At 46.5% G+C, this 72,089-nt stretch overlaps 2 protein-coding genes across 3 annotated transcripts in view; one reads left to right on the top strand and one right to left on the bottom strand.

Moving 5' to 3' along the window:
* The window catches only part of LOC115319087 (PR domain zinc finger protein 13-like), a 4,906-nt gene extending 3,091 nt beyond the window's left edge, over positions 1–1,815 (top strand). The window contains exon 4 of the mRNA XM_040212773.1: positions 1,587–1,815. Within this exon, the coding sequence (XP_040068707.1) occupies positions 1,587–1,815 (229 nt within the window). The remainder of the gene's footprint in view (positions 1–1,586) is intronic.
* Positions 1,816–37,277: 35,462 nt separating this feature from the next.
* On the bottom strand, positions 37,278–71,766 carry LOC115319083 (hexokinase-2). 2 transcript variants are annotated; one of them, XM_040212763.3, is made up of 12 exons: positions 71,497–71,766; positions 56,862–57,024; positions 54,938–55,080; positions 53,057–53,132; positions 51,094–51,233; positions 50,291–50,390; positions 48,602–48,681; positions 47,305–47,417; positions 45,840–45,995; positions 43,392–43,525; positions 43,197–43,330; positions 37,278–38,115 (listed from the first exon to the last, which is right to left on the bottom strand). In XM_040212763.3, the coding sequence occupies exons 1-12, from the start codon at positions 71,572–71,574 to the stop codon at positions 38,005–38,007; spliced, it is 1,428 nt and encodes a 475-aa protein (XP_040068697.2). In that variant the 5' UTR covers positions 71,575–71,766; the 3' UTR covers positions 37,278–38,004. The 2 variants fall into 2 exon arrangements, with proteins under 2 accessions (XP_040068697.2, XP_040068698.1); XM_040212764.3 differs by lacking the exon at positions 71,497–71,766 and adding an exon at positions 57,174–57,263.
* Between the last annotated feature and the right edge of the window lie 323 nt (positions 71,767–72,089).

Here is a 72,089-nt window from a genome sequence, read left to right as displayed (position 1 = left end):
TCAAAATGAAGTCTGCGCTGTGGCATTATGCAATGCACAGCGCCATGCTTGCATTGCGTAATGCCACAGCGCAGACTTCATTTTGAGGTCTAAACAGATGTTCCGCCTCATCATTTGCTGAGCTGATTCCCTAGATCGCAGAGATTGCCCTTTGAGAGTTTTGCGGGTACGTAGGCGCGCAGGCATTTTTTAGTGATGTATGCCTTGCATAATAGCCAGTTTCATTGTAAATATTTTACGGTAGTGTAGATATCGACATTTACAAAGTTTTCGTTTCTTTTTAGAGGCACTACGTGCATCGTACCCGATTTGAAAGTGGGCTTTTCTCTTGATTTGTACTTCTTGAAGTGTTGATCGCGGCAGGTTAGCCCTGTCTCCGAGCACCGGTGTGCTGCGGAGAAGCAACACCAGCATTTGGCGTTGGTAGCAGCAAGTTGCGGTACCGGGCGACAATTATTATTATTATTATTATTTTTTTACGATTGCTTATTTTTGGCGTGGGTAGCAGCGGTCCGCGAGCCAGCTGTAACGCCCCCGTGGGCCGGGGTTGGGAGACTTCTGCTTTATACAAAATAATTTTTGCACAAGAATTGCATCGTTAAATTTTCACGAGTGGGGCAGCGAAAGAAGTAATACGTTTCTACAGCGCCACTTGAAAAATGAATAGCGAGGGGAAAAATAAGCTATGCTTGGGGCCAACTTTTTCTGGCGTTTCAGAAGTAGCAAAGGCCACGGGTGCACAGCTTTGCTCGACCATCAAGTTTCGCGAGCGCACGCGTGGGCCCATAAATTTGGCTCCGTTGTCCCCCAAAAATGTATCTTCAAGTATAGTGGTATCCCTTTCAATTGTTGGGTCTTCTCATTGGCAAATAAAGTAATCTTTTGTTCCCCTCGCAATTCAGCCGTGTCAAAATGCTACGTGGTCGCCGTCACGATAAAACGGGTGTGCGAGGAACCATCTGGTTTCCTATATTGGCAAAATGCTTTACAATGTGGTGCGTCAACGTGACAATGAAACGAAATGCCTCAGTTGTGATTTCTGATGTGTATCGGTCGGGTAACTCAGGAGGCTAACAGTTCCGAAGAAGCCGACTGTTAACACGATTAGATTTCGACTGCGCGGGTGCTAATCACAGGGGGCTATATAGCCGAGTGCGTTGCTGCTCAGTGCATGCTGAACATGTGCTGTAAACAACGAGGTAAAAAATGGCGTACAGAAAACAAACCTAAAAAAAGGACACTTATTATGTTTGCTTTATATTTCGGAAGAAATTGAAAATGCAATCAATTTTGAAAGGTATCACTGTCTATAATAAAAAAAAAATGTTGCACGAGTCTTCAAGCACCGCCCTTGCTCTTCCATGTCGAACTAACACGAACTCCTCCGTCAATGGCTGAATTTCTTTCAGCTCGTATTGCGTGCGAGATACTCTCCTATCGTAAAGGTTTGTTTCACCCTGTACGGTGGAGTCGGGCCGGGGGAAGGGGGGGGGGGGGGGTGACCCCGCCATCTTTTAACCACTTCCGCCGCTCCTGGCTCCGCGTTTCTCTAACGCCGACGTGTGCTCCGGCGCGTGTGGCCGCAGGTACGGGCTCAAGATCCACGTGCGGACGCACACGGGCTACAAGCCTCTGCAGTGCCGCTTCTGCCGGCGGCCCTTCAGCGACCCCTCGAACCTGAACAAGCACGTGCGCCTGCACGCCGAGCTGGACTCGCCGTACCGCTGCAGCCACTGCGGAAAGGTGCTCGTGCGCCGCAGGGACCTCGACCGGCACCTGCGCTCCAGGCACGGCGCCGCACTGACGACCACCTGAAGAGGAAGCGCTACGCCCCCTTCACTCTAAACAGACGCTGCCCGTGTTAAAGAAAGACCAGTCATTGATCGATCTTTCAATTAGTTCGACCAATCAGAAGGGTGAGTGCGGTATGGCGCCCCAATGTTCGTGCAGTATCAGCGGCAAAAAGGCGTCGGCCGCTTTTTGCAAGTGAAATCGCGTTGCTACTGCAAAACGCCACCAATCGACCTTTACATTGGCCGAGCTTATTAAAGGAGGACACGTGATTTTTGTTTCGAGTGCAGCGCAGGAACAGTGTACGGACCGCTGTGATGGTGCTCGGGACGTGACGGACTACAATTGCCGCTGGACTGACTTCACAAACTACGTATTTTTGGGGGTCTAAACTATTTTGGATTAATAAATTATCAATAGTATTCACTTTATATAATAAAAAAAGATGTTGACTCGTGTGATATTTGCGCAACTGACAATCAGTGTACGTGGATCGTTTCTTAGCCGAAAAGTCAAATTCGAATTGACTGAAAAAAAGTGTAATGTTTGTGTCCTGCTAAACTAACGGCTGATTCATTACCACATGCTTATGCTAGAGACGTCCCTTTTCGTTCTATCTGTCTCTATCCGTATATTGATGTAAGGGCACCAATGCAGGTACGCGGGCAGTGTTCGATCAGCGGAGCACTCGAGCTACCCAAGTTGTTGTTGCCACTCCGGTGTCGGCCCACTTCTAGAACACAACACTGGCCTTAAATCAGAAATCGAATTCGCGTTTGACAGCTTACTCCATTTGTATCAGAGGTGGAAATAAAATAGGCTACAGTAAAGAAAGCGTAAAGAAAGAAAAAGACATATTCCAGAAGAACTTGGGACAGTTGAATTGACGGCGCTTCTATAACGCGGAAGAATGACGACGACGTGCCATCTGAAAATAGAAGGACATAGAGCAGAGAAACAAATAAGGAGATAGAGAAGCAGGAAGGAAAAAAAAGAGAAAGAAACAGGAAAGCTGGCAGTTAATATTCACGCATACCTCTATGCGTACACACACACACGCGCACACACACACACGCACACACACACACACGCACACACACGCATAGCATGTAAGTATGTGCGCTGTTCTAGACTTTGATCTTGCTAAGTCGTCGTAACAGTCCGGCCTATGTTGAGAATCGAAGCGAAAAGCCTGGAATAAATGTCCATGCCGTGAGAAATTAACTAGTCAAGAGTCAAGACTCTTCATGGCGTGTAGGGAGGCTTTGCCACTCGAGGCTGTGGAGCGGCACAGAAGAGAAAATATCATTTGGCCGGAGCGGGCACGGGTTACGATGAGACGAGCGGTAACCGTGTTGCATTTTTCTCCGTGTGCAATCAAGTGCTTGAACCCCCGTCTGTGAAGTGTTGCCCACCGTGGGTTTTCTTATATCATCCAGGTATTTTACGAGTTGGATCTTTCCATAAATTCGAGCATACATGTTCATTTAAGTTTGGAACGTGATGAGGTAATGTGATTATGTAAACACAAATGCGGATTGTACAATTTAGGCAGAAAGGTACGGCATTTTCAGGACTCCTAGTCAGCACCAGGTGTATAGTCCATAAAAGCAAATTCGGGGTCAAAACAAAACTTTTTTTGTATAGATAGTCTCATGGGAATATCTATGGGACTATCGGACTATCGACGCGAAAATCTTCCCGTGCACCGCACACCTTGACAAATTCCCGCTTTCTTAGCTCACAAAGAAGCTCGTATCATATCATCATTAACACACTGTCATTCACAAAATTCGTCTCGCCATAATGAACGATCTTGATAAAAGAAAATTCCTCTATAGCCCGCGCCTGTAGATAGTCTGCGCAAAATGTAAACTTTCAAACAGTCCGCGGCTTATAGTTCAGAAAATAGGGTAGTTTAGGACGAAGCTTACCACGAACGTCACGCGTCAAAAAGGGGTTTCGTTTCAGATATCGTCGGGAGGAAATAAACAATAAAGAGTATTCACTGGCGGCCCTAGCTGTGTGCGCGAATGCTGAGCGCGTGCTGATGGCGAGCTTCCACAGTTCTTTTGCAACGTGCATTCCGCACCTTGGGGGATCGGTGGCCGAGTGGTCCAGCGCACACCAGCTCGGAGCACGTGGAGCGAAAGCTCGCGCTGCAGAACCCGGGATCCTGGGTTCGAGCCCCACCCCTGCCCGTTTCGATCTGGATGAGCATCGTACCGGCGTGCGGTCGTGTATCACTACTGCGTGATGCACGTTAAAGACCCCAGGCTAGCGGTTGTACCGCACTGGCTAAATTTCTCATCTACAGCTGGGAGACTCGTCGCCCCTGTAAGGCAGACCAAGTTCTAGGCTGTATAAACACACACACACAACCCAATTTTTTTTTTGCATTCCGCACCATCAAGAGTGCCGGTCTTAACAGCCTATTGATGTGAGCTCGTTCTGAGCATGCGCTCTAAACAGCACCCTATAGGAGCAAACGACAGCCAAATTCCGCACGAGTGCGCTCGGCCTGCTCCGTTCCACGGGCGCAGCCATGTTTGTATAGGCAGACGACATGACGCAGTAGGGGGGGTGCGTTTTTACGCAATACTCCGTGGCCGTGTTACAAAATTTACTCGATCTTACTCCAGGGTAAAGGTTTTGTACCTTGGCGTTCTAAACCCTACCCCGTCCAGCGTTTTTCAATCTGTGTTGTCACGTGACACGACCCGCCGGAGTAACTCGGATCCACCTGGGTAAGATTGGAACACAGCCGGTTTTTTTAGAAACCTTCGCACATATCGTTAGTGCAAGAACGTCAAAAAAAAATGCACAGCCGTGATACTCCAAGAACAATGCCAGTGCCAAGAGTGCTGTAAAAAGTAAACATCTTGTTTAATGCGCAGCCCCCCTCTTCACAAGAGCCTGGGTTTTAGATTATTATTTCCCATTTTTATCACTGGATACTGATTTGTAGTCACTGAGAGCTGTAGAACTTGTGACCTACACTCTTAAAAAAAGCCCGTGCGTCTGCTTTCCCGCACAAAACTCGGGAGAGCCAATCACCGCAACTTATGGAGGCAGATCAGCGAATGACGATGCCGAAACATATGTTTAGACCAAAAAAACGCAGACTGAGTTGTGACATTAAGCAATGCAAGCGTGACGTTTTGCATTGCACTCTAAAAAATGTCTGTAAGTCAACTTTCACGCACAACACTTGGAGAGCCAATCACCGCAACTTACGGAGGCAGATCAGCGAATGACGATGCCGAAACATATGTTTAGACCAAAAAAACGCAGACTGAGTTGTGACATTAAGCAATGCAAGCGTGACGTTTTGCATTGCACTCTAAAAAATGTCTGTAAGTCAACTTTCACGCACAACACTTGGAGAGCCAATCACCGCAACTTACGGAGGCAGCTCAGCGAATGACGATGCCGAAACATATGTTTAGACCAAAAAAACGCAGACTGAGTTGTGACATTAAGCAATGCAAGCGTGACGTTTTGCATTGCACTCTAAAAAATGTCTGTAAGTCAACTTTCACGCACAACACTTGGAGAGCCAATCACCGCAACTTACGGAGGCAGCTCAGCGAATGACGATGCCGAAACATATGTTTAGACCAAAAAAACGCAGACTGAGTTGTGACATTAAGCAATGCAAGCGTGACGTTTTGCATTGCACTCTAAAAAATGTCTGTAAGTCAACTTTCACGCACAACACTTGGAGAGCCAATCACCGCAACTTACGGAGGCAGCTCAGCGAATGACGATGCCGAAACATATGTTTAGACCAAAAAAACGCAGACTGAGTTGTGACATTAAGCAATGCAAGCGTGACGTTTTGCATTGCACTCTAAAAAATGTCTGTAAGTCAACTTTCACGCACAACACTTGGAGAGCCAATCACCGCAACTTACGGAGGCAGCTCAGCGAATGACGATGCCGAAACATATGTTTAGACCAAAAAAACGCAGACTGAGTTGTGACATTAAGCAATGCAAGCGTGACGTTTTGCATTGCACTCTAAAAAATGTCTGTAAGTCAACTTTCACGCACAACACTTGGAGAGCCAATCACCGCAACTTACGGAGGCAGCTCAGCGAATGACGATGCCGAAACATATGTTTAGACCAAAAAAACGCAGACTGAGTTGTGACATTAAGCAATGCAAGCGTGACGTTTTGCATTGCACTCTAAAAAATGTCTGTAAGTCAACTTTCACGCACAACACTTGGAGAGCCAATCACCGCAACTTACGGAGGCAGCTCAGCGAATGACGATGCCGAAACATATGTTTAGACCAAAAAAACGCAGACTGAGTTGTGACATTAAGCAATGCAAGCGTGACGTTTTGCATTGCACTCTAAAAAATGTCTGTAAGTCAACTTTCACGCACAACACTTGGAGAGCCAATCACCGCAACTTACGGAGGCAGCTCAGCGAATGACGATGCCGAAACATATGTTTAGACCAAAAAAACGCAGACTGAGTTGTGACATTAAGCAATGCAAGCGTGACGTTTTGCATTGCACTCTAAAAAATGTCTGTAAGTCAACTTTCACGCACAACACTTGGAGAGCCAATCACCGCAACTTACGGAGGCAGCTCAGCGAATGACGATGCCGAAACATATGTTTAGACCAAAAAAACGCAGACTGAGTTGTGACATTAAGCAATGCAAGCGTGACGTTTTGCATTGCACTCTAAAAAATGTCTGTAAGTCAACTTTCACGCACAACACTTGGAGAGCCAATCACCGCAACTTACGGAGGCAGCTCAGCGAATGACGATGCCGAAACATATGTTTAGACCAAAAAAACGCAGACTGAGTTGTGACATTAAGCAATGCAAGCGTGACGTTTTGCATTGCACTCTAAAAAATGTCTGTAAGTCAACTTTCACGCACAACACTTGGAGAGCCAATCACCGCAACTTACGGAGGCAGCTCAGCGAATGACGATGCCGAAACATATGTTTAGACCAAAAAAACGCAGACTGAGTTGTGACATTAAGCAATGCAAGCGTGACGTTTTGCATTGCACTCTAAAAAATGTCTGTAAGTCAACTTTCACGCACAACACTTGGAGAGCCAATCACCGCAACTTACGGAGGCAGATCAGCGAATGACGATGCCGAAACATATGTTTAGACCAAAAAAACGCAGACTGAGTTGTGACATTAAGCAATGCAAGCGTGACGTTTTGCATTGCACTCTAAAAAATGTCTGTAAGTCAACTTTCACGCACAACACTTGGAGAGCCAATCACCGCAACTTACGGAGGCAGCTCAGCGAATGACGATGCCGAAACATATGTTTAGACCAAAAAAACGCAGACTGAGTTGTGACATTAAGCAATGCAAGCGTGACGTTTTGCATTGCACTCTAAAAAATGTCTGTAAGTCAACTTTCACGCACAACACTTGGAGAGCCAATCACCGCAACTTACGGAGGCAGCTCAGCGAATGACGATGCCGAAACATATGTTTAGACCAAAAAAACGCAGACTGAGTTGTGACATTAAGCAATGCAAGCGTGACGTTTTGCATTGCACTCTAAAAAATGTCTGTAAGTCAACTTTCACGCACAACACTTGGAGAGCCAATCACCGCAACTTACGGAGGCAGCTCAGCGAATGACGATGCCGAAACATATGTTTAGACCAAAAAAACGCAGACTGAGTTGTGACATTAAGCAATGCAAGCGTGACGTTTTGCATTGCACTCTAAAAAATGTCTGTAAGTCAACTTTCACGCACAACACTTGGAGAGCCAATCACCGCAACTTACGGAGGCAGATCAGCGAATGACGATGCCGAAACATATGTTTAGACCAAAAAAACGCAGACTGAGTTGTGACATTAAGCAATGCAAGCGTGACGTTTTGCATTGCACTCTAAAAAATGTCTGTAAGTCAACTTTCACGCACAACACTTGGAGAGCCAATCACCGCAACTTACGGAGGCAGCTCAGCGAATGACGATGCCGAAACATATGTTTAGACCAAAAAAACGCAGACTGAGTTGTGACATTAAGCAATGCAAGCGTGACGTTTTGCATTGCACTCTAAAAAATGTCTGTAAGTCAACTTTCACGCACAACACTTGGAGAGCCAATCACCGCAACTTACGGAGGCAGCTCAGCGAATGACGATGCCGAAACATATGTTTAGACCAAAAAAACGCAGACTGAGTTGTGACATTAAGCAATGCAAGCGTGACGTTTTGCATTGCACTCTAAAAAATGTCTGTAAGTCAACTTTCACGCACAACACTTGGAGAGCCAATCACCGCAACTTACGGAGGCAGCTCAGCGAATGACGATGCCGAAACATATGTTTAGACCAAAAAAACGCAGACTGAGTTGTGACATTAAGCAATGCAAGCGTGACGTTTTGCATTGCACTCTAAAAAATGTCTGTAAGTCAACTTTCACGCACAACACTTGGAGAGCCAATCACCGCAACTTACGGAGGCAGCTCAGCGAATGACGATGCCGAAACATATGTTTAGACCAAAAAAACGCAGACTGAGTTGTGACATTAAGCAATGCAAGCGTGACGTTTTGCATTGCACTCTAAAAAATGTCTGTAAGTCAACTTTCACGCACAACACTTGGAGAGCCAATCACCGCAACTTACGGAGGCAGCTCAGCGAATGACGATGCCGAAACATATGTTTAGACCAAAAAAACGCAGACTGAGTTGTGACATTAAGCAATGCAAGCGTGACGTTTTGCATTGCACTCTAAAAAATGTCTGTAAGTCAACTTTCACGCACAACACTTGGAGAGCCAATCACCGCAACTTACGGAGGCAGCTCAGCGAATGACGATGCCGAAACATATGTTTAGACCAAAAAAACGCAGACTGAGTTGTGACATTAAGCAATGCAAGCGTGACGTTTTGCATTGCACTCTAAAAAATGTCTGTAAGTCAACTTTCACGCACAACACTTGGAGAGCCAATCACCGCAACTTACGGAGGCAGCTCAGCGAATGACGATGCCGAAACATATGTTTAGACCAAAAAACGCAGTCTGAGTTGTGACATTAAGCAATGCAAAACGTCACGCTTGCATTGCTTAATGTCACAACTCAGTCCGCGTTTTTCGGTCTAAACATATGTTTCGGCATCGTCATTCGCTGAGTTGCCTCCGTAAGTTGCGGTGATTGGCTCTCCGAGTGGTGTGCGTGAAAGTAGACACACATACTTTTTTTAGAGTGTGCTTAATGTCACAACTCAGACCGCGTTTTTTGGTCTAAACATATGTTTTGGCATCGTCATTCGCTGAGCTGCCTCCATAAGTTGAGGTGATTGGCTCTCCAAGTGTTGTGAGGAAAAGCACACGCACGAGCATTTTTAGAGTGTACTATGTTCACGCTCCGTGCTTCGTGATTCGCTCTCCGTCCTTCTTATCGACTACTGCTGCAATGTCATTGGCTGAGAAGCGGTAATTGGCCCCGTAAGTGATGACGTCACAACGCCGTGCTCCAAACAGACCGTTGCTAGGGCCGTTGCTATGGGCAAATGCATGGGGGCTCGAGTCAGGTTAGAATTTGTCCGATAAAAAAAAAAAGTGAAACATTGTCTGTGTGCATTCTGTCTTCACAATATCTAATCACGAAGTATTATTTTTTCTCGTCTAGTGCCACAACGCGATGATAAATGATAGTAATAAAGTTTCACAACCGGTTTTCTCTTGCTAGCAGACGACATTATGGAGCAAACCAGCTGGTGTACATTCAACATGGTTAAAAAAAAAAAGAAACCGAAACTGCAAATAACGACACACACACTCAAAAGGTTTTGGAAAATAAAATTTAAGCTTTGTTTGAGACTTTTGACTGTGTGTGTCGTTTGACTGTGTGTGTCGTTACCTGCAATCTCGTGTTGTTGTTTTTTTTTTTTTTTTTTTAGCTATGTGCCACGATGGCTTCGCGGGCCCGGTGGTTCTTTCTGAGCGAGTACGCGACGTCTATTGTCGGGGTCAGCTTTCTGTTGGATGTTGGAAGCGAACAGTGCCCGTGGGCAGCTTTGATCGACACTCGAGGTGCGCTAGCGCACGAACGTCTGCCCTTTGAAGCTTCCACAATATTTGAGAAGGGTGAAAACACTGTGAAGACCTGCGGGCCAGCACACCTTTCAATGAGTTCTGACGGCACGCAATTTGCTCTAGCACACGTTTGTTTGATCAAACGAACTGTCCGTAACGGATTTATTACTCACCTGATGTTTTTATCAAGCTCCTTCGCTATTTCGGGTCTTACTGAAAACTGAAAAAACTGCAGGATTTTTTTTTTTCTCGGCGTCATGGTTGCAAGCTGGTACAAAATACAGACCCTTATTGCGAGCTTGGGAAACGAAGTTTGGGGTCTCGAACTGATCATGGTAGGGTCAAAATAATTGTTCCCTCCATTTCAATGCACGTCAACTGCAAAATAAAGTTTCTTTGATAAAATGTTCCAACAGATGCTTCTCTCGCTGTGTTTTTAGCAGATCTTCATACGTGCGATGATATTCGTCAGACAGTATCCCGTATCGTACGCAAATACAACTCGTTTTTATAATCCTGATGGGCTTTCTTAGATTTGTCATGTTTCCAATAAATATAAGTTCAAAACTGTATCATTATGCAAACAATTCAAACTGTTGCAGACGGCACACTTCAGTCATTCCGAATGCGTTCGTCGTCTGCAGTTTGGGGGGTATTCACTGGACGCCATATTTGTGGGTGCTGTTTAGAGCGGATGCTCAGAACGAGCTCACGTCAATAGGCTGCTAAGACCGGCAACCTTGATGGTGCGGAATGCACGTTGCAAAAGAACTGTGGAAGCTCGCCGACAGCACGCGCTCAGCATAGGCGCACACAGCTATGGCCGCCAGTGAATACTCCCTATAGGCCTCTCGAGACGCCTAGAGAACCGGAAGTTACCATCGTAAATATTTCAGAAACAGCCGATGCTGGGCAAACTTCTGTCGTGATAAGTGTGAAACCTAGGCTTCCTATACCTATTCGTTTTGGAAGTTTAAATTCCACGTTCGATTTTTGGACGATGGTGCTTTCGTTGCGAAATCTAGTTCCGTGTATTCGGCCATACCAACGCCCCTTGCAACGGTTTGTTTGGAACAGTGACGTGACACCTACGGGGTCAATATCATGTGAAGGATTCGTCTCGTTCTGCAAGGTAGAAAAAAAAGTTACGATTTTTTTAATCATCTTAATTAGAATACTTGGAATGGAGAGCGTTAATATAAATAAAGGGACTGACAAGACGTTTCCCAACTGGCAGCAAACGTTTAATGACCACTCCGACGACTCCGACGGTTCTCCCGAGAGAGGGGGAAGAGGGGCATGTTATGAGGGAAAGGAGAAGGGAAAGAAGGAACCGAAATAGCATGAATAGCATAAGAGGGGGTGAGGGGGAGAGGAGGGGAACGGACGGATTCTAACAAATTTGTCCCGTCCTCGTCTTTTATTCTTTCTTTCTTTCTTGTGTCCAGGAACAGCCAAAGCCTGAATGATAGTACACACAAATGCACTCTTTGTACAAAAGAGGGAACACAAAGCATTGATCCTAATAAAGCTGAATGCTTAGAGCATTTTTAAACGAGCGTTCACTATCGAAGATATCAACCTCCGCGCTGAGTGTATTAAAACTATTTTGAATATGCAACATGGGGGAAAGTGAACAAAGGCCTTGCACATAGAACGTGTTGGGGTTGCGTCTGCTCACGCGTGGAACGTTATTTTCTTCAATTTATTTATAGTAATGAGAATTTATTGATTTATACCAGATTTATTTCATTTAAATCAGATTTATTTTATTTATGTCACTAGCTAAAAAATGAAGCCCGTTTACCACTCCCTGTAACGCCGAATCGGAGCGCAGCTCTTGAGGAGGAGGGGGGAAGGGTACTGAGGGGAGGGTATACGCCTCCTCCCTTCTCCTCCCTCGTGATCCTGCCTGCTACTCCTGAACGAAAGGGCTCCGGTTCGAAGCCGGCCGAGGGACAAGAGATAACAGTCTTTTAAAATCATTTTTCGAAGTAATGAAAATTCGGATTCGTCCCCCGTGCTGCTTGGTCACGTGACCTGGGGGGCTCACGTGACCTCGCGGGTCACGTGAGCTGGGGGTAGTGACCTGGGGGGTCTGTGACGTAGGGGTCACGTGAAGTGGGGGGTCACGTGTCCTGGGGGTCACGTGACCTCACGGTTACGCCGACGGCGACGCCGCTCAAGCCGGAAACGGGCGCCTGAGAGCTGCGCTCTAAAAGTTATAATTTATCAATAGAGGTATTTTTTACAGATTGATTTATCAATTTGCCCAGTCACTAAAATAATGCGGGAATAAATTACTGATAATTTAAACTTCTAAAGTGCGGTTTAATTAACCACTTTTTGTCAGTATAAGCCCCGCCACAAAATAAGCTTGCTAGTTTCAGTTAGTGGGAAATCTTTATTAGGTTTTCTTTAGCATTCTCATTTGCTTCTTAGATTTCTTGTTTTATTTCGCATTCCGATTAACTTGTAATAGAACTATACACAGCTGACCTACAAAGTGGTAGGTGGACAGAAACAAAGCTCCGATTTGCTCTAAAGTCGCGCTTTGTTCGTGTTCAGAATCTCCTAAATCTTTCTTTCTTGGCGATTCATCGATTTAAATGTAAAAATAAATGCACATAGGGAGTATCAAACGATAGACAAGTTTTGAATAAAAAAAATATTTTGGGGATGCTTTTGCGGGAATGGTTTGATTTAAATAATTATAGTTAAACCGGTGTGATTTAACTCACGATTTGAATCTCGACTTGCATCATCTCGTGAGCTTTGCAGCTCGACAAATAACATCTGAATTACGACTGAACCGATGACGTGAAAAATTCACGCAGAAAAGGAATGGGCAAGTTCGCCGCTTGTCAACGGTTATTCATAGAAAATTATAAGAGTATATTTATTTTCGGGAGCATTTAAACGTGTTTGCTTTCAAAAGCTGCGTACACTGCGCACGCAAAGAAACTCGATGTTTGAAGAGCGAAACATTCGCACATGCGGTGTTCGACATCCAGTGCCAAACTTAGGGTGACGTCAGGAACACCAGTCCATATATGTATAACTAGTAAGAGCAGGCGTGAATATTCCGTGTATATATAATAGTCCAACAATTGATTGGTACAAACATTTCTTGAGGCTTTTTAAGTGCAAACGTATACGATCTCGTTGATTTGTCTACTTGTGAGGAATTACAAAATAAAAAAATAAAAAAAACGACCCAATCCCAAACGAATTTCGAGTATAAAGGAACGTAAAGCACAGTGGAAGTATACTATAACTACGTACTCGGAATATGTTGGTCTTGCTTTAGTCAGTAAATCAAACCTATGAGAGGTACCAGTGAGGGGTATCGCGCGCTTATAGTAATGCAGTCTCAGCGGCAAGCTAAGGAATCCACTTCTTTCGTCGCCGGTGCATGGTTAGATAACCAGCGCCTTTCTTACTTTGTTACGCTGTTCATGTTATGCTCTCTTATACTCTCATAGATTTCTAAGAGTTCATGGTGCCTACGGTGAGACAGACATTTACACAGTTATACTATCACTAAAAAATACAATGTGAAATTGAAAAAAAAACTCTTATGTAACTTGACTGCTCGTCTTGGCGTGCGTGTGGTACACGCGCTAGTCGGCGTAAGCCGCGACGACTAGCTGGGCGGCCGACTGGCTTTCGGCGAGAGCGGTTCGCCACCGTTGCAGGGTTTCCATCTGCGGGGTGTCTTCGAGCCGTTCCAAGTCTCGGCCGAGCCAGTCAGCCAGGTACCGAAGCCAGAGCACATTCGTGAGGGGCAGGAACTTGGAAGGCCGCTTGCTGCACGGATGATCAGCACGTTCAGTTGTCAGGAATAAAACGAAAGATAAACATAAAACTAAAAAAATAAGGAAGTATTCTTAAGTTCTGCTTTTAAGAGTGGAACGCGATAGCGTTATCGGGCCCCCTTCGCATCGCCTTCTCATTCGCTCCTCACGCTCTTCCTGCCAGTGAGCAGGAAGACCGGCGGACATGGCCTAATTTGTAGCGTATCTTACTCGCAACCTAAAATTCTTCAAAATTTTCTTTAAGGCAAATGAATTACTTAGAGTGAAATCATTCGAGCTATGAGGAGACCTTTAATTTGCATTGCATGTCACGTTTTTAATCGCTTTCATTCCATGCGTGACGTCACGTTTCACGTCAGCGTTGTGGGTTGTTTGAAATTCCCGCGCGAGGTCACGTGACTGTGGCGTCATGACCCTATCGACCAATCAGGATTTTCGCGTCACGCGAACTTAGGCTTACAAGGCGAACTTGGGCCTACAAACCAGGATGGAAAATAAAAATCAAGACGATTTAAATCGTGAATCAACCCTGCTTTACTCTGTTGATTTAAATCAAACTTTTCCCGCAAAATTAATCCTGAACATATTTTTATTTGACGTTTGTTTAACATTTCACGCTTTTTGTCGAAACGTTTTGCATCTAGGCTAAAAAATCATCAAGCAAAACTATTTATATCTGCTGAGCAGGAACGAAAGGCTGTGCTTTTCTGAGCAAGTCAAAGCATTGAGCTTTTGTTTATCTTCCACCTGTTGGTCAGTTACGTATGGTTTTATTGCTAGCGAACCCTAACGCAAAAGAAAAAAAGTAAATACAGGCTTTGTTCGATCGTGGCGGGGCTTACAATGAAATGCGGTTGATTAGACTACTTCAAATTTACAGTAATCGATCTTTTCTTGCGTATTGTTTTAGTGATCAAACGGACTGACTAATCAGTCTGACATGTTTAAGAATGCATTTAGTAATAAAATATCACAGTTACTAGCTACAGTGATTCAAAACAAAATGATTCTGATTTAAATAAAAATATACGGATTTAATTGATTTCTTTTTTAAAACATGAGTATTTCCCGCCCTTCTACAAACAAACAAAAGGGAATCGTACATCGTACGGTTCCATTCTGTTTATGCTTAGTCTTAACCTATTTTATACAGACTGGTACCCTAATTACATCAGTAGCGGATTTATAAATCAAACCTTTTTTTTCTTTCTTTCTTTTTTTTTTTTTTTGGGGGGGGGGGGGGGAGGAGCGAAAAGTTGCCCAGATCTAAGTCACAAAAAAACTAAACATTTCATCCTAAAAAAAAAAAAAAAATTGGTGGATGTCAATATTTTTATTAAAGCAAAGTTGACCTTCAAGGGCTCAAGGGGGGGGGGGGGGAGGGGGGGGGAGGGGGAGCGGTCATACCCCCCCCATAAGCCCTCGACTGGGAGAGCTCAGGTGGGGCTCAAGCCCCGTGCCAGCCCGATGCCAATCTCGGTCATGCGCGCGGCGCACCACATACAGATTGTATTGATTGTATGGAACCACATCGTTCTGGCCGGAACGCTTCGTGGTTATGGTCGCCGACAAGTTAAGAAAGGCAGGGCTTGGCCCCCGGCATCTTTTGAGCGTTCCGTTGCCCAGGAGACTGCTGCAGCAGCCGATTGAAAGAAAAGCATGAAACAAGAAGCGTGAACAAGCCATGCCCTAAGACTCTTAAGTTGGCAGCGACTGTGCCATTCCCAATTTGATGCATCAAAAGAACTGGTCTAGAACTGCAGAAAGACCCTCGAGATTTGGAACGAAGGTAGTGTCGCCCCAGGTCCGCCTTAGAGGGATATAACTTGTGAATCAATAAAGAAAGTCAAAAGCACGAATCAGGCGACCTCACCTGAGCAGGCCGGCTATCGAGGTACAGGTGGTATGAATCTGCTCATCGGCTTCCCTGCCGACGTACTCGCGGAAGTCCAGGAAGTCAGGAGACTCGACCTGAGCCCCTGCGGGGCATTCAGAAACGAGGTATTGCGTTCGTTAACCACGTTAATACGAGTTAGTTACTGCCATGAGTGATTTTGTGCAGGGAGTTAGACACGGATTTGTCCCGGGATGGGCGCTATCCGCAACTCAAACACCCTATAGATGGCGGGGCGGTAGTTCCAAGTTGGCGGAAGAGACGGGGATAGATTTTAGAGGAGCCTGCTCCCTGACGCTAGTCTGTGTGCCTAAATTAGTTTATTTGGCAACAAATGCGAACCGTTAAGAGCAGGAGCGTGTCACAGATGACGGAGATGTTTACATACGTTATCCAAACAATCTTTTTCTTTTTAAGTTGCGGGAAGATTACATAACTTGTGAGAATTTCCGGAGAGCGAGCGCGTCTTGGGCACCTGTCACGTCATTGCATATGGCAAAATATTTTGTGGGTTGTGAAAATATCGTGGTGTTTGCAGTGTGCCCGGTCACCAGTACTCTAAAACGTGAGCGACGCGGAGAGCAGCGTTCACAGTATTGATGTCTCTCTGTCAGAGGTCGCGCTCACTGCACACCGTTGCAGTTTTAGTGCATTGTAACACGTGATCAACCTGCGCCATGATTACTAATAAACAGCTCTAGAATAGCGTAATCGAAAGTGAGGCATTGCGACAAGAAGTACACGTGCGGCATCTTTGAAGTATGGTTTTCAGCGCGCGCCAGGAGCGTGTATAGAAGAAACGCATAATAACGCCATCGGCGGTTTCAGGAGTTTGATTGATTGCTTTGCCAAACGAAATAATCAAATATACAGAACACTACACCTGCATACCGTGTTCTTCGCATCTTCGCGACTCGTCTCGCCAAAACTGTCCGTCTTAACCACTCCTCACGACCGGCTCACAGTCGCGCCAGTCGCGCTTCAAAAATGCTGCGAGCATTTTTTTATTTGCCTTTGTAACTAACTGACAGCAGGTACGCGTAGTCGGTCTTTTAGAAGTGCGTGGAGCAAACTGTCACGTTCCTCGTCACGGGCTTTCAGCGCATGAAATACGAATTCATTTCGATATCTGTCGCAGGTTCATACGCTCGGCGTCTAGTCTTCGCAAATGTTCGCCGTCAAGAAAGTAAGCGTTTGTGCAGCGCAGTGTAAGTTATTTTTTTCCCGTAAATTTGAACTTTAAATGCTTCTATACGGACGATACTAATTCAATGTACCGCGAGATTCAAAGATTGGTTTGTAGCCGCCGTTAGCCACAGAAGGCCATCTTACCAAAATGACAGCTTCAACTCGAGCGGCGCTGTCGGCTTTACTACCCGAAGACATTTACCCTCGGGTCAACTTCAAGAACCATATGTGAGCCGAATGTCTTGTGGGCCAGACCATACGGCCTTACGAGATAATGTATTCTAAACTTTTTAAACTGTAACATTTAACAACGCAAAAAAAAAAAAAAAAAAAACGTAGATGAAGTTAATTTGTTTGCCAGTGCTGCAAGCTTTGTCTTAGTTCTCTTTACGAAGCTGTGCGAACGCCATTCAGAGAGTTCATGGTCGTAGTAAACGGGAAAAGATGGCCGACTACGACGTGTTCATAATTACCGCATCTTCCAATGCTTCATAGTTGGAGATGCAGTTCACCAGCCACCATGTTTGATGTAACTTACGTGAAAAAAAAAAATACTTGTAATCTTTTTATCTGCTGGGATGGCCCTCATTCAAGTGATTGCCTTTCAAGTGTAAGGTATATCTAGAGGTGGAGCAGTCAAGAACATCCGAATTACTAATATTATAAGCGCTTCTTGACGTGTATATTTGTGATGTGTGCGTATATGCACACGGCGAGTGGCGAGTGCATGTTTCCATGAATGTGTCGAATATGAATATGAATATGATTATAAAAATGATTATTCAGGGTTTAACTTTTTTTCGCTAAAAACGGATGTGTTGTTAGAAAGGGATAGAACCGTTATTAAAATCTAAACCTGCTTTCTATACAATTTTTATACCATTCGTATCCAATATCTATCCATTAAGGTCTCTACACAAGAAAGCTATCAAAAAGCCATAGACAGTGGATAGCAAAGGGGATATATTTTCTTTAGAATATCTATAGCCTCTATACACTATTTTCTATAGATATTCTCTAGAAAGTGAACAAATATTTTTGTAAGGGGCTAGCAGCGCACGGGGGTGCGTGCGTGCAGATGCCTCACCTATCTTGATCCTGGCGAGGCGTAGTCCCTGCACCCTGAGCTTGAGCCCCGCGCTGGGGACCCGCAGGATGACTCCGCGCAGCGTGAACTCGACTCTGGGCGAGCGCGTGGGACGCACCAGGAGAGCGTCGGAGACAAACAGGCGGTGCTCGAGCTCGAGCTCGACTTCGGCCACGGCCAGAGCACAGCACGCCTGGCGAAGGACGCTCAAGGCCTGGTCGGCGTGCTTTAACTGCGACACCACGTTTGGGGCCTCACTCTAAATAACAGGTCCCGCTAACAGCTTACGAAACGAAAACAAGAAAAGCGTGTCGCGGCAAGAACTGACCCGCTTCGTAATCATTCAACAATTCGCACTAACACTCTACACTCTTGAAATTTATGGGTGGACGAAGCACCGTAATGCACTTGAAACACTAATTTTAGGGCAGGACATTGGGTCGATTGACCTACCACTGAGTCGATTAATGCATTAATCGCGATTATTTTTTTAACCGGTTAATCGGTAAAATTTTGACGAACCAAAAGAAAGTAAAAATTACACGCTTTCGCCACACAGACGTGGACGAGTGCACCTGTATGAGGGGTGAGATTTTCTATTCCTGACAAGTGCAGAAGGTCGTACGTGTCCCTGCCACTCCAACGCCGTTCGAGTGTCCGTTTGGCGAAGCAGCGACTATTGTGAATTGTCAAAGGAGGTCGCTTTTGCAGGACAATATTAATTAATTTCTCATGCAGCTGAAGTATAATAACCTGCCAGTGCCTTTGAACATGCTTTGAAACACACATCGAGGTTGATTAATTATTAAAATTGTATATAGTACACTTGACAAGATATTCAGCAAAAGCAAAAAAAAAAAAAAGAATAAACTCGATTATTAAAAAATATTAGGCATAAAAATAACCGAGACCGATTAATCGATTAGTTAATCTATTAAATGGTGGCGATTAATCGGGTTATAACTTTTAATTGACGCCCAGCCCTACTAATTTTTGGACTCCTTTTAATCAGGTCGAGCAATGACAAGGCTTATCCTAGGACGCTTAAATGGGCATGCAGTCCGTAGAAAAAAAAATCATCTACCTTTTCTTTTTGCATTGAGAGTGTATTGCCATTGCAGCATAATACCAATCGCCCTTCTTATTGACTTCTTATTCTTATCGATTGCGTCATGACTTACTGCCTATAAGTAGTTTGGCCTACACTCTAAAAAAAAAAACAAAAAAAAAAAAACGCGCGTCTACTTTTCCGCAGCACATGACGATGCCAAAGTATATGTTTAGATAAAAAAAAAAACAAAAAAAAAAAACGCAATCTGAGTTGTGACATTAAGCAATTCAAAACGTCACGCTTGACGACTCAGGATGCGTTTTTTGGTCTAAACATATGTTTCGGCATCGTCATTCGCTGAGCCGCCTCCGCAGGTTGCGGTGATTGGCTCTCCGAGTGGTGTGCGGGAATGTAGACTCAGGGGCTTCTTTTTTGTGATAGTTCCTATTGAAGGCGGAAGATAAGCGACCATGATCGAGAGGACGTCTTCTACGCACCTTGTAGTCCGACAATGGGCTCCAGTTCGGTTGCATCTGAGTCACCAGGTAACAGCCGACCGCTTGCAAGTCCCCTGCGGGTTCGAACCAAGGTCATCACCTTCGAAAAGCACAAAATTAACGTCAATGTTTTCTTCTTTTTTTCTTTTTGTTTGCGTGAGGTGCTTAATTGAGGCAACCAAGAGCCTCCTGGGAATAAAGAGAAACTAAAAAGATTATTGAAAAAAAAAAGTCGTTAGAGGTTAAGTTTTCAGTATTTTTATCCCACGAATGTGAGTATCACGTTCGTTTGTGGAACTAAACGTTTGAAGGTGGAACTAAACGCGAGAAAACACGAGAAGCCTCCGATCAGTCGGTACGTCATAAAAGGATCTTTCGGCCTCCAAGTGCGTACCGCTCGCGTGCAATTGCAAGCTTGCCGTCTTTTTTTTTTGCTTGTTTTTTTTTTTTTTTTTTTGCTTTCTTGGACATGGTAAGATTGCGCGTGCGTAACTTTGACAGGCGCTAAAGATGTGCGAGAGGGAAGATTATGAAAACTCCTTTTATGACGTCACGCTCCGGAAAGGCGGGGCTTTGCCGGTACTTTGAAAATGATTTTCTGCAGCCTCCGTGCACCAAACTAAAAAAAAAAAAAAAAACTTTCAGCCTTTTTACTCTGGTGAAGAAGGAAGACCAGCGAAGCTGTACCATGGTGGGAGGACCTCAAGGACGACTTCTTGAACGACCTCAAGGATGACGCCTAGAGGACGGCGTCTCGGACGACCTCAAGTACGACGTCTTGGACGACTTCTACAATTACCTCAAGGACAACGTCTGGGACAATCTCAAGGACGACTTCTAGGGCGACCTCAAGTACGACGTCTTGAACGACCTCAAGGACGACCTCAAGGATGACGTCTAGGACGACCTCAAGTACGACCTCTTGGACGACTTCTAGGATTACCTCAAGAACAACGTCTGGGACGACCTCAAGGACAACTTCTAGGAGACGCCTAGAGAAATTCAGCCATTCCACTCTTGTGAAAATTAAAGTAGAAAGGTTGCCGCTGTCGCTCATAGATGGCGGTAGCTGTCCAGAGTTTTGTGTCGACATTTATTCAGTTACGGACACGAAACTGGGGAATTAGCCCTTAACATCTGCGTTGTAAAAAAATAATTTCGATATTCGTGATCCTGGATGTCAAATGAAGACGATTTAAGTGTTGTCACTCAAATACAGAACCGCTTCAGTTTCTCTTTAAGTCAAATCGCGTTAAGACTGCAGTTTTGCATACAAGACAACGCAGTCTAGGTTATGGATTTTCCTCCCTTTAGGCAGTCGTCAATATTTAATGAAAGGAAAGCGGATTTATTCAACAGATAATGCAAAAGTTAGGTTTACTTCTCCCAGTGTCTTCCGTTTATGTTTTACTATTGAGTAAGCAATCAATTTATCCACTTGAATAAGTTCTCGGCATAATTAAGATGTTAATTGTTTACTTTTTTACGCCAGCCCATATTCGAGACCGTGGTGTTAAAGTATTTAGGAATTGCTTGGATTGAGGATTGCAGTATGGTTATTCACGTTCGTTTAATTCGGCATTTTCTGATACACCAATGTTGCGAACCTGTATAGTCGATTTCACTAAATCAAGAACACTACAGCTACCCTCCTTGTGGGAAGATGAAATTGAGAGTCTAATACATCAAATAAAATGTTGCAAAGTAATGGAACAAAATTAACTAAAATGAAGTGATGTCGATGTTCAGCTGAACGCTTGCTGAGATGAGTTCTTTCATTTTGCAAAAGTTCACTCTTCTTCACAAAGAATTTAAAAGTGATTATGTTGCAAAGTGAGCAAGATGCCGTGGTGGCTTGCGGTTTCTGACGGGGTAGCGTCGACGAAGGGGGCTCTGTCGTCTTGCAGGCACTGAGGGCCCTGGTGCTGAGGTGCGACTGTCCGTGCTGGATGACGGTGGCATGGTGTCATCTAGGTCGATCTCTGCTCTGCGTGGCACTCGGTTGATCCTGGAGGCATCCTTGAAAAAACTAGCGTTCCGTGTGATCAATCGGTTGCCTTGGGATGCTTTGATCTGAGATCCATAGATGCTGGTAATGGTATAAGGGGTCGGATCGTAATACGACGTAAACTTGTTGTGTTGGGCTTGTTTACACAGGACTCGCTGACCCACCCAGAAGCGATGTCGACGAGCGCCTCCGTGTGTCAGCTCGATACTTGTTGTAAGCCTTTCTTGCAAGCTCTCTTGACCCCAGTCCTTCTGAGTCCACTGTTCTTAGGGTAGGGGCTGCATAGAGGGGAAGGAGATTCCTCATTGGTCTTCCAAACAGCAATTCGTAAGGCGTTTTTGTTGTTGTGCCTTGTTTCGTAGATCTTTAAGACATCAAGAAGGTATCTAGCTCAGCCTTCCAGCCCTTGTTTTCGAGTTCAATGGTGTGCACCTGTTTCTTTAATGTCCTCATGAATCGCTCCACTTCACCGTTGGCTTGAGGCCATAAGGGTGTGACTCTGTGGTGTCGAAATCCCAGCTCTTGGGCAAACTCAGCAAACTCTGTGCCTTGGAACGGTGGCCCGTTGTCCGTTTTCACTTCTTCTGGGATGCCAAACTGGCCAAACGCTGCTCGGAGGTTGCTCAGTACATTGCGTGCGCTTGTCGAATTGAGGACCTGTACCACAGGGTATCGCGAAAAGTCATCTATCACCACCATTGCATATTTCCCATCGGGAAATGGACCACAAAAGTCATGGGATACTTTTTCCCAGGGACTGCTGGGAGGTTCGGTAATCGCAAGGGGCTCTTGAGTTGTTTTGGGTACTGCAACTTGGCATGGAAGGCAACTCTACACCAGCGTGTGCACAAGGTTGTCCATGCCTGGAAACCATACCTTTTCTCGTAGTAATTGTTTCGTCTTTACGATTCTCCGGTGACCTCGGTGTGCTAGTTGCACTGCACGTTTCTGGAGACCAGTTGGAAGGACAAGGCGTGTCCCTCTAAGGATGAGACCTTCTGGTGTTAAAGTGAGTTCTGCCTTCATAGCTGCAAATGGCTTTAGTTCTGGTAGCAGTCAGTCGTTACGGAGAGGATGCTGGATGGCTCTCACCAGTAGCTGCAGCTGTTGGTCTACTACTGACGATTTTCATCGCATGTTTTTGAACGTACATTCAGAACTTCGCCTTTAGACCGTCGGGCGCTGTGACTATCTGATTCGCACAAAAAGACTGACGATAGAACCTGCCGCCAGAGCTTTGTGTTCTAGCCGCTAGGTGCCATCGATTTCGCTGGAGCCGCCAATAAGGTAACCTCAGATTTTCAGAGCTTTGGGGAACGAACTGGAATGTCAAGGGCATAAACTGGAATGTGAGCACTAAAAGTAAACTTAAAATTTTGAGAAAACCACAACGACGACTAAATGACGACCAACTGAGTCTTACACAAAGTGCAGTGCCGAGGAATTACCCATTGAGCTGCCACTGACCATGTGAGCGCTATGGCGACAATCGATACGTTGGCATACATAATATTGATCATGGACGTTTACTGGAAGTGCTCTGCACATGCGCGCGATGTATTCGACCTTTCAACTCTGATACCACACGCTCTTCGGTGGAAACCGGAAGATATACTTTTGTCCCGTTTTCCACGTCTTGGAACGTGCATGGTCATCATTGTCTTCTCTATGGCGGCCTCGCTCAATTCGAATGTTTAGCCACGCCCAACGCTTTTCAGGCTGTTTATGGACGCATGCGCCCACAGGCACTCGTTCTTTGCCCGCTAAAAAAACGAATAGTTTGCTGCTGCCGAACAGCTGGATTCCAACATAAAAGTGCCGTCCCTCCGCCATTCAGCGCGAACCCGCCAACTTTCTGACGGCATAGAAATAGAGGAGCATCCGACAGCGCCCTTCACTCCAGATCGACGCAGAACGACGGCCCTCGCCGCATTCGTCATTGGACGAACCGATTTTTTTTTTTTTGTACGTATTTTGCATTTGTTAGGTTGCGAAGAACTCTTGTTGAGATAAGGCAATAGTGACGTGTTCTGCCCGGGTTCACCTACCTTGACGAACGCTCTGGTCGGCCGGTGGACGGCCGTCCTCGTGGCGGATCCGGGCGTCCCACAAGACTCTAGGGTACACGTCTCGCACGCACGTGGTCCTGGGGAACCAAACGGGCGCCTCTTTTTTAGGCCTAACGAACGACGCTCTAGTCAGTGACAAGATACGAAGGGCGTGGTTTATTACGGTCCCGTCTCCTCTAGCTTCCTGATTGGTTCCTCGGCCTTCCTGTTGGCAAATGCTGCAATCTGATTGGCTACCGAGGAAGGATACTCGCCACGCCCTGCACTTTGTAGGCTGTCAGTGACCATAGTTGGAACAAATATGGAGAAGCTGAACAGGCCCCGGGAACGTTATTCTAAAAAGTTAATGCCGCCTCGCACGATCGCCCGTCATTTGTTTTAGCACTTTGGCGTCATTATTGGGGCTATTGTTTAACTAACCAGGAAGTTTAAAACTGGGAATATAAGCAAAATTCGCAAGAGCTGATGACCCTGGGTTGCTGGCTCCCGACGGAACATTTATGTAAAAAAAAAAGAACAAAAAACATCATCATGCAAAGAACTAACGGACACCCGAGAGAAATTAAAAAAGGGTATAGGTCTACCACGTGCCAATACACAATACCTTAATTTTTCTACGCAAAAAGTCTTGTATTTTTTTGCATTTTTCGCTATTTCCATCTCATCCTCGTACTTATTGTACTGCTTTTTTACGTGATATTCAGAGCCACGACACCCCTCGCTCCATACAATGCCTACCTACTTCTCTAGCGAGTCCATTTGGTAAGGCGACTGAAGGATTGCCCTCACACCCTCTCGATAAACGTCAGAACGGTGCCGACGTTAACGAGTTGATGGGGTTAGTCAAAAGCAGTTCCCAAAAGTGCAACGTCACTGCGTTCGTCGTCTTCCGGTTCGAATGTTATCACTGGCTTAATCAATCACGCGCAACCAACGCGCAGTGACTTTTAAGTTTTTAGCCTGCGCGCCTCTGTTTTTGTGTCTTCACGACTGACTACAATCTGAGTATGGTGAAACAAAGTACGCGGTAAGAAACTAAAAAAGAGGAGGGAGATGCGAACGCGCGGCGACGTCTTAGCACCGAGCTCTGATCGGAATGATTAGAGGGTCGACGCAAAGCTAGCTCCCTTTGTCTCTACTCAGTGTTCGAACGTGTTCGAACGCTGGACGCCGGCGCTTGATGTTCGAATGCGTTCGAACAGTGAGACAAGGCAGCTAGCTTTGCGTCGACCCACTAATCATTCTGATCAGAGCTCAGTGCTCTGGCTCCTCCGCGCCCTGTCATCTCCTCCTCCCTCTCAATAGCTAACCGCATATAGTAGCTCCCGTACAAGAATGTCAGATATGGCCCTGATATATTTTATATACGGCCCTATAAGATAATATATGCAGTCAAATATGGCCATATTCCGCCATATATGGGAGAAAATACTGCCATATTCGGCCATATAAGTCGGAAAATTCTGCCAGATGTGGCCATATAAGTGCGTAAATACGGCCATATAATGCCATATACGCGTGCAAATATAGCCCATGATAATGATATCTGGGCCTGTTTCGGTCGTGCAAGCAATAATTCATATGTACTCGCCAAGACACTAGTTGATTGATCTATATTGCATGAGTGTCATGGAATTGGTTAACTATTAACATCCTTAAAGTGAAGTTATTAGTGAAGTGAAGTGAAGTCTTGCACAGATGAGAAGTCACTTTTGGTAATCATTTGTAAAAAACAACAATATACCGGGTGTTTTCTTTTTTTTTTATTCTTGCAGATTTGTTTTAAAAGTAGCCGTGAAGGCTACACCTATGCGGTTTGTGCGAGTGAGTTATACGCCCAGAGGGACATTATTTTGTTTGCTAATCTTTGCGATAAGTCGGATAATTAATTAAAATTCACTAATTAGCTCTCAATTAGTGAAAATAGACATGGTTTCAATTAGAAACTTGCTGATCGTCGTCCAAAACCCCTAAATCAGTCATATTTAGAAAGACTTTAAGCGTGTGTGAAGCGCAGTAGTGCGCTGAAGTTACCACTCGTGGAGCAGGTACAAGGCTGGGGCTAGATAAGAAACGGATAAATTGCGCGGGCGCCTTATCGACACCGCTAGCCTTGTCCCTGCTCCACGAGTGGTAACTTTGGTGCGCTTCTCACGCGCTGAAAGACTTTCTGAAAATGACTGATTTAGGGGTTTTGGACGACGCTCAGCAAGTTTCTAATTGGAATCATATGTCTATTTTCACTAATTGAAAAGTTAAGTAGTGAATTTCAAATAATTAGCCGACTTATTGAAAGATTAGCCACTCACATATTGTCCTCCTGGGCGTATAAGTCACTTGCTCAAACCGCATAAATGTAGCTTTCATGGCTTTTTTTAAAAATAAAACAACAAATCTGCAAGAATAAAAAAAAACACCCTGTATATAATGGTTGCCTTATTTGATTGGGACATATCTCGCCTGATACGGGAGGCAGATATACCCCTATTTGGCAGACCCAGATATGAATATATAAAAAAATTGGGCAGATCTGGCCTTATAAGAACTGATGTGCTTGATAAGCCCAGATATGGCCAATCATTTTTATAACCATATTTTGTTTTATATATAAGTCCAAATCTGCCATTTTCGTAAGGGAGCCGTCATTAAGTTGTATTTATGCGGCCGTGTGGCGGTGTTAAATATCGAGCCCCTGTACACATTCGGAAGCTCCTGTATGCATGCTATCCCGCAAAAAATCTCGGAAGAAACACCACTCATTGGTCTCGCTTAAACGAGCTTAACCAATCGAAACGCCGATCTGTATCGGTCATGCAGAAAGCCGTTCACCCCTATGCGGGGAGCAAGTCGTCTGCTTCTTGCACAGGAGATGCAGTGATGTCAGAACGAGGCCGAGCTTTGATTGGCTTTGATTGACAGGATAGTAGGTATATATGAATGATAAATGTCTTGAGGTCCACCGACTATTTTTTTTTTCAATCAGCCAATTCGAGTTCGGCGTTCTGACATCATCGCAACGCCTGTGCAAGAAGCAGACGAAGTTGCGCTCCGCATTACTAATGAGACTGCACGGCCATTGGAGTATTATGCACCATCGCATTTCCGACCGGCTTAACGTATTAAAGAAGACCAGTTATTGGGGTGCCACCGAGAAAATGTACACACTTTTTTTTACGGTATGGACACGCGGAGTGATTGGTGGGACATATATACTTCGAAATCAAAACATCGCAAAAAGATGACGGACAAATATATGTAGGAGACAGAGAGTACGAAGTGGTCAGAAATAACACTGTGCGCACGTTTAGGGACGTATGTCTAATTGCGTAAACTAACGACCACTCAGTCCTGTAATGACCCAAGTCCCACAACAAAGCTCCGGAACACTTATCTTTGTTTCGTCATGCTTTACGCCGAAGTAAAGTCTTTCTCTAAAATGTTGGCCTCGCCTTGACCGCGTCTCTCCAAACTTTTCGTAGAATTCTTTAGTCCACACTCCGTTGCCTTAGTATACGTTTGGTGTGGATTCGATTGGGCGGGCAGATGGTCCGACGGATCCTCACCTGGCATCAATGAAGAAGGCCGAGGTTCGGTTGTCCACGCTGTCTTTCAACCTGCTGAGCTCCCTGTAAGTGAAGACAGTGTCGCCCAGAAAAGGGCTCATTGTTACGTTAATAATAATAATAAAAAAGCCGTTAGGCAATTTTGATTACGAGCACGGTGCACGGTGCGGTTGATGAACATTGAGACCTCAAGGACCAATGCATTGGCTTCAAGAACACCCTGACCCTCAGCGTTAAAACTAACCACTGAAAAACTTTTGTTAGAATCATGGCATATTCCAACTACTCTAGAAAACATCAATAGGTCTCTCGTAACGTTACCATTCGTCTACGTCAACGGGCTTCGCGATATCGCCAATTCATAAAGAAAAGCACCATCATAAAATCAAAAAGCGAAAAAAAAAATTCCTTCTCAACAACCATCACCCCAGTCGCCGCTGAGGAAGAGGCCGAGTAGTCCTGGAAACGTCGGTTCATAATTAAGGCTTGGTTTGACGTCGTCCCTTTTAATTAGTTTTGTGACACCGAGACACACATCTTTCAAATATTAACGTTAAAGTGCCACCGTAGAAGTTTACTTAGAGCAAAACTTTGATATTTTCAAGCTTGAAAGAGCCCATCTTGGAAGTTTCATTCACTCTAAGAAATGCCTGCACGTCTACTTAGCCGCAAAACACTCAAAAAGCCAGTCTCTGCGATCTAGGAAATCAGCTCAGCACATGATGAAGCGGAACATTCGCTTGGACCTCAAAATGTGCGTTGTGGCATTACGCTATGCAAATCATCATGCTAGCATTGCGTAATGCCACAAAGCAGACTTAATTTTGAGGTCTAAACATATGCTCCGCCTCATCATTCGCTGGACTGATTTCGTAGATCGCAGAAATTGGCTCTTCGAATGTTTTGTGGCTGAAGGCTGGACTCCATGGGACGAATATGCTGCGAAAAACCGACGAATTTTGGCCGGCGGCTTTTGTTCTGCGCGTGGCACCAGCACAGTGGCTGCTACGTCGCACGCAAAGCGAGCGTGCCGTCGGGCGGCGTTCGTCAGTTATTCGTCGCATAATTCGCTCCATGGAGTTCAGCCTTAAGTAGACGCGCTGGCATTTCTTAGGCTGTAGTGGCAGCAGATATTTCGCTAAAGGCTCTTGCTTCCGAAAGGCGGCAAAAAGTCGCAGTTCGTTTACTTCGCCTGACATCTTCAGCACTTGTGAAATCTCCGTCACATGAGCTGCTCGTTTACTCACTGGGCTACCTTGAGGCTGGACAGCAGGCCTGGCATCTTCCTGACGTCATCCAGCCTTCTAACGGACAGGAAACGGTCGCCCTGACAGCTGACGACGCGGAAGGTGTCGCCATCTGGACCATCGCGTACCTTGACAGCTCGGCAACTGCGCCGTCGAAAGAAGACTTTACACAGTTCGGTCGTGGCCTTCCCACGGGTCGACGATATTGAAAATGGAGAGTGATCTTAATATCTGAATTATATATTTTTTTAAGTATTTAAACTTTTTCATGTGACGCGAAAGAAAAACAAATCTGCCTTCTGTTTGGATTGGTCAAAAAGTGAAGGCGCGTAATGAACGTTGGGGCCCCAGACTCGACAAGCAAAAAGTCGAGTCCTCGCGGCGATGACACCGCGTTTTTGTTAGAGAAGTCCAACCGGCGTGCTTAGCCAACTATTGGCTCCAACCTTTTTTTTTTTTTTTTTTTTTTTTTTGACGAGACCCTCTAAACTGTGTTTGCGCTTTTGCTTTACCACGAATCAGCTAATTAGTCGATGAGTGCGATCTACGAAGCTTGACTGGTCATTCTCATCGAATACACTTTCGGGTTGGTAAATCTCGGTGGAATCGCCTATGCATACCGAGACTGACACCGCGACTTCCGACGATAACGCCATTGGTTGTCCTTATGATCGCATGACAGACTACGCCAGCCAAGCGGAGCAAAGAGACGGCCACCCGGAGGGAGTCCTCCACTCATATACAACACTAAAAAGGACTTTTCTCAACATGAACGAATGAAGAAATGCAGCGGGGACACTATGAAGTTATCTCTACTCCGTTTCATTTTTAGTCCGACCGCTGCCGACCATACGACCGGATAGGGCAATCAATCAGCACCAAAAGGGCATCGTCACGGTGCTTGTTCTCCCTGTGAGTTGGCTATGACTGGCTGGATCGATCACGCGTAGAAAAAAAAAGCCCAAGATCACGGCGCATTCGCTGCGCGTGATTTGTCTATCGACGATAACGTGCAAAGACGATGAGCGCCGCGACAATACACCTTTGGACGCTGCCTGATTGGTTCTATCGTATCGGCTGTGGTAAGGCTTAAAGTGAAACGGCGCGTAGGGCGTAACGCCTCTGCGTTACGACCTATACCAAGCAACCCTCGCTAAACACGCCTTTCACGTTAAAAACGGTGTGACTCAGAAGCGCGACCTGCGCAGGGGCAAATATGGCGAAGCGTCATGCTCGTTGTCTTTGCGTCAATCGCTGTTTTATGGCAACCCGCCTTTTAGAGGGCCGCATTCGCTGGAGCTCAGCGATGCAAAGTTCGTCTGCTTCTTTTGCAGGGGCAGAGCTCGGCGTCTTTCTGACGTCACTACAACTTGTAGTGACGTCATAAAGACGCCGAGCTCTCATTGGCTCTGATTGAAGGATAGTGGGTAGACCTCGAGGCAGCTTGCTTTGATGTCAACCCACCATCCTTCAATCAGAGCCAATCAGAGCTCGGCGTCTTTATGACGTCACCACAACCCCTGCCAAAGAAGCAGACGAACTTGCGCTCCGCCCGACGCGTGTTTTGCCTAAAGATCAATGAGAAATCATGTCTTAGAGGGTAAGTACTTCATGGGCACCGGTATTGTTGTTCGGCTGCCCAACTTCCTAATGAAAAAAAAAAAAAAAAACTGGCGGAACCTTTATTTTTAACGTTAGTGTTTAGAAAATGTTAAACGGTAATTTCGAGGAATAAATAAGAACCTGTTTTTAAAAAAATTTCTCACAAAATTTAGCGTGGGAACTGAATTGGTGAATGGGTCCCGCGACGGTCAGGTCGCTTGACATCAATTTTCCCGTTAAAATTTGCGGGAAAAACGAATTGGTGCACTGGTCACGTGATGTACAGTTTCCCTCTAAACTTAGCTTGGAGTCTAAATCGGTATATAGGTTACGTTACCTGGGGACCACATGACGTCAATTTCCCCACTAAATTTAACGGGAAATGTAGAGACGGACGAACGAAGTTTTGGTATTTTGAGGAGGGGGGGGGGGGGGGGGTTCTGTTAAAGAGCAATTCATGCTTCGAAAAGAAAAGCACAAAAACATACAATTCCTATTTACTATATCAGGATCTGCGCGGATGATTAATGAGAAGTAGTGGATTTTGCGAGGCCTTACTCCTCGTGAATCACGTGTAGGAAGTCGACCATTTTGGGCGGGCTGCACCAGGGAAGGATCTCGGCCCAGGGTCCAGACGCCGTCCCCGTGACCAAGTAGCAGCAGTCTGCCTTCGAGAAAACGCGTCACTCGCTATAAACACTCGCGAAACAGGGTGCGGTGCACGCTCGGTTCATGACCCCAAAACCTCGATCTGGCCCGAAAGCATCGATACCCTAATTCCCTGAAGAAATATTCTGGTATCTCGGGATATTTTCAGATATCTAGAAATGTAGGGTGTCACGAAGAAAGAACTAACAAAGAAAGAGGCTACACGCGATAGTAATGTGAGGTTTTGAGGATGCTTAGAGCGCGTAGACTGAGTTCAGTGGTCAGGGACAGTCTAAGAGACGTGAGACGTGGCCAGTTCCGAGCATCTCATGATCGCTTGGCGGTCAATATAAGATTGCTACTCTTGCCGATAAGAGCATTGAATAACGAATCTCGAAAGAGGAAACTGGAGTTTCAGAAGCAACGCCATGGGGAGACAAGAACGTATAATTTTTCACCCCCCTTAAGTTTTCTCAACGTGTGTTCATTGCCATCCTCGAAGCGCGCATACTCGCATACTCTAGAAGTGTTCGGACCGCGCGAGTGTTGTCATGTAAGTGGGTAAGTTCGGGAGTAGCGCGAACGACGGTCGGTGTACCTCGACGGGGGGCTTCTTTGAGGCAGCGGTTCGGATGGCCAAGCACTCGAAGCTGCAGTTTCCCTTGACGTCGGAGCTGACGGTGCTGGTGACGGGGGATCTACGGTGGAGATCGTCGCTGCATCGGCCGGCACCCTGTCGATGCGTGTCCAGAGCGTCGGAGTCTCGCTGGCTCGTAATCGTCGACGAAGAGTCCATCGTGGAGGGCGAAAAACTGGGGGCCCTGTTTCGCCATCGGCGAGTCGTCTTCGTGACAGACCGGCGAATGAACGCTGCGGAGTCATAGAAAAGTATAAGACCCCACGATCAGGTTTTGTGCTTTATAAATTCTAGATTTTTTGTCCTTGGCGTCCGCAGTACTGAGTCTGTCTTGAGACAAGACACGGAGCTTATGGCCCTAGCTCTGATATTTTGTTCACCCAGTGGTCAGAATGTCAAAGTTGAGATCCTAAAATGATGCGGCCAAGCTATCTTCGATTTATATATTAAAGCGATCACCACAAAAGGACTAAAGTAGCGATGCGAGCGAACTTATTCGTGACTATACTCCGTTCACCCTTACCCCCCATTCACACTGGAAGCGGATCCGCGTTCGCGAAGCGGTTGCGAAAGCGGTTGTATAAAGATCCAGTGCAATTGCACGCGCATTTGATGTCATCGTGTGCGCGTGCAATTGTACTGAATCCTTATACAACCGCGTTCGCAACCGCTTTGCGAACGCGGATCCGCTTCCAGTGTGAATGAGCCCTTAAGCTGAGACTTGAAACTCCGCCTTCAGCGCGAGCTTTCTGCCCTTGCTAACACAAGTATGAACGCGCAGGCACGCGCAACCAAAGCAGTGCGGAAGCCAGCGAACTTGCGCTGAAGGCGGAGTTTCTATAGATAAGGTAAATACAACGCACAGAAAGACGAAGAAAAAGAGAACACAGGACGAGCGCTAAGCTATCAGCTCAACATTTACATAAAAAAAAAAACGACTCAAACTAAAACTGAGCCAAGTTTTTTAAATGAAAGTTGAGTAGTTAGTTTAGCGGTCGTCCTGTGTTCTTTTCTCCATCTTCGTCTTTCTGCGAGCTGAATTTACCTTAACCACGAAGGGCCAGAGGCTGGCATTACAGCCTCCAGTGCTTGTTTACTGCCAGCTACCTTGGCAGATGCCTCCGCTGCAGTTCTGTCTAAGTTGTAAGTCATTCAGTTGTTCTCAAAGCAATCATTGCAACCCGAGTTTAAGACAAGCCGTATTGTCCCAGCCGCCATTCAATGGCGACGCTTTTTTTTTTTTTTGCCTACTTTTCGCATTCCCGTTGAGATGACTTACTAGGTAGGGGGCCAGCGCCCAGATCCATCTGGAGTGGTACATCGTCCGAATCCGAATACTGCTGGTAGTCTTCGCTAACGCTGCTCAGTGGCTTGTCTTCACTGGCCCGGGATGTCCCAGCCTTCGGCGACTCGCTCGGCATCCAGTCCTTGAGCCCTCGTCGGCTGTCCTCCTGACCGGAATCGCGACGTCGATCCCGACCCGGAGCCTCTGGTCCCTCCCGAGGAGTACCGTCTTGAGGCGCAGTGATGTCGGCGCCTCGAGCGACTTCTTGGGGCAGCGCGTTTAGAGGCTCCAGAGTCGCCTTGGTCACAGCGTCCCTTGACAGCAAATCTGGATGCTTTTTCTCCGCCTGAATGCGAAGTACCTTTCTGCGCTTGGGCGCGCTGTCAGAGCCCGTCACGTCACGACTACGTCCATCCGAGGAGACGCTGACTTTGGAGTCTCCGCTGTCTGCTAAAGTCGGACTGACATCTGTAATTCGCTGTTCAGGATACGAACTCGCCGCTGTGGAGCCGTCCTTTCGAAATGGCTCTACGGCACCGGAACCGCCGTGACTGTCAACAGAAATCGCCGCCTTCTGCGGAGAAAACATCACCGGCTCGGACACCGAGAAGCCCAAGGTGGCCCTTGGTCTCACCACCTTGGCGTTGTCCTTCAAACTGTTTCTGCGGTGCGGCGGTAAACTAGCGATAGACACTATTGGCTTGGTATCCGAGTCGTCAGCGCTGAGCGTACTGTAGTACGGCTCCGACTTACCGGAGCAACTCCGATACTGACTGCGAACCCAGAGGGCTGCGGGCACCAGAAAGAAAAGTGTGATCAGAAAGACGCCGCCGGCCACGAGCAAGCACAAGACAGTTCGCTTGACCCGATTTGACGGAAGTGGTTGGACGCTGGAGTGGTCGTGACCTTCTTCCGCCGGTTGCGTCCATCGGTTCTCCAAAACGCGTTTCGACGTTCTACCTTGACGACGATCCCGACGCTGCAAGAGTCCAAGACGGAAGATGTTTCGTGGGTCGAGGCGTTTCACCGAGTGAGCTGTGTACCCAAACTGCCAGCTGCCGGTAGTGCGCGTGGTTCGCCAGGTTCTCTTCTGATGTGGCGATGTCCTGCCTGGCGCGTACGCCTTGCTGCTAGGAGATTCCCTTTTTGCAGCAGTCGTAAGGACAGGCTTGCCGCCCGAACTTTTTGGGCCGTTGGAAACCCGAGAAATCTCTGCTACCGGCGGACCTTTACTGCGAGCTTCGGTTGTGCTGCTTACGCCCACGTTGATTCTGGTCTGGAGAGCATGCTGCGGTGGCGTCCTGTGGGCCGCCTTCTGACCGGAGTTTTTCTGTCCAACCAGACGGCTCCAGGTCAGGGCGTTCTTCACCTTGCCCGCTACGCTCCGGTTGTAAGAGAAATGCCTGTTGGTGATGTCCAGCAGGTAGCCGTTGGACCTACTGTCGGGTTTTGCCCTGGCAGGTCGTTTCTCGTAGATGACCACGGGATCGCCATCGCCGTCTTCGTAATAGACGAACGGAGGCTCGGTCTCGAGACGGGCGGGCCGGCTCTGGAGGCCCAGTTGACGTCCGATGGCCGTGCAAAACCACAGGGCGCACAGGGTGGACGGCAATACTGCTCCCATCCTGGCATGATGGCCCCACCCTCAACACTTCCACTTTCTCTTCATCTTTAAGACTGAGTTAGACACTTTGGCGAACGCACAGGCGAGCCAGCCCAACCAGCCGAGCCGCATTTCTTGTCTTTTCCGATGGTATTTTGCCACGTTTTGTTTGTTTTCGTGGGTATAAGAAAACAAAAAGAGCGGAAATACCCGATCGTTTTTTTACCCGTGAAGCTGCTGAAATCCTTAACTGGTCATTCGGTTCGAGCGGTGAACATAAAAACAAAACAAAAACCTTCAGCCTTTTTTTGGTGAAGAAGGAAGAGCAGCGTAGCTGTAACTATGTGCCGCCAACTATGAGCGACGGCGGCAACCAGACAACCGGCAAGCCGGTTGTCTGTAGTAAGGTAGTAAGCTGGGCTATGCTCCGTTTCACCTTATGTTGTACCGCAGCGAAGGCTAGATGCGCGAGCTCGTAGGCTTGGCTGCTGCCCTTAATGCACGAAAGCCTGTGGCGCCGAGATGTGCCCCAAAGCAAGGAGCTCGCGCTTGTAGCGTTTCTTGCGGTACATCATAAGGTGAAACAGAGTATAGTTGTTGTCTGGTTGCCGCCATTGCTCATAGATGGCAGTAGCTGTCCAGAGCGTTGTGTTGAGATTTATTTGCCCACGAAGACGAAACTGGGGAATCTAGCACTTGACAGCTTCACTGTAAAATTATGAGCTAAATCATTAACTAGCCTGCGATCACTAAAGGCTAGTTCACACAGCACCTGCTTACGCCGCGTTATTCGGTCTTTCTCTCGTGAGTTTAAACTGGTTGAAACGCGGTGGCTCCAGTGTGCAAATATCCCCCACCCGCTTACGGTTCTGAGATAGACGGCGGGTTCCGCGGTATTTGCAAAATCAAATATACACGCTATCTTCTGGAAATGGCCAATTATAGCCCTCTCAGACTTATTTCACTCTTATGATAACGGCATGATGAGTAAACAATTAGGAAATAAAATGCTTCTGTGCGGTTCAAAGGCCGGTTCACACAGCCCTGTTTTCTTACGTTCCGTTACGTTACGATACGTTACGTTACGTTACGATACGTTACGTTACGTTACGACAGTTTATTACTGCTTACGTCGCAAGTCACCGGAACATCCGTGCTTCCAATGAAGCGTGACGGCCGGTACAAGGAGCAGCTTCGCACGCGACATACGAAACAGGAATGTCCCGGTGCTACGACGGCGTTTCGTAACCGGCTATTGCTTCGTGTTTTTCTCCAGAGCGCGTACTGTCGGTATCTGCTACAGCAACGAATGTCATCACCCTAAGCAAAATACACATGAAAGCACCCATTGGCAGGCTTGTCTCTTGGTGCTTTGTGAAGTAAGCACGAGTGATTGCAAGCCTCCAAAGATACCCTCGCGTGCATATGATGCTCGTGTTTCGAGGCTTGTCAATGTCGGCTGATTCTGTTTGTCTCTCTAGTGGGACTCACGCGTCACGAGTATACCTACAACGGTTGTCGTGCCAACGCGAGTGACACATGCCACGAGTGAGTGCTGCGCCGCCATTTGCTTCCAAGAACCGCATGAGGCACGGCCCTGGTCTGTAGTGAATTGGGGTGCTTAGTTGCAAGACAAACATTTCACTTGGTGTTGGTGGGCCTCAGCTTCGGAACTACGATGCTGGAATAATTGACTGGTCATCTGGAGCTCCCATTAGGGGAAATTCACTTTGTGGATGTAGAGCAGTTTTGGAGCGCTGTTCCGTTGGTATCTTCTTGGGTGTGCAAGGGCACGGTCGCGTCTACCTCAAGCACCAAAGGCGCGACCACGCAGAACTTGTCAATCTTTCCAAATCCGCCAAGAGAATTCCACAGACGCGGTCCTCCGCCGCCTGTCGCGTGTTTTAGTTCTCTTCGATTTAGTGTTGTGTGTTCAGTGGGTTTCTTTAAGGTTATGTTTGGTGCCACTTGCACGCACTCCCAGCTGTTTCCCATTACAGTAGCCAGGTGAACTTATCAAGCTTATGGCGCACAGGTGCGGTCCTCATCTTTGACTATGACGACCACCTGCACCGCCACCTAAAGCCGTTTCAGAGGTTTCTGGATGTTTGACATCGTTGTAACAAGAATTCATCGTTGCAGCAGCCCCTTTATGCTTCCGATAACCGTTTGATAAAGTGCTCCCATCGATTACGCAATTTCCGAACCAGAAACAAAGGATGGTAAACAACAAAAAAAAAAGTCATATTAACTGTCGAGCGTGTTGGTAAAGTTGACTTGACACAGAAAGATTAATACAAACTCGAGATAAGGCAACACATACTTCAACTCGAAACCTCTTGGATGCACTTTTATTAAAAGCCTTCTATGCAATTTCGCCCGGAAATTAAAAAGAACAGAAAGGAAAGTGTAAAAATAAATTTGTAAGAAAAAAAGTAATTAAAAACTGTATGATACGAGAAAAAAGAATGCACAATCAGTTTGAGGGGGAGTAATGAGAAACTACGCTAGTTCCGGAGTCAAGCAGTCGATCTCGTCTTTGGAAAAAACCAAGTGAGGTCGCATGCAGGTTACTTTCAACTGTGTTGATGGTGAGTAATTTACTGATTTCGCTGCCAAATATCTTAATATACCTTCCCAAAATTCTAATGATCTGGAAACATGGAACAGTCATTGCACATGCGGACATGAACGACAATAAGGTAATAGGACTGAGCTGACGCCTGTGACACTTCCGATTTACGCTTTCTGAGTTTGTGGCTCAAAGATATGCTCGTCTTCCTTTGTCCTCAGTTTGTTTTATTCTTTCCGTGTAAAGTCAAAGCAAAAAAGTCAACCTTTTACTTTCTCCCGGCACTGCCACCTGCACCTCCCTCACCACGTCTGCTCGAAGATCGGTATGTCAAAACCGCCAAAGCGCACCACTAATGAGTGATCAAAGAATGTGAATGACACAATAAAATACAAAGCAGATGTACTTGAATTTTGTTTTAATTGCAACAAAAAATGTTTTATAAAAAAATTTAAAAAAAAATTACCGGACACTTGGTGACATTTGTCGCTGTTTCCTTTCTATGCAAGCAAGTCTCAATTTATCACGTCTGACACATCTTCGTCGATGCAATGCACCTCCTAACTTTACCAGCAAAATACAGAACCCCTTGTTTTTAATCTTTCTAGCGCGTCAGGGTCATCAGCTATCGAATACTAGTTCTATTTTCTCAAAAAGCAACACCGCTGAATCACCACAGCGAAGTTTTCCTCTTTATTTCTTTTTATTTTGTCTCGAATGTAATGGGATCTGGCTATATCGCACACAAACCCGTTTCCACTAGAAGAAAAAAATGGTGTACGGTAAAAGAATTTGTGTGTGTGTGTGTGTGTGTGGGGGGGGGGGGGGGGGAGGCCTCCGTAGGCAAAGGGCCTCCGTAGGTAGCTCTGTGCAAAACTTTAGCTTGATACGTTTATAAACCAATTTATACCGTCCGTTCAAACAGCCATCGATTCCTTTGACTCACTCTGTATGTTTAGAGCGGACATGCTTGGAAGATGCCCGAGACGTGTCCACAAAAAAGTTTTCATCACCTTTGCAACGAACACCGTGTCCCTTCTATGATATGTGAAACGTATGGCTGCAGGTTTATGACGTACGGCGCGGACCTCAATTGCCACAGTCACACGTAATAACACCACGTCATGAGCCTTCGTAAGCGGTCGTAAGGTCGTCGGTCGTACTCGAAACACAAATGTCAGAACCGGTCTTCAGGGTAGCAGCCGACAATATATATAGCTTCATTAAAATAATAATAATAATAATATGCAGAACTTGCATGGTCATCGGTTTGAGCGAGTATCTTTCGTTGACAAGTGCGTGTATCGTTTCAACTTGTTTTGTATGCTTTGTACACGTTATGTTCTTGGAAGCGTAGACCGCAGAATCCCGGAAGGCCATCGAGGATCCGCGCCTAAAGTCCGTTCTGCGCGCTGCCTCTGCGCACTTTCCGGAGTCTGTCGGCGACAGCGGCCACCAGGCCAGCACCCTTGCCGCTTCCGTCTTCGGCCAGCATCAGTTTGAACTGCACAAACAGTCACTTGTCGTAAATACACAACTCTTCACTTCAGGTTGGGACGTAATGGGGACAACCCAGCGACGGCCCATCTACCGCCTCTCTTTCGAAGAAGGTGTTCATTTTAAGCCAGCTCACCAATACCCTTAAGCTGGGGCATAGCCTCCTATATACTGTCAAAGCCTGGCAAAATGCCACGAGAAGCGGCCGCTGAAAGAGAAAAGTTGGAGCGGCAGACAACAGATGAGAGGAGAGCCACGTGACTGACGCCCTGCTGCGGCGAGACGCCGAAACACACTTCTCCCGAGCGAACAAGTGTGTTTGGCGTCCTCGCCTCTGCAAAAGCTGTGCGCTGACGTCCAGGTTCTCCGAGAAACGGCTCTTCGATGCTCTGTGCTACGTCAGATCTTCGCGCTCCAAATCTGCGACCGGGCACTCTATGCCTCCGCCGTCGAACTGCCAGGCTTTGTGAGTATAGAGGAGGTTATGACCGGGGTCACACTGCTCATACATCATGCTACAGCTAAGACACCAACGCCCATATGGGGCTAACTCACTTCCGGCTGTAAAACACACACACACGACAGAATTATTACGTACGTTATCGGCCCATATAACCGGACGTCATACATGTAAGACACACTGATCAGGTGACAGCTTCTAGCGCAGGGATGGCACAGCATTCGCATTCAATCGATGCTCCAACACTGAACAAATTGCGTTTACGTTTTCTGGAGCCATTGGTCAATACACATCCAGCCCTCATTGTAGCTTAGAACACTTGACTCTTCTCACCGTCTTTCACCAGCCTTAACACGTATGCTAAAGCAAATTCTGCGGGGAAGAGCTCGACGTTTTGTTGTGGCGTGCTGTTTTGCCGCCAGTTTTTTTCCTGAAGTCGCGCGCCCTCACGCATTTCGGTCGCGTTAAATGGCGCAACTGGCAAGAAACACGAATCGCACCTTTCATCTAGAATAGTAGCTGTATGTGCAATACCCGCTCCCTCCGTTGCTTCAAATGTGGAATATCTAACAGGTGTTTTGCGTGCTCATGGATTTTCTTGTGCGTTACGAACTGTCTAACTCTAATTTTCATTCGCGGTAAAAGCAGAACCAGATTTTCTTTTTTAATGCGGTTTTAGTGGTGAAGACCGTATTCGTGAGAATATGTGACAAGCCGACAGCAAACCAGATGTTCTTAATGTTTCGTAAGATTTTTTTTTTTTTAAAGACACGAGTTGCCGCTAAACTCGCGGTGACACCGTTAACACATCATACAAAATGCACTATGCAGACATTGTATGAGGCCTTACTCGTATGAAGAACCTATCGATTAGGCACACGGAAACCGACTGCAGATATGCTCGAGGTATACAAATGAAGCTAACATGCTTAAAACATGCCCGAGGCGCGTCCGCAGTTACTTTAGTCACGTCTGCAGTAAACATCGTCTCTTTTGTTTAATTAATGAGCAATTTAGCCAGTGCAGTACAACCGCTAGCATGGGGTCTCTAACGTCTACCACGGAGTCGCGATACACGACCCCACTGCGGTGTACGATGCTCATACAAATCGAAAGAGGCAGGGGTGGGGATTGAACCCAGGATGCCTCGGGTTCTGCAGCGCGAGCTTTCGGTCCGAGTGGTTCTCACTCGAGCCTGTTCTAGTTTCGACCTTCTCGTTTGGACCTTCTCGAAAGGAGACCATCCTCAAATCGTCCTTCTCAATTGGGGCCGGCGCATTTGGTCCCTTCTCGTTACAACCTTGTTTCACTCTAAAAAGAAAAAAAAAAATCTAATGGGGACATTTTGAGGTGTCGATGTTATAGCTTTGTCACCGCATATCCCCGAAGACGCTTTTTAGGTCTCCCGCCACCCCCCTCCCCCCCCCCCCCCACACACACACACAAACACAGGCACACACACTCCCCTACACACACGCCCTCACATCCACACGAACACGTGTTTGGATCCCGCGGTTTGGCTACTGGTTCCTGGAATACGTCCGTTGTGCTCTTGAAACATGCAGCGAAGGTCAGGACAAGTTCGTTGGGTTGTCGCGATCTGGTCGCAGGCGCTGGGCAATAAAACACCGAACTACTCCTTCGTGTCATAGCGCGGCTTCGTAAGTCCCCCGTTTAATTGCTCGGCCGCGGAAGGGTGCACTCCGAGTCTGCCGGTTCATATTCCCTCCAGATTATCTAAAGGGGCCTGCAAGGACGTCTTTACTAGTTCTTAATTTGCACCGAACTTGAGCGCACTGAACGTAGTAACTTAATAAAACTTTTCCTTTCTTGAATTTCGCTTTATTTTAAAAGTTATAGCCAAATTAAAATGACAAAAACAAGCAAAAATAACCTCCTTGGTCGCTTGAGTGGCCGTGAACTAGAGGAGGGGTAGTGAGCTCAGCGAGCGCTCGCTGCAGCCGCACTCCGTTTCGACGGTTCGAGAGGGCGCCACTAAAGCATGCTCTGGAGAGGCTGTATGAAGCGGACAGCCAGGGAGGCTCGCATTGCATTTGCTGCGCGATTAAACACTAATGCGGCATGACACTTCATTGGCCACAAACGGCAGCAAACACGGGGTAAAGGTCAGCTCAGAACGGGAGCCACTTCGCGCTGCCATACCGCGAAATGGCCAAACCACAAGCCAAACCTGGTCGCCGAAGGCCTTCGGAACGCTCGGAACCGGTTGGATCCTCGAGCCCGTATACGACCGCAGCGCCGCCGCGTACATCCGGGACCTTTCTACGCTCGCCGCACGTCGGTACCTGATCCCGCTACCCCTTTCTAGTATGCGCCGCCTTTTCCACCGCTTGGTGGCGGGTATGTCGACAGGTCATTTTTTGTTTCCGACTTTAAAAACTGCATTTGTTTCTTTTCTGATCTAAAATACTGAACAAAAACTGCTTTCATAAATAGGTGACACGGTTCGCGCCACTTATATTTTGTATTTAGACTAAAAGAAGCTTTTAGCGGCTCTGACCAGTAGTAAGCCCAGGACCAAAGACTTCACATATCGCGCGCTTTCGGCACCGCGGGTCGCCCCCGCAGGTGGAGGAGGTTTCCGCGTCGTCCGGTTAAAACACGACGGACTGATATTTAGTTACTTTCTCCGCACCCGCAGGCTTGCCCGAACCCCAAGAGATGTGGAAACCGCAAAAAAAGTTAGACGTTTATTTTGATTGCAGGGCCCGTTTAAGTAAACAGCACCGCATGCTATGAGCCGTCGGAGCCAGTGCAGGGTGTTAAGAATGGAACCTTTGGCGACCTTCTTCCGAGTTTCATCGCTGCGGAAACGAGTCAAGACGAGTCCGGGACCGTCGCCCGCTTGTCGGGGCCTGCTCGAAACGAGTCCCGACGAGTCCGGGACCGTCGCCTGCGTTACGGGGCCTGCGGCAACAAGTCTCAACGCGCCCGTGACGTTAGCGGGACGTGTGTGTGTGCGTGGTGGTTGGTGCGCTCGGGAAAGGGAGAGAGGCATGGCCTAACTGCGGAGAACTTTGGCTTCGTCGCACTGGGCGGCGGACTTTGCTGCATCGCACTTGACGGCGGGTTGCTGCATCGCACTGGCTGCCCTGGCGGGGAGTGAGGGAGAAACGGACCCTATATAAGGCGGAGCGCGAGGCTGCTCCGTTGTTCTCTCGGATTTGACGACTGTATCGCTACCATGTAATTAAACCGTTCGTTACGTTACCAAGTCTCCCACCTCCACTGGACCCCTGGGTTCTTCACTTCGGGGAATGGACGTCGTCTCTAGCCAGGAAGCTTCCGGACGTGCGGCTCAAACCCCGCCTCGAACAAGGGGTGAGAACAACGTGCCATTATTCGGTCGTAGTGCGACCGGGATCAAATGAGAATGGGATCAAATACGAATATGTTCAAACGCAAAAAAAACAAAAAAAACGGTTTGGATGTTTTGATAACGTTCAAACGAGAATGTTAAAATAAGAATGAGGCGAAATAAGGAAACGTGATTCGTAGAATACCTATTCGAGCAATGATCTGCCCCGATGATCAGGTACTCGTTTGCAAATTAAATCTAGAAAAGTAAAAGAAAAAAAGTTTTGCGAAAATAAAAGAAATTAAGAGAACGCAAATACGCACGCATCCAGCGAGCTAATCTGGGTCTTTCTCCGTTTTGCCCCAAATCTGCGTATATTTACTTATTTACATCTATACCTGCCGCGCCGTTGTGCATTATGCCTGTGTAGAGGTACACGAGTGCAAATATAATAAAAATATATGCACGTAAAAAGCAAAAATGAGCAAGCACGTAAAAAGCAAAAAGATACACACGCGCGCACTCTAAGAAATGCCAGGGCGTCTACTTACCCACCAAACACTCGAAGAGCCACTCTCTGCGATCTACAAAATCAGCTCAGCGAATGATGAGACGGAACATCTGTTTAGACCTAAAAATGAAGTCTGCGCTGTGGCATCACGCAATGCAAGCATGACGTTTTGCATTGCGTAATGCCACAGCGCAGACTTAATTTTGAGGTCTAAACAGATGTTCCGCCTCATCATTCGCTGAGCTGATTTCGTAAACCGCAGAGATTGGCTCTTTGAGTGTTTGGCGGGTAAGTAGACGCGCAGGCATTTCTTAGAGTGCGTAATATTGAAAGAGTTTTCAGTCCTTTCTTTTACCCACACTCCGAAAAATGTCTGTGCGTCTACTTTCACACACCACATTTGAAGAACCAATCACCGCGACTTACGGAGGCAGCTCAGCGAATGACGATGCCGAAGCATATGTTTAGACCAAAAAACGCAGTCTGAGTTGTGACATTAAGCAATGCAAAACGTCCCGCTTGCATTGCTTAATGCCACAACTCACTCTGCGTTTTTTGGTCTAAACATATGTTTCGGCATCGTCATTCGCTGAGCTGCCTCCGTAAGTCACGGTGATTGGCTCTCCGAGTGCTGTGCGTGAAAGTAGACGCACAGACTTTTTTTAGAGTGTACAAGGGAGGCCTAAAACACTGGGGGGGGGGGGGGGGGGGGGGGTCTCGGCATATCGTCTTTTGTATAATGTATCAGGCTTTGGGTAGGCCTCGCGAGGTGGCCGCATGCATCGGCAGCGCACTTACTGGTTTCTTAGGGGCGAGAACGGTCGTGTAGTCAGTCATGAGGCGATGGAACTTGGGATGGTGCTTGTACAGCGAGCCGTCGATGGCGACGGTCACGTTCGGCTTGTCCATGCGGTTCAGCAATTCAGCGAGGCCTGCGGAAACGCGCGCAGTCAAACCACGGGCGCGAGGTTACGAGCACGGGTTGTAACTCACAGATGGAGACGAGCAGCGCTGCCCTGGCAGATACCACGCCACAGACGTGTCTGACGATGGCGATGTCTTCCTCCGTGACTCGGATGTAGCCCATGCGGGCCAAGACCTCCCGGGCACGTCCTTCTCCATCGTCGCTATCGCGACAAGAAAAACAAAATAATAAAACATGGTGATTCGGTCGAGCGGACGCTTGGAGTCTCAAGAGAGCTGTCAAGCGAGGGCTGTAGTAATGACAACATTACTGATCCACGCGAAACAATCGAATCTGAAGTCCCCGTTGTTCTAGCGAACAGCACAATAAGCGATGGTATAAGTAGAAAGGACAAGCGCTATCCTTTTTGCTTGTAACACTTCTTCATTGCGCTCTCTCATTTTATTATACCATTGGTCAAATGTTTTGCAAAGGATGTTGTCGATTATACGTTATCATAAGTGAGCAGCTTTGACTACTTTTACGATCGGCGATCGATCCGTCATGCCTGGTGCCAGCAGGTGGGTGCCCATCTCTCGGGAAGCACCATCGGCCAGCAAATCGAGCCCATATTTTTTCTTTTGTTCGCGCTTGGGTGCTTTTACTTTCGACGGAGGATGACGTCAGTTCCAAAGTTGCCGAATAATTTGGCCCGCCTGAGACCAGACTTCTCACTCGGTACAATGGACAGTCCTCCGACGACTTCCTATCCGGCTTAAGCTTCATGCTCTATAGTGGTGTCCGAGGAGGGGGGTTTGATGCTGCATGATTGAACAGGACCGTTATATTTGCAAAATCGCTTTCCTGGGCATTTAGAAAAATAAATCGACAAAAAAAAAAAAAAAGTCAGTGTTTCCGTGGCGAGACTGCTCACTCTGGTTTGTTGTCAGCGCGAGCGGCTGCTCCTGTAGCTGCCCCCGAGGAGGCCGTGTCGGCCTTCGAGGAGGCCGTGTCGGCTCTCGACCTGTACCGTTCCCGTACGTAGAGAGTTATGTTATTACGCCTTCTCAAAAGACTACACGCTTTTATTGTTTGTTGTTAAAGCTGCGGCCCATGCAACGGTCTCCCAGACCCCATCAAGCTGTTTTTAGCAGCTTTTTGTCTGGGAGACCCTTCCAGTGTACGTCTGGAAGAATAAAACTTTAAAAGTTAGTTGCTGAAAAACAAAACAAAAAGGCGGCGGTAAAGCATTAGTCGCATTAGCAGGAGGTCGCTGGATAAGCCCCAGCCTTTCCCGATATCAGGTTTTCGGCGCTGTACATTAGACTAATTTTTGTGGCATCGTAGTCTATAGAAATTAGCTCGCAGGGATCGCCTTCGCGTGGTGGTGTGCGTTGCCTGCAGGGAGCTCGGGCGCTGAAGGTGTGATCCACGAATTCACGGCCCTCAGCGGGCTATGCTTTCTCTCGATGGTCATCAGCACCTCCCGGGTCATCGAAAAATCAAAGTAATCGCGTTCCATCTTCTGGGCGGCTCAGCACTTGAAACGGCCAGAGGAGAACTTTGCGCTCCGGCGACTTTGAGGCTGTTATACGGTATAGTGAGCGAGTGAGTGTGTATTAGGTAAAAGGAAAATCCAAGTTTATACATGTGCCTCGTGTCACGTGTGCACGGTATTAGCTTGTTCCGTTCTAGCTTGATGGGCAGCCGGACAGTCGACGCAAACAAAACCTCTGTCAAACGGGCACCCAAAATGACGTTTACGCCAAATGACATTCAAAGTACACGCCGTTTAGTAAGTGCCGCATGGCACTTACTAAACGACATTATTGACATTGCCACCTGTTCATCTGCCACGCTTTCGCTTTTACAACCAACTGATAGTATCCCGACAACCATATCATTCCCTGGTGGCTTCTGTGATGTTTCTTTTTGTCGTTTCGGGGACCATTCAGTTGGCGGTGAGTGACGTTAAGTAAGCCAGCCGAAGACGTGATTTAGGCCCAATACTTTTGTAAACGGGGAAGGGGGGGGGGGGAGGCGAATTTAGCAATGGCACTCTATGTAATATAGCCGTAGACATATACCTCAGAAGTCTTAAAGCTATCAGATATTTTTTTTAATAATCGGGTTACCTCGGTGTGGCATCTTGTCGATATGCACATAAAATCACACAAAATCTTTGGCTCTGCCGACACACAGATGAAATCAAATGTTGGGTTAGGGCAAGGTAGTAAGTAAGTTGCAAGCAGCGTGGCTACATGCGGTTAGACGGCAAGCTCCCATCTCTCCGATATCTGTTACCACTTGATCGAAGCACCCCACTCTTTGGCACGCTACGGTTTCTAATAAACTGCCGTTGCGAAGATGCACCGTTGAGTACAAGAGAAGTAGCGCTTCGGTCAACTGGTGAGAAACATCGTGCGAAGAGGAAGGGGGTGGCGGGTTGTTTCTTCGCTGGACGTTTGCTAACCGAGTTGACCGGCAACGTTTGTTACAGAAAAACGTCTGGAATGCGGACCATAATGTCCGCTCACCCTTCGAGTTGAGACACGTCGGCCGTGGTGAAGCTTCTCTGGGTGAGGATGGTCTCGGACGCCCTTCCGTCGAAGAGCACTTTCTCGCGGATCAGCTTCACCAGGACATTCCTCACCAGCTCCCCCATGAACTTGCCCGAGAAGAGCTTCTCGAACCTGCGCCAGGGGGTAGGCGGCCAACCATGAGCGGAATTCGCGGTCATTTTTGCTCCCAGTCTGCTAACTTGAACCGTGCAAACTTATCACGGTAATGCGTGGGAAAATTGTCGAAAGAGACGAGGACAGGACAAGCCGAAGAAAACAAGACTTTTTCGAAACATCGATATGAATCTGGCCTAACTATTTACTCTGCTTAACACGGCGGAGGTAATGCTCGCAGCGCATGGAAAATCAGATCACGTTGATGCAAGATATGCAGTGGTGTCAGAGCAGATAAAGGGGAAGGGAGGGGGGGGGGGGAGGGCAAGACAATGGCCCACCCCAGTCATTTAAAGCATTTCTATACTTTTTTCCCAATTAGTCTAATCGAAACCAACGCCACAATACGGCTAAGCCAATCAAGCGGCACAAAATGTGCACCATCATCACTCTAAAAAAAGCCCGTGCGTCCACTTTCCCGCACAACACTCGGAGAGCCAATCACCGCCACTTACGGAGGCAGCTCAGCGAATGACGATGCCGAAACATATGTTTAGACCAAAAAAATGCAGTCTGAGTTGTGACCTTAAGCAATGCAAGCGTGACGTTTTGCATTGCTTAATGTCACAACTCAGACTGCGTTTTTTGGTCTAAACATATGTTTCGGCATCGTCATTCGCTGAGCTGCCTCCGTAAGTGGCGGTGATTGGCTTTCCGGGTGTTGTGCGTGAAAGTAGACGCACAGGCATTTTTTAAAGTGTGCACAACGCTCATCACTCCTGTGCGTTTTCTATCACCAACTAAACCAATGACGCACAGTGAATGCGCCGCGATCCTGCACCTTATTTCTCTGCGTAAGTGGTTTAGGCCGGCGATAAAAAAAAAAAAAAAACAAATACAATGAACTTTGCGACGATGCACTTCTGGGTCTGTTTGATTGGCTCCATCAAATCTTATCGCCGGTTAATTGCGGTCGGAATTGAAGTCAAACGGAGTATAGTAAACATTATTGTAAAAAAATGGAAAAAGATGCATTTTCTTCACTCCGAGAAAAGCACCAACCGACTAAGCGGCCATTGCGTAGGGTGTTATTCTCTAACCGCCGAAGCTGACTTTGTTATTCACGGGGCATGCTTGGAGTGAGCTTTCGCTTATCGTCTGTGTCAAGATGAAAACTTTCGATGGCGCAAGATGCACGCTTTGCAGAAGCGTGTTGGAAGCTCGCCGTCAGCGGCAGATACAGAGCAGCAACGAACCTACAGCTATGACCGCCAGTGTGTAGGACAAGTTATAACTGTTTCAGCGAAATCCAACGTTCGAGGCTCACGTGAAAGAGTTGACGAGCAGCGAGTTGTCGTCCACGGCTCTATCAAACTCGGTCTTGATGAAGTTGAGCACGCCGTTGTCCCCGAAGGCGCCCCACTCGACGTCGATGACCACCTGAGCAAAGGGAGCGACGCGTGCCTTTACATTTTTGTCCACTGGCATTTATCCTGTTTTCATGTATTCCCCATCGGTAATTTTCCATTTTTTTTTTTACTTTAAATCATCGAGAACTAAATAAATATTAAACCATAGATGCATACACTACTTTATGGTGAACACCATGTATACGTCTACGCCACCGTCCGATCTCACCAGATAAAACAAACTTCGCGTTATGTTGTTTTTTCGTTGTTGTTTTTTTTCGTTAGCTTAAGCATTTGGAGCTTGGAGACATAACCGGCGCTAAACATACGTGAGCGTATGGGCGCCCAAAGCTTCCGCATGTCCCCTCCCGGACCACACTGCCACAGATTTGGTTTCAAACTGGGGGGAACAACAAAATGGTAGGCAATAACCCCATAATAACTGCGCGCAAAGAAAGAGACCGAAGCCCTTCGTCCATTCAGATCTTATCATGACCTTGGTGACACGCCAGGAATAGACGCGTAAAAGTAAATGCACGTGCCGATAACAAGACCACGCGAGCAGCGCGGGCTGTTGGACACGCGGACCGGACCTCCACTATGGTTCTCGATTTCCACCTGATGACGTCTTTCAAGTGTCACGTTGTCGCCGTCCGCGATTCAGGCGGCGTTACAGCAGTGTGTATGTATGTACGTGGCAAACGCCTCTTCTGCTGCAGGTTGCTCTCCCACAGAAACTTCGGCGACCACGGGAGCATGCATCGCCGCGACGAGGGCGACACTCGCGTTCTCTCGTTCTTTTCTTTTCAGAACTCGTACGGACAACCGCCAGGATCGCGACATCCGACAGCATGACACTCTAGTTTTTGTGACGTCATTTTTTGCTACTTTAGGACCAGTTTTTGTGCATGGGCGGAAGGAATAGGACGCTAAACACACTGGTCGGAGATGCGTTCCAGTCAGGGTACGCGGAGAGCAAATCGTCTGCTTTTTGCACAGGAGTTGCGCTGACGTCAGAACGACGCCGTGCTCTGATTGGTTCTGATTGAAGGATAGTGAGTAGACCTCAAAAGCAAGCTGCCTTGAGGTCTACCCACTATCCTTCCAATCAGAGCCAATCAGAGATCGGCGTTTTGACGTCACCAGAGCCCCTGCAAAAGAAGCAGACGAACTTGCCCTCCGCATACTGGCACAAGATGAGCGCCCGGTACCTACCTCGTGAATTCCCGTCTTGTCGCCTTCCCATTTCTCGATCTTCTCGATCTTCTCAAGGTAGCACGCGTTGCTGCCGGTTCCTGGAATGTCCATGTGGGGATTGTAGAATGCGAGGAGCCTATCATGTCTCGAAAGTGCGCACAGCGCGTGCAACGCTATACTCCGTTTTACCGTGATTTGGCAAACAGCGAACGCGGCACCGGCGACTCGATCAGTGTTGGAAACGGTTACGTGACAACGTATCCTTCAAGTGCACACCTGCAGAAAGCCATCACGTGTTTTGCTTCGTCACTCTGATTGGCTAAAAGGGGCCATAGCGTTCGCTCTTTGCCAAGTAGCTCACATGCATTTAAAAAAAACAAAGCGAGGTGCGGGGAGTCGGTTCGATCCAGTGCACCGTCAACTTCAGCTGCGAGTCATTTCAGTGATCCACGGCGTACAGTCGCAGTGGTATACAACGTCATTGCATTTTAATATACTAAGCCGAGAAGGGCAGCGACATTACAAAGCGGCAAGCTAGACCGCGCGGGTCTTGCCATCAAACGTGTCTCTCTATAGCGCGAGCACTCGCTCCACGAAAGTACGTTTTACGTAGCATCCCGGTGTGTGCGGCCTTCGAGTTCCTATACTCTGTTTCATACTTATACTCCAGCTCATGAGTTGCGTGCAGCAGAGGTAAAAGCACAGGAACGAGCGCGCGGCTCTTAGATGTGCTTTCCATTCACAAGCACACGTTAAAGGAAAGCAAATCTGAAAGCCATGTGCCCGCGCCTATGCCTTTGACTTTGCTGCACACAACAGCTGAGATAGAGTAGAGCGTACAACGCTGTCAAAGCTACTGGCGCGAGCGTGTGGCTTCATCTATGGTTTTGTTTGCGCGAGAACGCGTGCGAATGATCAACGATATCAAGCCCCACGCTCGCGTCAGTAGCTTTGACAGCGTTGCACGCTAAGTATGAAACAGAGTATAGCGAATGTAAAAACCCGAAAGCACTTTTACTGACACAGACAGTGCAACCCATGCATAGGTTCTGCGATTGTGCTATCTTTCAGGTACGTGCGATAGATGCAATTGCCTTCCATTGTTCTATCACCCTTTTATCGCTTTTCCGACATCGCCCTGGCGATAAACGTAGCACGATGGGTGAAACGAACAGTTGGTAGTTTGCGCTTCCCTGTCTGTCTCATCTGCATTTTTTTTTTTGGCTTTTTTGATTTTTTTCTGGTTTACTCACCGTTTTATTACTTTTTTTTTTGCGTATGTTCTCACAGAACATACAAAGTTTTTGTTTGTTTCTTTATTTTTGCCCTCGTCATGCGTGTTGCTTTCCTCTTGTTTTTCCTTCCTTTTCTTTTCATACGGGATCACGCTCCAAATTTATTTTCAGCAAAATGTTTCGAACGGTACTGTGACTATCTAGTGTAGTCACAGTACCGCCCGCAGTAAAACAAAGTCCCGCTCATCGTGGAGCGTTACGAGCATCAACCTGGTGATTTGAATTCAGATATATGTAGGAGGATCCCAGATTAGTTTTATGGCATTTTATCAACATGTACACGTTTCAAACGCCAATAGCACAGCGTTTCTTCTTCCAACAACCAAATATTGTTTGAACTATTTCACTTATCGCATGAAGGATGCGCCAAACTTCCTTCTTTCTTGACGTGACAACGAGTATAGTCGCTTACCCAGGATGAGTCCGATGGCGCAGTTGTGGTCCAGGAAAGCTCCCTTGACCAGGGTACCCGTGGTGTCGTTGACAACGGCGACGATGTCAATGTCCATGTCCTGGCAGCGAGTCAGCGCATAACTTATCGTCACGAACAAGGAATACATCACGTGGGAATATTCACACACCGTATGTATCACTCGAGGAAAAAAAAAAAAGATTTCAACCTGCCATTGCCTAGCTTGTGCGGTGAAATACATGAACACGGCGAGATGGACGGCGCGGGTTATTGAACAACGCTAAGAAATTGACAAAACACAAACGACGAGGACCGGGACATCTATACATATATCCGTCCGTAGGCTTAATAGTTAAACATATAAAATAGTGCAAAAAAGACAAGGGCAAGAAGTAAACAGGACAAGCGCTTGTCCTGGGGTGCTATGTTGCGCTTTTTGCACTCCCAGGAGACTTGGAAGAGGGAAGTGACGTCAACGACACAGCAAATGCAGATTGGATGTTGACAGAAGAAAACGAAATCAACACCCAATCTGCGTTTGCTGTGTCGTTGACGTCACTTCCCTCTCCCTAGTCTCCTGGGAGTGCAAAAAGCGCAACATAGCCCCCCTGTTTACTCTTTGTCCTCTTCTTTTTTGCGCTATTTTTATATGTTTAACTAAGTTGAACCCACTAGCCCAACAACGTACCCTACTCGTGGGATTAATAATTTGTTTCAACATTATTCATTTTATCAAATGCAGGCAACTCGGACACATCCCATACATCGTAATCGAGCGCGTGCCTACACGGCTCTCAACTGACCCCTCGCCTGTCGATGGCGTCTTTGAGCATCTGGACGGCGTCTTGACCCACAACCCCGCTGCAGTTGAAGCTCTTGGTCCACGTGACCAGGATTCCGACGTTGAGCGCCTTCTGGATCATCGGGAACGAGAAGCAGAAACCTGCGCGCGGACGGCCAAAGCAAATGCGTCTCTCGAACGATGCCTTCGGTTTGAGTGCCACATGTCATTCAACTGTTCCAAGGAACTAATGGAGGACTGGGAAATGTCTCTTAACAAAACGTTGACCTAACAGCATTAACCAAACAAAGCATACGTAACCTAGCATAGTTTTGCTCGACGTTTAGTATATCAACCTGAATAAAAAGAGACATTCAATTCACGAGAGACCTGGTGACTCTCCAAAGTGACACCTTTGCATCTTTGCGAACCTACTCTATTTTCTTTGTTTTCTCGGACTTTTTTTAGGACTCCGTTCACCCCTAAACTGAGACTGCGATGAAAGCCACGAGTGTGTTGGATAAGTCATACGTTGGTCCTTCCCCAGGTGATCCCGCTTTCGCCCACTATCTGGCGCGGAGAGCTGGGTCAGGCGGTTGAATGGTCCGGCGAAAGCATAGCTCCCGCCGCAGTTTCAGCTCAGGGATGAACTAAATATAGGCTAACGAGGTGGCGATTGCCTTCTACATGACTGCTGGTGATATTCGAGAGCAAAAAAGGTTGCTTGGAATGCTTAGAATAGGGTATTGCGTATGGAAGAACTGCGACTAAATGAATATAATTTGATTGCTTCATTGATCGACTATCAATTGATTGATCGTCTCGATAGCGATACAATGTTTTCTTTTCTTCTTTTCTTATGCTAACAGTTGACCATTGTTTCTGGAAAGATGTAGTCGGGCCTATTTAGCCTTCTGACATACCGTATGCGCGAACATTGTTCAAAAATTATAAATATGTATTTCTTCATTTTTTATCGTTTAAAGCCAAGAGAACAACTTAGCCAGAGATTAATGTGCGATTCGGGAAACGTCTCGGGTGCACCGAATACCACGACTGAACACATATCGTAATAAGTCACAATATATTAAATGAGCTGCGATACTTCTATTTTGTTCAATATATTGCATAGATATCATTCAAATATCAAAGAAAGACAAAAACTATCTATGATTCCGCTGGGTTACATATAGATTTTTGGTTTTCCTCTGACCTTGAGCTCTGTACTTTGTTTAGTCTGTTTTATTATTATAATTAGCATATTTCTATGTTTGTTTGCAATCATTGTCAATGCTTGTAAATATTATCAACACACTACGCCCACCCCCTTTTCATGTAATGCCTTTCTATGAATTACTTTAGAAATGAATAAATAAAACAACTTATATCCACTCTAAAAAAAGCCCGTGGGATTACTTTCCCGCACCACACTCGGATAGCCAATCAGCGCAACTTACGGAGGCAACTGAGCGAATGACGATGCCGAAACATATGTTTATTAGACCAAAAAACGCAGACTGAGTTGTGACATTAAGCGATGCAAGCGTGACGTTTCATACTCCGTTTTTTGGTCTAAACATATGTTTGGGCACCGTCATTCGCCCAGTTGCCTCCGTAAGTTCCGCTGATTGGCTATCCGAGTGTGGTGCGGGAAAGTAGTCCCACGGGCTTTTTTTAGAGTGAGATCTTCGGCGCGTTTTACGATGCACAGAGCTTCCGGCTTACATGCAACCATCATGAGGTACTTGCGTTTTAGTTTGCCTAAGCCCCATCGTACGTTTGTCAAACCTTTATTACATATATTTCTAGGGTACGAGGCCCTGCGTTACCAGAGAATGTATTGGCTATATGGCATAAAATCTAATTTGATATGACATATATAATGTCTGTATCTGTCCGGATTGTTCTCTGCGATGATAAGCCTGAAATAATCACGGCCTTCGTTTTGTCATTTATAAAGAAAGAGAGAAAGAAAATAGACTGACCTAGAGGCAACGTCTTCCCCAGGAGGTCATTGGTCACCATAAAATCGTGGATGCAGTCTGCCAGGAAATCGAACAGCTGCCAAAGAGAGCAGACATAAAGATGCGCTTTATTAAAATTTTCACCCGCACAGTTACGAGTGTATAGCATGATATCATATTGTCACGAATGCCAGGCAGGAGGACGATGAATAAAGAAAGAAATTAAACGTTTAACGTGGCAGACTTGCGTCAAGGAACAAAAGAAAGAAGGAGCGTCGAGATAACAGAGGCGAGCGTCGAGGTATCGCGTGTCAGCTGACTTGAGCTGACACTAGGTTATCTGGAATATAGGCCTTGAATGTTCGAGCGTCCAGACTGAACTCGAAATTTATAGAAAGATGAAGTAGAATCAAGTGATAAACGTTATCTCAAGCACCGGACATCGAACCCCGGACGCCTCTCGGCCACACACGCGGCAGTATCACCGTGCCAATTTTAAAACTGCATGACAACCGAATCTTAAAGAATGCCGAGAGAACTACCAAAGTCCCTTTAGGAGAATCTTTCTATGTCCAGTATATTTATTCGTTATATTTTTCCTCGAGCTTTTTTTTATGTTGATGTTTACATTCACAGCGACTAGGAAACCTGGTAGTCCCCTTTCAAGCTTCTTTGTTCAAGTTTGTTTCAGTTCTTCTCACACAGTGAACGCGTCAGCATGAACATTTTAAGAAATTATGAAGTTATGAGGGCCAAAACTTTGCTAAGCACAACTGCCAAGTTGTTGACACTCGTGCGCTCCAACACCTTGAGCGCCATCACAACCGCTCACACGCACTCTTCAATTTTTCTTAACTGTAATGAAGAGGGGTGCATGCCAAGCAACGGTGCAAGTGCCTCACAAGTCGTGTGCATTGAACAGGCCTGACGCCGTTGTTCTGGAAGACGCTCTATTTGGATTAACGATCGTGCAACAGAAATGCGCTATAAGGTAACGCGTTGGCACCCGTGTCTGCCATAACGCTGAACAAAACTCGTTATATGAGGATTGAATATATAACAAAAGAGTCGCTGAGTTTCGAAATATGCAAATTGGGGGAGGTAATTTAACAGCCTATATATTCTAATGATGTTGTTGCCATGCTATGTCCTCTTTGAGCGTAACATTTCCGGCTATGTGTCATTACCAGACAAAAACAAATATAGAAAACGAATCACACATAAAATGCATCGTTTCACGGAAGAATCGACGGTATAGAACCGCACAGAAGGCGAAGCTTTGTTCCGCTTGACAAAAGCGGAACATAAGCGATTGTTGCCGGCCTCTGCCGACCTGCAGAAGAGGCAGTTTCTTGCAAGCCCCTTCTTGGAGAAGAAAAAGTTGCGCGCAAGATGCGTCGGCTGCGTAAGTTCCATGGAAGCGGACGTGGAAAAGTATAGGTTTATTGAACACATTACTTTTCTTAACATAATTCAATCAAAGAGGTTTGAGCTCCTTAGCCTATAAGGGCTAATATTGGTTTCCTCTACAGCGAACCATTGTCTCCACCACCAGTTCAGAATTAACAAATTGCTCTGTGCATACTCTAAAAAAAATATAAGGAGAAGATAAAACTGTGACTTCTCTTCTATTCCATGTGGTTCCGCTGTCTCTAATATATATCTTTTTTTCTTTTTTTAAGTTGTTATATTACTTTCGAAAACGGATGGTGTGGACTCTAGATGTTTCACGTGATTCTTCAGTGCCCAGTTGAGTTGGATCCGCTTGTTTGTAAGTAAACAAAATTCCGCAAGTAACTGCGCACCATAGTTTGTTTTCAGCGAAGCCTAGTATTCTCTTGACACTTCCGTCCCATGCATTGCGGCGCAAGAAAGAGGCGTGGCTGCCGAGCCCTCACCCACCTTCTCTCCGGGTCCCAGGCGCACGGGCTCGGGCACCGAGTAGTACTTGACGTGGAAGCGCTGCTCGCCGTCCGGGTCCAGCTGCAGGTGCAGCACCCGGAAGTTGGTGCCCCCGAGGTCCAGGGCCAGGAACTCGCCTTTCTCTGGAGAACGTGGACGAAGTTCGTTCACACTCGATGAGGTCTTGTAGCAGTAGCAAGGGTCATAATCAAACTTTAAGTGCGAGTTACGATCCCAACGTGAAGTGCAGAACACAAGGAGCAACAACAACTGTCGTGACTGAGGTGGATTCCCCTAGTCCCGGCGACGTTTCACCGTCGGAAAATCCTAATTATTGCTGACCTCGAATAAAACTTTTCTATTTCTATAGCTGTTAATTTTCACAGCTTCCTGTTTCGGTCAGCAGGTGCTGAGAATACTGCCATAATTAGAAGAAGAAAACTTTTGTTCTGTGGATGCTTATACAGCAAGGCATTGATATCGCGTTCGCTGTCTTCGCTACGGATTGGCAAATTGGCCAGTGCAGTAGGGGGCTATGCCGGCATAAAGTTTTTTTTTTTTTTTTTTAAGGTACAATATGCAGTGTTTATGAGAGTACAGTGCTCATCCGGATCAAAACGGGCGGTGTGGGGATCGGACACTGCGAGCTTTCGCTCTACGTGCTTCGTAGTGCGGTGCGCAGACAGACTAGATCACCGACTTCTCCTCCCCCCTTCTTCCACGCACACAAACAAACACAGAGTGTTTTTTTTTTTTTTTTTACCGTGTTAGCATCACGCTTTGGCAAAAAACCACAAAACTACTGAAAAAAAGACAGCACGAAGCCGCCAAAATATTTACGGCAGTTAATTCCTGAGCGCATAATAAAACACGTGCAGCCGTTTGTAGTGCAGACGTGAGATTGTGAAAGCAAGTCACAAAAGAGTGCATCTGGAGTAGCTAACACTTTGGAAACAGCGGTGATCGCCAAGCTCGTAATTCGAATATTATGCCTGGAAGGCGTACCTTTTCTGACTAACTTGCTTACCGCGTTTTTATTTGATCTCTCCATTTCCGGTTAACGACGCTACAATTTCGTAATTCTGCAGTTCACCGTAATTCCGGTAGTGGCACATGCAGCGGAAGTGCATACATAAGACACCTGTTCTGATCTAGCTTGCTTTGCAACCTGCCAGTCGACAGGAGCATAACGAACAGTTGATCGCGACAACGCGTAGCAGTTGCCGTGACGTATATCGTTTCCGTTTTGAGGACGCTTCGTTGTATTAGATAGTTTTACTAAATCGTTTCGATGCCTCCGATAACGATACTCGATAACCATGCGACACAAGCGCAAAGGCATCGGCAGAGTATTGGCTATCGCAATCGGAGTTGTCGAAACTTTCCATTAAAATTTCCTATTATGGTGCCTGGAGTTTGTGTCTTCAAATGTGGCCCCTCGGATTCCACCGGATGACGTCATAAAAGTGTTATGTTGCCTGCTGCGATCCTGGCAGTGTGGCAGCAGCGGAGGTGTATGTGGTAGACGTCTGTTCTACCGCAGGTCGCTTTCCAGCTTGGCAGACCACGGAAGCTCCAGCAGCCAGGAGTTGGGACGCAGCGACGACAGCGACACTAGCGTTCGCTCGTACTTTTTGCCGGAACCTCTTCCACCAACCGCCAGGATCGCGACATCCAACAACATGACAGGCCGGCTTCTATGACGTCATTTGCTTCCCCTTCGGGACAACTTTCGATACATGGGCGGGATCGGACAATAAACACAACCATTCAAAGACGCGTTTAATGCACCGCAGCTGTATATATGCAGGGGCGGTAACAAAAAATGCAGCCAAACACGCCGATTGAGCCAGCGTTCAAGGCACCATAATTTGAGGCGTACAGATATCCTTACGTGAAAAGTATAGGCTTCGAGCGCGCTTACCTGTTCCGTCCGGCAGCTCCGGCAGGTAGGTGTTTTCCATCTGCAGCGACGACTGCCGCTTGGGATTCTTCTCGAGGCCCAGCTGGATTTCTGACAGGAACACATCCCGGATTTTGCAGATGGTGTGCGCGGAGAGGACCAGGGGACGCACGATGTTCTCCACCTGAGGAAATCCGGCCGGGACCGAGAATGGAACGGTGATCAAAGTCGCGATACAGTTCAGGGCCTAAAGCAGTGCCAATCATAGATCGATTGATTACCGCACAACACTTCGGATAAATACACTCTAAAATCTCCGTATGTATATTTTACCGCGCTTAAAGAGCCTATCATTGTGATATAAACACAGGTAGCCAGGTGAACGTCGAAGTTAAAAGCACGTTACAACCTTAAAGATTAAACGTATAATAAGACACTGAGCTTGACATTCGACGTTCACAAGGAAAACGTCATGCTCAGTGTTATATCGCGGACTTTGGTAAAAACTCTTCTTCGACCCCGCATTCTAAGCTCCCTCCAGCTTGATACGAATGACTGGCTCTCCGAGTGCTCTGCGGAAAGGTAGGTGCACGGGGATGTTTTTGAATTGTACACTGCTCGACGTTAGCATAGATAAGGCAACACGAGCCGTTTCGCCACACTACCATTCTCATTGCACGTTTTTCAGATATGAGATAAAAACGAAAAACCCGGAGATCGCATGTTCCTTCTATTGCTGTGTCGCACTCTCTATAGCTCAGTTGTTGTTTTTTTTATATTACGCAGCATGGCCATCTTTCTGAGTCATTCCGTGGAATAAAAGGTTTTCAATGAAGGATCAAAATTGTAAATGATTTGCGTCCTGTGATATCCAAGAAATTACAATCCTTGGGAACGTCACAATAACTCATTAAGAAAAGCAGAAATTTATAATATTCTGAACATAGCCCGTAGGATTCAATACAAAGAACCAACAAAAGATCGAGAGCCGGTGAGTTTAAGTTTAATTACTGCTTATTTATATTTTATGCATATTTTATGACTGCCATCTCAAAATATTTCCGGGAGCCTTGCGATGTTTACTGTCGTTAAGTTCGCATTCTCATTTTTTGGTGCATGCCGGGGCGTTTATGTCCAAGAAAGTTGGAGATGTCTGACGTTCTCCTGACCGAGAAGTCCTTCTCAGTTTTCTAAACGACAGGACCCTGGTTTTGCTCTAGCTGAAGTACAAGTCACACTGCCCATACATTATACAAAAGATAGCGTTCACTCCAGACATGATGACAGAATCTGCAGACAGTTATTGTATGATCAATGTGACCGTCAGACAAAGACCTCAGACCAGGCACGTAGCCAGGTTTTTGTTTCGGGGTGGCCCGCCCATGACAAATTGCTGTATGAGGGGGAGGGGGAAGAGGAGGTCCCAGCAAAATGGAAGATTTCGGGGGGGGGGGGGGGGGGGGGGGGCGGGCCCCATGGGCCCCTCCCCCCTGGCTACGTGCCTGCCTGAGCCAGTGTCTGCACACTGTCTTTCGAATGATGTAGTAGCAGTGTGACCACAGATGAACAAAAAGTAAGGGCGCAAACGAGCTGGTGTACATTGCACATGGTTGAAAAAAACCCGAGACCTTTTAGTGTTGTGTCGTTTACCCGCAGTCTCGGGGTTTTTTCAACCATGACCACAGATTTATGGTTAGTTTTGTAACTGAGGTTCAATTACTTCGATTTCATACGATTCTTTCCCCCTCCCCGTCAAGGCTGGAATTCGCGCATTTCTGAATGATATCGCTAAGGCCACATCATCCAGAAAAGCAAAAAAAAAAAAAAAAATGCCGTCATAAAAAAAAGAGCACGACTTCGTTCGGTCTGGTACGGACACTGCAACCAGTGCAGAAAAAAGTGGCCCATGGTCATCGGCAGATAGCTTCGTGTTTTACCCGTCCATCCCTGCACCGGTCAGGGCCACTGGCATCTTGCCTTCGAACGATCTTCGCAACGGTACGCACAGCGCAGACACTTCGCACTGCTCGCGAAAAACGCGTCGGCCGAATACCACGAGTTTCTGAGTAGCCTTGAGACAAGGACATCCGGAAATCAATGCTGCAGATGTCATTTACCAGTGGCGTAGCCAGCAATTCTTTTCGGGAGAGGGGGGGTGGAAGGGCGAAGACTGAGGTGGCTAGGATGTTTATGACTTGGGGGGCGGAGAGGAAGCAAGGCCTGAAGCCCCATAAGCCGCCCCCCCCCCCCCCCCCCCCTTGCTACGCCACTATCATATATTCAACGAAACTTGGAACGAACATGTGCTAAACATGGATGATTAAGGCTATTCTGAAGGGAAAATTACAGTATAGGGAGCTGTAAAGAAAAAAAAAAAAAGAAAGACGAAACACGGAGGACGATAATTCACCTGCAAAACATAGCGGATTTTGTTGTCTTAGTGCATCTCGAACTTTGGAGGCCAGCACAATGGGGTCGCTACAGCAGCAGGGCTGCCCCGAGGGAGGCGCCTCGCTCCCATTGGCTGACATAAGTCATCACGTGACCACAGCGACGACCAATGGCGCTCTCGTGGGAACTGAGTCTCAGTACATACACGACTTCATCGAGATATAACGACCGAGAAACGTGTTCCACGTATTCTGATTTTATCTCTGATGAACAAACTGATGGCGAAATGTTTTACCACCACGATTACTCTCACGAGCATTATTGTATTTAGAATAACGATTTCAAATAGTATCAGGTCCCAAAAGTTAAAAAAAATGTACTTTTTTTTTTTTCAAACATAAGTAATTATTGCGTTTGAGGTGCGAACCGGATGTCGAAGTTTCCGAACTAACCACCATCTTATTAAAAAGTTATAAGTAATTTTCTGAAACTTTCAATGGAAAAATGGCGGCCGGCGAGGAGCCCTCGAATGGCACTGGGCACCCGAGAGCGGGCCTAATTTTCCTATTTAAATTTTAAGAAAATCTCGAAACTTTTGAATGGTAAAATCATTAGTTTTGGAACTTCGACACCTGGTCCGGACCGCTGCTCTACATTTAGACAGTAAGCGTACAGCGCTGTGTAGATTTGTTTTTTCGGTAAACAAAACACTGTACTTTTTTTTTCTTTAAGGAGGGGGGGGGGGGAGGAGGGAGGAGACATGGTGTAGATACAAAGCTTTTAAATGCATTTAAATGGCAGATGTATGCATGACAATCAACCAGTTTTATGACCTCGTCAGCGTGTCACGCGTCGAAGGCTCTTCTCGCTCAGGTCCGCAAATGTATCTTCTCTCGCAGCTTTCAAATTGCTCGCAAGGTTCTCTCTCATCGGCATGCCACGAAGCGGACTGGCAGTCTCTAACCGACAGCGCTTTCTACGCAAGTGTGGCAACGAAGACAATAAATAAAGGCTCGAAAATAGCGAGTATGTCCGGAGGTATCTATATCTCCCCTATAGCTTTGATCCAACTACTCGGCGGTCGGTCACGAGGCGGGAAAGCAGGTTTTCCAAATGATTGCCCGTCGAGTTTGTGCTTCCTCAGCGAGACCGTGACCCTCCCGTGGCCTCTTCCGCGTCTGCCCTCCCCACGTGCCTTTGGAAAGGAATAGTCCGTACGGACAAGCCGTATTCTCGCGTCGCATGAAACGGGGCATGTCCACATGTCTGCTGCGTGCGAAACAGAAAAGAAAGGTGATGGGTGCTCGAAAAGGAAGTTTGTAACTTCCTTATCGGCCACTTGGCAAAGAAGCCTTTCTAATACCCCATTCACATGATCATAAAGGAACCTTTAGTTCAGGGACCCTCTTGTCTGCGACGCATGGAACGCGGGCTGATTCGCAGACTGCAAAGCGACCTATGTTAAAGGTACCTTTGTTCTGGCCGTGCGAATGGGGTGCTAATCTTTTAGCAAAGGTGTCACCTTAAGACCTACAACAGCTATAGCTGCCTGCAATGCCATTTGCCTTAAAAAACAGCAATCTACTATTTGATGCTGGTTTTGCCATTTCTGGAGACGTTAGAGAGTAAAATAACCCTATGATCTGCCCCGATCGGCTGCAGTTCTTTTACTGCGGATCGCAGGTACTTGTAAAATATTTCGATGTGTTATATGGTGTCATTATTGTATTGGGTAATTTTAACGTTGTAAACTATCTTTTGAATACCCAGTATAACGTCTCTAACTTTAAAGTGAGAAAGAAGGCGCAGTTAGAAATGAGCGTTTTCTACACCGGCGGCGCAGCTGCCGACGAGACCTCGTGCTAGAGGGACGAGGTGGTCAGAATGCCCGGTCAAAATTAACCGAACGTCCCAATAAATGAAGCGCTAATAATTTGACGTAAAGGCGCACAGCTCAATCTCGAGGTATTTCAAATTTCACTCGCTACATAACTTCACAACATCCAACGACGAATCGTGCTCTGGGTTCTGGGAGAACGTTCGTTGTACCCCTAGACGAGAACAGTCTTCAAAGATTTAACATTCAGGTAGTCAAACGGTCTCTCCGTAGAAACCCAATGACCGTGTACGAGGTGCAAACAACAAACAGCTTGACTGATTGCGTCATACGGAAATGACCCATAGAATTGCTTTGACTTTTCATCGAGCGTAGCAGCAAGGCAAGCGGGGACCCAGTAAGGACTTCCGACGGCTCACACCGCCTCAAACAAGCAAAGCCTGTGAACAGCTTTCTTTACTTCCAGTAACTTCATGGTATTCAGAGGGCCCCAACTGTCACCGGACGTCCTTCGACACGCGTTGACCATGGACACGAGGCGTACCCTGACGCAGCAATCGAGTCCAATCTGTCCGTGCTCGATTTCACTGTGACGATGGTCGAAATGGTAATGCAGCGGCTTCGAATATTCTAGGCTGCGGTGAACCAAATTCTCGGTAGAACGTTTGGCTACACAGCTAACCATTGGTCTTCCTTAAGTCCGGTGAACCAATAAGAAAGGCGATTGGTATCGAGCCCCTACGGTCGTGCGGTATCAGTGGCAAAAAGTCGTCAACTTTTGCCACAAAGACTGCGGGCCGACTGAAGCACGATACCGGTCGTCTTTCTCGTAGGTTCATCTGACCAATAATTGATGCAACGGGGACATCGCGATGCGATCGGTATCGGGGCTTCTGAGAATGCAGATGGATTCGTCCCTCTTGTCTGTCCTCGTCTTTTGCGCATTTTTTTTCTTAATCGACGAAAGCTTTCACCGGTGGCGTTAAACTTTTTGGGAGAAAACTAGCGAAAGGGTACAACCGGCAGTTGACTTCGGTCAGTGTCACAGTTGGACAGCGCTTGGTTGTTCGTGCACCTTGTGACGGCGTCCTTATCGTTTCCTTTATCCTCTTCCTCGGTGCGAGGCAGCCTTGGGTCAGAAGCCTCCATTCTAATCTAGTGTTATCGCAGTAGCGAGAAATGGTAGCCTATCTAATCGGGAGGTATTGCGAATATGTAACCCGTGCAAAGTGCGTCGCGAGCCGTCGCTTTTTTAGCGCGGAAGGCTTTATGTGGCTGCACCTTGGAGCAGTTTTCTGCAACACAGGAACGAAAAACTGACATATAAAAATTACCAAAAAAAAAGAAAAAGACGGAGAAAATGATGAAGCGCTCGGTTTCAAACCGCGGCACCTCCTCCAGCTGTGAACAACGCCACCTCAAAAATAACAGGGTCTCATAGTATTGGGTTTCCGACATCACCCACCAGAGGGCGGCGCAGTTAGGGAGGACTTGAGTTCAAGCCGGCGCAGTACTCGCCTCCGATCTTCCCTGCGCGGACCTCCAGTATGCGACGCAGAAATTTAAATTCAACGGCCTTGTTGGTTCCGAGAAGCTGTCAATCAGATGCTGAGCCTAGCTGAACCAACAGTTTACGCGGGTAATGTGGGTTTGAAATGTATTCACAAGTCAGCGAGGACGTTAACACATATGGTGGGAGGGTATGTAGGAGGGGAGAAAACAAGCAGATGCTTCGTAGGAAATGGGGTGTGCGACCGCAAGAGACGCGAACTTCTAGTTCCACTTCCTGTCAAGCACTCTAATGGGGATTTCTTTCAGACCCACTGGGCACGACAATGTTCGAGTGATGGTGCAGTGGGTCAACGTAGTGATGGTGCAGTGGGTCTTTCAGACCCACTGCACCATCACTACGAAGCAACACACAATAAATTCTGTGTTAACAGCTGCCCTGCCTGCTGCCACGATAGTGATGGAAACTGGCAATTTTTACTGTGTGAGCAGTTAGTGGGACACTTTGCGGGTCTCGCGCCGTCGACCGCATTCTATATCGACGCGGGCCATTTTCGGTACTCCGCCAAAATATTCCACGTTGACGTCACGTCGCTGGACACGACTCTGGCGTCACGCCGCGCATCACGTCACCTGTTATGTTACATGGCCTCAGCTGACACCATGAAGTGACATTGTCATGTCGAGTCACGTTGCACAGTGACGCGCCACGGGACTTAATGATGTCAGGTGACACCGTCAGTCATGTGGTCATGATGTCACGTGACGCTATGATGTCACGTGACATTCATACGTCACGTGACAATAGGCCGCCACCTGACACCATGACGGCACCTAGAGGCATAAACACGAGACTGCTGACAATGGAAACTATAAAAACAAAGCGTCTTCGCTAATTGCGCCGGAAAGGTGGTTGTTAAGCCGGCGAAAGTACGATCGTGAAATTAGGGGGAGCTACCCGTTTGAAACTTACAATACAATACAATACAATAAACTTTATTTTTCCAGAGGTACTGGAGGGGTCCCCAGACAAAAAGCTGCTAAAAGCAGCTTGACTGGGTCTGGGTCCCCCTTATACATGGCAGCAGCTCGTACAACAAACATATAAAACGCTTTACCAGGGTGATAAGAAAAATAAAACAAGGTCACATAACATTCGAGTAGCAGAAGAACAAAATTAGCTATGAATAGTTAAAACAGTAGGTACGTAAGTCTTTTTTGCCGATTGTGTAGATGTTTATGTAGTTCGTGAAACATTCATTTAACACGTACGGTACTTTGTAATGCAATGATCGGAGGTTGTAATTTGTTCGGCACCGAGGAAGGAGCCAAGTGTCGACACGGCGTGTGTTTATATTACTTTCACGTTTCTCAAGTTCAGAAATAAAATACAAAAAAAATCTATGAGCGTTGGCGATGAGAAACGAAGAGTACAGAGTAAACGATAATTATATACGCGTTCTACGGGAAGTATTTGATATCTAGAAAATAATGGTTCTGTATGGTCTGTATATGAGACACCCGCGATATAACGTAAAACTTTTTTTTGCAATAATAGTATATTTTGAAGGTTTTTCTTAGTTGTTGTAGCCCATACAAGATTACAGTAATTTAAATTGGACTCAAATAGTGCGTAGTAAAGTTTTGACTTAATACTGATTGGTAGAACATGACGACAGCGGGCAATAATGCCAACTTGACTGCACGATTTTGCAAGTGTTCTTCAGTGACCACAAGGTGGTGTTAGTTTTTGTCTAATGTCATTGCATTGGAACGCTTCATGCATACACATACACATGCAGTTTCGTACTCCACAATGCATATGGTAAACGGTCAACACAGTATCCGAGAATAAAAGAAACGAGATCATTTATACCGAGAAAACACTATCTACAAATGCTATGAAAAGTAAACATTATTAATTAGGCTTTTTTTTTTTTTTGTGCGGCACAAGCATATGCCTGCCCGGATAAACCCATATTCCTTATTTGTGTATATAGATATGGATCCGTAACTAGCCAAATAGGCTAAGGAGCCAGATATGCGACTGCAGCATTTTCAATGTTTTACTGAAGATGAATGAAGACTGATTGCTTGATTGACTGATTGATTGATTGATTGATTGATCTCAAATATGGGCCTTCTATTTTCAAAGTGTTCTTCATTTACCGCAAAGCAGTCATAAGTCAGATACAACATAAGAAAGAACTGAGTACGAGGGGGAAAAGAAGAAAAACTAGGAACGCTGAAGTGGAGAGAAACGACCTCCTTTCCATCATAACTTTTCTCGTGCGCGCCCTCCCCCCCCCCCCCCCCCCCCCGCCCCCACACCTTTCGAATTGTCGTTCTTATGAAGTATCTGACTATAGTGTGTGTCCAATAATATTGTTTAACAGGTTTACGAAATGCTCTCTACTTAATACATTGGTTCCAAAACGCTATGAAATTTTCGTACGGTGTGTTACTCGGTTTAATACGAAATGGCCTACGCGGAATCTACGGCGTGCGCTCGCCCTGTTACCGTTCATTCAGTCCGTCTGCTCCGAAATGACACCTCAGCGGCTCCGACGTTACACCTCAGCTGTCACAGCGTTTCACCTTAAAAGTTGCATAAATACCCTTACTTTTTTTTTTTTTTCGAAACTAGCATGGAACAATTTTTGCTTGTCCAGAATTTCGTGCAATTTTCTGTTTTTGATTATTTTACTTGACTCCTTATTGAGAATCAGCCTCGCTGCACTTATTGAAAGAGAAAAAGCGGATAAAGGTAACATCAACCGAGGGCGCGCAAATTCACAATCCGAGGCTGTGAGCTCCAGGTGCTGATTTTATACATGGCTCGTACGTGACATCATCGCACAATGCTGATGGTCGTTCCCATTTGTTCTTGTCAAGAAAAACATCTTTGTTGGCGTGAAAGTTAAGCTACAGAATACGTGTTCAGTGGCAGTGCAACCACAACGGCCGCTGATGAGGCATCAGTGGAAGCCACGAATTAAAAGTACAACCCCGGCGATGATGATTTGTCGTATAGTTCTGCAGCGGTGTAGACTTTCCATTTTTCCGGGGGGGGACAGGCTGAGAAGTTCTCCGGGGGGGGGGGGGGGGGGGGGGGTGCTTTTCTGCGCAATTTTTTTTACACCGGCAATTATCGCTAGCTTATATTAGGGGGTACGTTTTATAGCATATGTATATCGCCATGTGTCCGCCGCTGTGTGTCAATGTCAATCACCGTGCGAGCGTAGCCCCGTGCTCATCGCCGATACCACGGTGCACGCGCCGGCGAGCACAAATCTGAAATCTTTAGTAGCGACCGGTAGCGAGAGCGACTTCGTCGGAGTCGCTACTGAACGCACTTTTTGAACAGCTCCGGATGGAGTAGGCGCCCTCTATATAGACTTCCGGTTGTTTTGTTCATTTTTTTTTTTGTTCTTTTTTTTTTTTTTTTCTGGTGGAACATCGCAAGATGGCAGGCTGCTAAGGAAGCAGACTAAGCGGACGTAAAAGTGATCGATGCCGCGTTACCTTTTCGCCAGAACTGGAGATTGAAGCTGGGATTTCATTTCCCATGTATTTTTTCAATAAAGGCAACGTGGGTGTTATTTTGTTTAGATGCCACTACTAGAAGCTCGTTACATGGCACGTGAACGGCGTCTCGGTATGCTCGGTAAGGATCATGGGCCGGGGGGGGGGGGTGCTCAGCCCCCCCCTGGATCTCGCCAGGGTGGCCACGAGCCCCGATGCCCCCCCGTAGTCTACGCCTATGTAGTTCTGTATGTTAGCTTCGGGAATAAACGGTACGCCCTCAAGGCCAGGGGGAATTCACGCGGCGTTCTCTGGTGGTACCGCGTCAACCGCGGTCACGGCGATAGGACGCACAGGTGAGCACAAGTCAAAGCTGGATTTGTTACAGAGCGTGAACCTGTATTGGTGTCCTCAGGAATCACTGCGTGATCCCCGAACTATTGCGTAACGAGGGGTCTATCGGTCATGGCCGTGATAAGGTTCCCCCATACAATCGATTATAGACTGACACACGGGTGAATAACACCGTAACACGAAAACCGGACGATGCACCATCGATATCAAACCATGCACAAACCTGGTCATTCCCACCGTCAGAACACACCGATCATTGGTTCTACCTGATATCCGCTTATTAATGAGAAAAGCGATTGACGACGGTCAGGAGGTCACAGACATCTACGTAATGCGTTACCAGTAATGAGTTACTTCTACGTAGTTACTTTTTTTGTAACAAGTGGAGTACTTAGGTTGAACCAGTATCGTTTAATTTCAAAAGCAGACCGACTTCTCGCGATGCGTAAATATTCTCAACCTGCGCTGAGCGCGCCTTAACCACCCTTCCTCTGAAATGGCGCGTAGAAGGTAAGGAGACGGGCGATAAGATCGGACTCTAACGGCACCCTCGATTGCACGGTAGCACTATCGGATGTCTCAAACGGGACGCCGTAGAGCTTTATCGGAGAGGCGGCCGTGAGGGTCTCGAAGCTCGCCGGTGTTTGCTCGCGAGCGGCCTTGACATTGTGCCAAGCATCCCCTGGCCGTTGGCTCGGCACGAGACGCTGCTTCGGACGTCGTGGGGCGTCAATGGGCACGAATCGGCCGGAATGTGGCACTGGCAGAACAGCCGAAGATGCGCCTCAAGTAGCTTCGAGGGGGCTTGGGGCCAACACATCCATCGTGCCATTACATCCATCGAGCAAATACGTCCAATTCCGTGCCTTTACATCCATCGTGCCCGTACATCCATAGTGCCAGCATATCCATCGTGCCCTTACATCCACTTTTGGCCAGTTCATCCAACGTGCCATTACATTCATCATGCCGTTACATCCATCGTGTCATTAGTCCACCGCGCCATCACATCCATCGAGCAACCTCGTCCAAAAGCGTGTCATTACATCCATCGATTCGTTACATCCATCGTCTCATTAGATTCATCGAGCAGTTTCGTCCAAAAACGTGCCATTCCATCCACCAATCACGCAGGTTTATTTTTTTTGTATAACTATGCTATATAGTAGTTCACATTATTTTGAAGAGTTATACGCTATAATGAATGTACAAAAGCGAGTAAAAGGAGCCTTTGTGCGTCATGCACTTTCTGTGGTCCTCCGCGTCTCCAAAGTCGAGCGCGCAGCGTAGGCTCGTTTGTTGTTTCCACGGTGATCAAATTTTAGTTACTGCTTTTTTCTCCCTCAAAACTAACTAAATATAAACTTTAGTGTAGAATTAGGACGGTACAAAGAATCATACCTTTTATTTCGCTTTGAAAGAAAAAAATCTGAATGTCCTATAGAATTCCATTGTGATATATTACCGTTCTGGGGCTTACCGTTTGTTCCCTGTGGGTTCCGAACCAGTGCAGAGATCAAGTCGTCTGCTTCTTTTTCAGAGGTTGTGCTGACGTCAGAAGGCCGAGCTCTGATTGGTTCTGAATGAAGGTGTAGACCTCAAAGCAAGCTGCCTTGAAGTCTACCCACTGTCCTTCATTCAGAACCAGTCAGGGCTCGGCCTTCTGACGTCAGCACAACCTCTGAAAAAGAAGCAGACGAATTTGCTCTCCGCATAAGAATATGAATAACCCAAGAAGCCCAATGGCGGCCATCCTGGATTGTATGGATGCGCTAGCACGATGGATGTAATGACACGAGTCGTGACAGGAAGGATGAGCAATTACGTCCATCGAGCAACTACATCCAACGAGCAACTACATCCATCGAGCAGCTACATCCATACACATGTCAACACATCCAACGAGCTAGTATATCCACCGTGCTATTACATCCATCGATGGATGTAATGGCTCGGTGGATGTGCTGGCTCGATGGATGTGTTAACACGTAATCATCGCTCCGAGGGTGCGCTATACGAAAGGCGGCGAAGCAAGCACTAGGCTACGCGTGCTCATAACATCAGTTCGAATCCCGCCTCTTTGTGTACTGGTTGTTTCTGACCTGCTCATAAAGGTTCAGAGACACGGACGTGATAGTCACCACATAAACTCCAACGTTGTATATGGAGACCACATGGTCTCCAAAAATATATTTTTCAATTTTATTCGTCGTGAGACTACGAGAAACTTCTTTTTGTAAATTTCTCGAACATCAAGTTCTGGCACTAATCTGTAGCGCGTTCGTTGTATACAAAAAGGTTTTCCCGGTCGGGCGCACCATCTCTTCCGTCTGCTACATCAAACGCGCTAAACCCTCTACGAGGAACGTAAACTGTTTTAGTGCCGAGTCTGTTTGTTCTTCTGTTTGTTTTTGCATGTTTACTGCCAATTCTTTTCTCGGTATTTTTTTAATGATCCAGTAATAGTGTACATGTACTTTTTCACTCTATGGCTAATAGGGAGAAGACTGGCCCAAAAACGACAGGTCTGTATTTTTTTTTTTTTTTTCGGAAGGGAAACAAAAGCTCTGCAGTTCATGATGAGGTTTATGTAAACTTCCCACTCGGTGCTGCTTTATAGCCTGTTACAAAAGCGGGGAAGGTTCAAGGTTAAGTTAACCTAACTGGAGCGATTTCGTTTGCAGACCGCTTTGGTTTTGACGGGCTGCATACCGCAAATGAATTGCCGGAGAGGAGAGACGGAAACAGCTCCAGCATTCCGCCCAGTTTCCAATTGTTTCCTGCTCCCTAGCCTTCCTTTCCCCCATTCCCATCCCCCTCCCCCCCCCCCCACCCCCCCCCCCCCCACCCCCCCCCAAGAAAAAAAAAAGAAGAAAGAAAAAAAAAAGCAAGTGTTGCGCATTGTTCAAACGCCGCACGAAGTAGTTATTACACGATTTAGTTGCCGGAAGAAAGAGCGATGCTTTTGGCGTCTGAAGCATATTCATCTTGAAAAAATAACATATATCTATCGTAAAATGCGTTTAAATAGATCTTAAATCTCTATTTAAAGGTGAAAATTAGTAATGCTTTTCAAAGAGGCGTAATTTTTTTACTACGATTCTTGAGCCGAAAATGAGTATAAACCTAATGGGAGTGTCTAATATTTTTTGAAAAATAAATTCTGAATAGTTGGATACTTTACAGATTCATGAGAGTCCCTCATTTCAAGAGTAGAAAAGTTCGTAAATCTAAAGAAGAAAGAAGAAATTGGCTTCCGCCGAACGAAGGGTCACCGTTTTAGAAAAAAACTGGCACCACTTGGCAGAAGACGAGGTTCGAATTGTATTTGTTTTACCGTAAAATACCGGGCAAGCGCCTCTCAAACTTTGGAGATAATCGCAAAAAAATGGGGGATGGGCACTTGTCCGGTCATCGATTTTACATAGAAATGTACTGTGCGTAATTTCTCAGATCTCACAAATTTGGTAAGGCGCGCTTAATGTGCAATGGGCGGATGCGCGGTATTCTATGTACTTTTTTTTTTTTTTGTGTACAAAAACACGTATGTTGCCAAAACTGTTTTTTATGTATATAAAATTTCGCTCTAAATTGACAGAAAATTTATAACTTCTCTTAGTTCAAGTCTTCAAGCCTCTCTTCTCGCAGAAAAATATACATCATTTATGTTTATTTCACAGGATTTCTCACTATAACTCGGCACTTCGTAGAATGTTATTTAACATCTTAGATATTATCGCGCATAGATCACCAACTAAAAGTGAATAACCCCCATTGTAAAAATTCTATTTGCTATTCTTTTTTTCTTCCCCAGGCGTTCATTGATTGGAATCGCCTTCTTGCATCAAAATAGTCTCAATAACTGACGGCGCTGACTTTAAAACTGTAATTACATTTTTATGTAATTTTTTTGTAGTGACGTAGTTTTTTGCCTTGTTCATTGATATTAATGCATTTTGGCCTCGTTAGCGTTGTGCTTTTGAATAATTAACCCACCCACATCTGTAATGCCTTCGGGCCCTGAGTGTAAATCAATTAAATGAAATTATATATATATGGTTTAATTTTTCTTTGAAGCAAAACCGCTGACTAGTCATAAACCACGGTAATTTTCCTTTCAGATAGCATAAATAATAATAATAATAATAATACGAAGAAGAAGAAGAATATAGGATGGGGGACCCAGCAAGAAAGTTGTAATGTATGGCTTGACAAGCCCTTGCACACTTACAAGGTGAAAAAAACATGTTTTTTTCACGGTCAATCTGTTTTTTTTTTTTTGTTTTTTTTTTTGTTTTTTACAATACGATTGTCAGTGTGATTTTCAAAATCAATCAGTGTGCGCAATATGACGTGTCGTTTTTGTCGGTTTGATTTGCACGCAATTAAGAAAAACTATGTAAAGGACATACTAAGGAAGCACGTTGGCCGGGAACATCGAAATTGTCTATCCATCTTTCTTTTTCTCTCTGTCTACATAAAAAAATCCGATGTCCAGAATGTACCCTCCCCCCCCCCCCCTCCCAAAAAAAAATGTATTGCAAAAATAATTTATGCAAATTCGCCCGTTCATTCTCCACCCAAACGTAGGAAGGCTAGAGGGACGAACCAGATTCTAAAGTTTCGGCCCGCACCGATATCTTAATAAGAAGTTACAAGTGATTTCCTAAAACTTTCAATAGGAAAATGGCTGAGAATTTGCGTCCGACGATACGTAGTTTATTTTTGCGGTATAAAAAAGATCCTGTCTTTTTGTTGTTGTTGTTGTTGTAGGGTCATCTTCTATATTATATAAAACTTAAAAGAGGCTCAGCGCATCCAAACATGTCGAAACATTTTTTGCTATTAACTAAGGGAAGCTTCCATCGCCGTTCATAAACAAAATCAGTCACTCATCATGCGCGGGAAGGTTGGACTTAAAAAAAAAAAACTCCTAGACATACCACTACAGTAGATCGAAATCTTTCATTACCATTCATAAACGAAATCAATCACCCATCGCGCGGATAAGGTTGTGCTCAAACAACTCGCATAGCTTACCGTCGCTTGCTTCTTGGGATTATCGAGCGTCAAGACCGGGTAGTGGAAGTTGGCTTCGGTTAAAGCCGAAAACTCCATGACTTGGTGATGGTCAGAAAAACGCTTGCAAGTCGGAAAGAGCGTAGACCGCCGCGCCTACGTTCGGCTTGCACGGAGACCCGCAAAACACACTTCCCCCGATGCCACGCACGCGCCGACGCCACCGGTTATGCGCCTGCTGCTGCAACCTTGCCTGCGAAGAGCAGACGGCTGCACGGCTGCTCGACACGCCGCCGTAAATACCGGAAGTGAACACATTCGCCGTATGAGTACGCTATGAAAGAAATCGTTTGCTCCGCCACCTGGCGATATCTACGTTCGTTTTATACATCTTACCCGGAGTTCTCCAGAATGACCTCCGTTCACGAGAGAGAGAAAAAGGCGAGAGAAGCCGATTCGTCTTTATTTATATATGTAAATGAACTAAACTTTGAGGCGAGCTAAGTGGATCTGATTGGGGGGGAAAAAGTGGCTGAGAGTTACGACACGACCGCTTGGAACCGCTTTCTGCTTCCGTTGCGTACATCGAAGCTGTGGAGTCTCCTACCTGCGCA

Source organism: Ixodes scapularis, unplaced genomic scaffold, assembly GCF_016920785.2.
Source record: "Ixodes scapularis isolate PalLabHiFi unplaced genomic scaffold, ASM1692078v2 PGA_scaffold2__306_contigs__length_199485367, whole genome shotgun sequence".
Lineage (NCBI taxonomy): Eukaryota > Metazoa > Arthropoda > Arachnida > Ixodida > Ixodidae > Ixodes > Ixodes scapularis.
The sequence above is the reverse complement of the archived record's forward strand: the minus strand, read 5'-3'. Positions and strand labels throughout refer to the sequence as shown.

Excerpts from the sequence above, each read along its gene's own strand:
- LOC115319083 (XM_040212763.3), bottom strand. The coding sequence starts at position 71,574 with ATGGAGTTTTCGGCTTTAACCGAAGCCAACTTCCACTACCCGGTCTTG. Across the intron at positions 48,682-50,290 it reads CGCCATCGGACTCATCCTGG|GAACCGGCAGCAACGCGTGC; the intron begins GTAAGCGACTAT and ends TGGACATTCCAG. Across the intron at positions 43,526-45,839 it reads GACGTGTCTCAACTCGAAGG|CGACGATGGAGAAGGACGTG; the intron begins GTGAGCGGACAT and ends TTGTCGCGATAG.